Source organism: Lampris incognitus, chromosome 19 (assembly GCF_029633865.1).
Source record: "Lampris incognitus isolate fLamInc1 chromosome 19, fLamInc1.hap2, whole genome shotgun sequence".
Taxonomy (NCBI): Eukaryota; Metazoa; Chordata; class Actinopteri; order Lampriformes; family Lampridae; genus Lampris; species Lampris incognitus.
In genome coordinates, this window is record NC_079229.1 from 37,226,062 (window position 1) to 37,298,150 (window position 72,089).

The 72,089-nt window shown below is 46.4% G+C and overlaps 1 protein-coding gene across 1 annotated transcript; it reads right to left on the reverse strand.

Annotated features, from left to right (window-relative positions):
- Positions 1-32,723: 32,723 nt before the first annotated feature.
- LOC130129675 (coagulation factor XIII A chain-like) lies at positions 32,724-56,156 on the reverse strand. The gene is made up of 16 exons (XM_056299262.1): positions 55,862-56,156; positions 55,202-55,429; positions 53,209-53,457; positions 52,288-52,406; positions 51,523-51,630; positions 50,727-50,901; positions 44,226-44,364; positions 43,382-43,485; positions 43,205-43,293; positions 40,062-40,215; positions 39,841-39,950; positions 39,494-39,659; positions 37,578-37,732; positions 37,035-37,171; positions 36,522-36,627; positions 32,724-32,840 (listed from the first exon to the last, which is right to left on the reverse strand). Exons 1-16 carry the CDS (start codon positions 56,154-56,156, stop codon positions 32,805-32,807), a joined length of 2,370 nt encoding a protein of 789 aa, XP_056155237.1. The 3' UTR covers positions 32,724-32,804.
- Positions 56,157-72,089: the final 15,933 nt, after the last annotated feature.

Consider the following 72,089-nt stretch of genomic DNA (forward strand, 5'->3'; position numbering starts at 1 on the left):
AGCTTTCCTGCCGTCATCAGAAACGGACGTGGCTTCCACGACGCTGCAGAGGAAAGGACGTCTCGTCTCTGTTAAAACCTCGTTTCTTCTCTGCATGCATCCTCGGTGGGAGGGGGTTGGATGCACGGGAAAGACGGAAGTGAGGGAAACGTGGATGCAGGTAAGAGACTTGAGATGTAGCTCGTGTTCTGCTCATTCTTCCCACAATGACTCTTCCACCGCCATGTTGACTGTTCATGGCTAACTGTGAACACCTAAGAGGAAAATCTCTGAGAGGTAGACTTCCTGTTTACCTTGCACTCCGGAAAGGGGCTAAATGATGATACTGTAGCGAATTCAGGGGGCAGCCAGCAACCGCCGCAGCCGGGACGCGAACCCGCGTCTCCCGCACCACGGGGGACTCCGTTAACCGGTTGACTGAAGAGCTAGCGCCGTTAGCCAAGGGCCAGCGAGTGTACTTATCCGTCATCGTTACACTACGCCCTCTTTCGAGAAGCATGCTTCCGATGGCCTCACGGTCTCGCCATCCCACTTCTGACACCAGTGTCGCGAATGTGGCGGGGGAGGGGGGGGCAGCCGGGGCGTGAACCCGTGTCCCGGGTGGATAAATGTCAGCGACATGCACAGGATTGTCCTCAAACTTTCCCCTGCACCCACCAGCAAACGAGGGGAAAGTTTCAAGCGTACACGTCAAGTTACGTCCACAATGACGCGGACGGACGGACGGACGGACGGACGGAATAGGTGCGGGTGAACGTGTGTGGACAGTTGTGTGCATGTGGGGGACATTTATCCATGCTAAATCTGGCAGGCATCGCGAAAAATATACCACTGTCAACAACACACGCCAACAAACAGGAAACTGGTGTGACCGCTGCAGCAGAAACCGGAAGTTGTGGACTACAGTTATGTACACAGCCGATTAGATGTCATGGAGAAGCTCCTGATGAACATAACACATTCACCAGGAATCAAAATGTGATTTATTTGCCAGATTAACTGCTTATGTTGGCGCTTTATAACCGTGGGCTCCAGATGGATAATTACATTTTCATCTCATCTGATTCGTATTCTACTGTTGCATTCACGGTAGGTCAGTCTTGTTACCCTGGAGTGTAAATTAAACAGCACCTCTCCTGGTCAGTGTTACAGGGAGGCCGGTCCTGTCCCAGACCTCCTGACATGATGCAGTCAACGTGATAAAAGACACTGAGGAGAAACAGATTAAAGTGTTTTTGTTGACAGATGAAACCAAAGGCGGTCCTGAGGTTACCATGGGAGACGGTGCCTCCGCCAAAGCCATCCCGTCTATACAGGCCACAGGACGGCTGTGTACAGTCGCCCAGAGAGGACGCACAACTCCTCATACATCGCTGCTCACCTCCTGGTCTCTATGTAGAGACCAGCCCATAGATATCAATGTAGTCCATAGATACCTCCTGGTATGGACTACATTTACACACACACACACACACACACACACACTTTAATAGTTGTGCTCGCACAGTCTAAGAGAGGCAAGGAGAATGATGGGTAATGATATTGGTCCTATGACACTAATCCAATCACACCTTTTACCTCAACAAGGCTACTTTTCAATTTAAATCATCTAATTACCCACAATCACCCCCTGCTGTGAGACTAAGAAGTGTGTGTGTGTGTGTGTGTGTGTTTATCTATTCAACAACCAGTAACTCTACATTTTCCTTGTCAATGCAGTCTGTGTTGAGAACAAGCAGAAGTTAGAAATGAACGTCAGCTACGCAAAACAAGTGTGAAATAAAACCTGCCGTGCGCACACTGCTGAGCCAAAACATTATGACCACCTCCCTAATATGCTCTTGGGATATGCATGCCACCAAAACAGTGCCGAGCTGCCCAGACATGGACTCTACCAGACCCCTGAAGGTGTCCGGTGGTATCTGGCACCAACACATGAGCAGCAGATTCTTCAAGTCCTGTAAGTTATAAGATGGGGTTTCCATGGATCAGACTTGTCAGTCCAGCACATCCCACAGATGATCAATCGGATTGAGATCTGGAGAATTTGGAGGCCAAGGCAACACCTTGAACACTTCATAATGTTCCTCAAACCTCTCCTGAACAATGTGTGCAGTGTGGCAGGGCGCATTGTCCTGCTGAAAGAGGCTGCTGCCATCAGGGAGCACCATTACCATGAAGGGGTGTACCCGGTCTGCAACGACGTTTAGGTAGGTGGCACGTGTCACATTGACGTCCACATGAATGGCCGGACCTGACCCAGGTTTTCTCAGCAGAACATTGTCCAGAGCATCACACTGCCTCCAGTGGCTTGTCGTCGTCCCGCAGTGCATCCTGGTGCCATCACTTCCCCAGTTAAACGGCACACGTACACGGCCATCCATGTGATCCAAAAGAAAACGGGACCCATCGGACCACTGCTCCAAGGTCCAGTTCTGACACTCGTGTGCCCATTGTAGGTGCTTTCCACGGTGGACAGGGGTCATCATGGGCACTCAGACCGGTCTGCAGCTATGCAGCCCCATATGCAGCAGGGTGTGATGCACTGCGTGGTGTGACACATTCCTCGGTAACCATCATTAACTCTTCTGTGACTTGTGCCGCAGTAGACCTTCTGTCAGTTCGGACCAGACGGGATCGCCTTCGTTGCCTTCGCACATCAATGAGCCTTGGGCGCCCAACACCCTGTCGCCGGTTTGTGGTTTGTGGTTCCTCAGACCACTGTCAGTAGGTACTCAGCACTGCTGAGCAGGAGCAGCCCACAAGCCTTGTTGTTTCAGAGATGCTGTGAGCCAGTCGTCTGGCCATAACCACTCGGCCCTTGTCAGAGTCGCTCAGGGCTTTACGCTCAGGTCTTCACTCCTGCCCGTCTCTCCTGCATCCAACACGGTGACTAGGAGAACTGATTGTTCTCTTACCATCTACTCTAGCCAGACCCGGACATGTGCCCTAGTTTGGAGATGATCAATGTTATTCGGTTCACCTGTGAGTGGTCATAATGTTTTGGCTCATCAGTGTACGTCCTCTTTTTTTACTTCTCAGCCATTTCACCCAACTCAAATAAAGTGATAATAGAGTGAAATGAATAAAGTGAATAATAAAATATTTCTCGTGAATGAAAGAAGGCCTCCGTGGTGGAAAATGGGGGGAAGCATTGTGTTTTGTGATGTTGACGTTACTGATGTGATGTTGTTTATCGGCTGATCCGTTCAGCAAAGCATCCTTACCCCACATCCAGCACCAGTGTAAAGAAACGTGTACAACACGCAGGCTGGCTGTTGGGCAAAAGTTGTCTCAGTTGTTGTTGATGGAACTTTACGCACTCCCTCCTCCTCCTCCTCCTCCTCCTCCTCCTCCACCGGAGCGTCTGTCCGGGCAGGCGGGCAGTCACATGAACCAGCACCTGTCGGTGGTGTGGGGGATGACAAGCACATGGCGCTACCTCCTTTCTCCACAGAGGACATGGGGGGAGAGAGAGAGAGAGAGAGAGAGAGAGAGAGAGAGAGAGAGAGAGAGAGAGAGAGAGAGAGAGAGAGAGAGAGAGGGAGAGAGAGAGAGACAGAGAGAGAGAGAGAGAGAGAGATTGTCTTTTCGTCTCATCCCTGTTTTATTCACATCACAGGACACGACTCAACTTGTCCGGCACAAGACAACCGAGTTCTGAAGTCTCGCATGAAATGACTGCGAGAGTTCCGCCGTTTGCGGGATGTTGGAGAGCTGACAACATGTGCTTAAAGTCAGCTCCGAAAGATAAGGGGCGGGGGGAGAAAACCGGTTCCCCATGGTGACGGATGATTTGTAGGTAACAGTTGTTTGCCTTGCAGCCTGCCCTGCTCTGTTGGAAGACAGGCAGGCAGGCAGGCAGACAGACAGAAAAGCAGACAGGCAGACAGACAGGCAGGCAGACAGACAGACAGACAGACAGGCAGGCAGGCAGGCAGGCATACAGACAGGCAGACAGGCAGGCAGACAGGCAGACAGGCAGGCAGGCAGACAGAAAAGCAGACAGGCAGGCAGACAAACAGGCAGACAGACAGACAGACAGACAGACAGACAGACAGACAGACAGGCAGGCAGGCAGGCAGGCAGGCAGGCAGAAAAGCAGACAGGCAGGCAGGCAGGCAGACAGGCAAACTGGCAGACAGACAGGCAGGCAGACAGGCAGGCAGACAGACAGACAGACAGACAGACAGACAGACAGACAGACAGGCAGACAGACAGACAGACAGGCAGACAGAAAAGCAGACAGGCAGGCAGGCAGGCAGACAGACAAACAGGCAGACAGACAGACAGACAGACAGACAGACAGACAGAAAAGCAGACAGGCAGGCAGACAGACAGACAGACAGGCAAACAGGCAGACAGACAGGCAGGCAGACAGACAGACAGACAGGCAGGCAGACAGACAGGCAGGCAGGCAGACAGAAAAGCAGACAGGCAGGCAGACAGGCAGACAGACAGGCAGACAGACAGGCAAACAGGCAGACAGACAGGCAGGCAGACAGACAGGCAGGCAGGCAGGCAGGCAGACAGACAGACAAGAGAGAGAGAGGTGGTGTAAATGTGTAGTTTGCATGGAGTCAGCAGTGATCCAGGCAGGTGGAGGCACAGTAAAACAGAATGTGATGCTCATATCCTCCATGTTTCAGTCATGAGCTTAACTAAAGAACATCTCGCTTGGCTTTCATAATTTCACATTATAGATCAAATTGTTCCTTTACGATGCTTATGGTGTTGGCCTGAATGTAATAACCGCTAAAGCAGGCGGCCTTTGGTTTGGTCTGTGGCCCAACTTGAAGATAAAGGTTAATAATTACAGCGATGGCTTGCATAACCTCCATATTTTGTATAGGTAAGACACGATAAAGTTAGCCGGTCTTATAGGTTTGGGTCACAGCCTGTCCGGATTGGTAAATCCTGCAGAGTTAGAGTCCCATCTGCTGACTGACTTGTGAGAAGTGGTGTGGGGTGTTGGGGGTAAAAGGTGGAGGATGCTGCGTAGCTCCAGTCGGTCTGTCCCTGGTGGAGGTGGAGCAAACGGAGGAGAGCAGTGAACAATGCGCCTGTATAGATTAGTCATACATACTGGAATGTCCACCAGTCGACTCCCAGACAAACGGCTGCTTGGGCTGCGTCCCAATACTGCAACCAACTCCACTCCCCTGCATGGCTGCGTGCTGAAACTGTACGAGGGCTGGCTACACTACTGTTCATATGAACTCTGATATTTTACTTTCCTTTTAACGTTTTACTTGATTGCGCTGTTATAGCTGCTTTACTCTATCAAGTTTATTCACTTGTTCATTTCTTTTATGATTGATATTGGTTTTTCTACGATCTATTCACTCGTTTGTTCTTATGTCAGTGCCCTTTGCATTGCATTGCATGTACAACATGTTCTTTACTGATAGAGTTCGATTGATTGATTGATTTAATGAAGTATATAATGAAGTATATTACATATGTATTCTAATAAATATGTATTATATAATTACATGATAATATATACATTATATTATACAAAATATACATTGTTTTATATATGTATATGTATATATATGTATATACACTACCGTTCAAAAGTTTGGGATCACCCAAACAATTTCGTGTTTTCCATGAAAAGTCACACTTATTCACCACCATATGTTGTGAAATGAATAGAAAATAGAGTCAAGACATTGACAAGGTTAGAAATAATGATTTTTATTTGAAATAAGATTTTTTTTTACATCAAACTTTGCTTTCGTTAAAGAATCCTCCATTTGCAGCAATTACAGCATTGCAGACCTTTGGCATTCTAGCTGTTAATTTGTTGAGGTAATCTGGAGAAATTGCACCCCACGCTTCCAGAAGCAGCTCCCACAATTTGGATTGGTTGGATGGGCACTTCTTTGAGCAGATTGAGTTTCTGGAGCATCACATTTGTGGGGTCAATTAAACGCTCAAAATGGCCAGAAAAAGAGAACTTTCATCTGAAACTCGACAGTCTATTCTTGTTCTTAGAAATGAAGGCTATTCCATGCGAGAAATTGCTAAGAAATTGAAGATTTCCTACACCGGTGTGTACTACTCCCTTCAGAGGACAGCACAAACAGGCTCTAACAGGTACTATTTAATGAAGATGCCAGTTGGGGACCTGTGAGGCGTCTGTTTCTCAAACTAGAGACTCTAATGTACTTATCTTCTTGCTCAGTTGTGCAACGCGGCCTCCCACTTCTTTTTCTACTCTGGTTAGAGCCTGTTTGTGCTGTCCTCTGAAGGGAGTAGTACACACCGGTGTAGGAAATCTTCAATTTCTTAGCAATTTCTCGCATGGAATAGCCTTCATTTCTAAGAACAAGAATAGACTGTCGAGTTTCAGATGAAAGTTCTCTTTTTCTGGCCATTTTGAGCGTTTAATTGACCCCACAAATGTGATGCTCCAGAAACTCAATCTGCTCAAAGAAGTGCCCATCCAACCAATCCAACTTGTGGGAGCTGCTTCTGGAAGCGTGGGGTGCAATTTCTCCAGATTACCTCAACAAATTAACAGCTAGAATGCCAAAGGTCTGCAATGCTGTAATTGCTGCAAATGGAGGATTCTTTGACGAAAGCAAAGTTTGATGTAAAAAAAATCTTATTTCAAATACAAATCATTATTTCTAACCTTGTCAATGTCTTGACTCTATTTTCTATTCATTTCACAACATATGGTGGTGAATAAGTGTGACTTTTCATGGAAAACACAAAATTGTTTGGGTGATCCCAAACTTTTGAACGGTAGTGTATATGTATATGTATGATATACACATATATTATTACATTATATTTATTATAATAATATTTATTTATTTGAAGTATAAAATGAAACACATAATATACACTATAATAAATATATATTCTATACATTATAGTACATATACATATATGTGTATAATATATGTGCACTATATTATACAATATATACATTATATTACATTGTAACATATTTATTATATTAATATATCTTTATTTGAAGTACAGAATGAAGTATATAATATATATTTATTGTATTAATATGTATTTATTTGAAGTATATAATGAAGTATATAATACACATTTGATGAAGTAATGAGTTCATTTAAAGCCACGTGATTAATGTCTCAGTAATGTCAAGCCTTTGTAACGGCCAGGGAAATCACTTACCGTACTGTCAAGTGACGAGAGAAGCAGACATGTTCTTGAACAAAGTGACTTTGAGTGTTAATACTGTATGTATGCTTACGTCTAACCGCTTCGAACCTGATTCTGGTGTGTGTGTGTGTGTGTGTGTGTGTGTGTGTGTGTGTGTGTGTGTGTGTGCACTAATGCTGTCAGAGCATTTGTTCCAAACGCATCCAGTTTTAATCCAGGTGGATGTTCACGCCACATCCACTACGCTCTTCATTAGACAGAAAGGTGTGTCCTGCTGTGAGGGGTGAGTCTTAATACTGTTAAAATACCTTCCCCCTCTCCCAGCAACACTGATCCTGGGGCTGTGTTAAGATACTGTACAATGTCCCACTTAACCATTATAATGTGCTTTACAGGGATTGTTATTTTACATGTATTTTTGTTGCTGGTCCGCCTCCTCTGTGCAGTACTGACACATCTGATGTGTCAGTACTGCCATCTGATATTAAGCTGAATAAATTGAGTTTCAGTGAACATTTGAACAATAATCTGATTAAAGTCCTTGTTCCAGATAACGCTGGCGTCTGATTAAACCGTTTTCACGAGCTGTGTAAAAACATTCTGCGATGGCAGTTTTGCCAAATATTCAATTTAAGTGTTTACATGATGAATATTATCAAAAGGGTCACTCCAACTCTTTCAAACAGAACAACATTCTGATCACACCAGTAAAATCTGCTCCATGTGGGATTTGAATTGTGATCAGGCAGTTACTCCATCATCCATCATCCAAACCGCTTATCCTGCTCTCAGGGTCACGGGGATGCCGGAGCCTATCCCAGCAGTCACTGGGTGACAGGCGGGGAGACACCCTGGACAGGCCGCCAGGCCATCACACCCACACACACACACATTCACACCTAGGGACAATTTAGTAGGGCCGAGTCACCTGACCTACAGGTCTTTGGACTGTGGGAGGAAACCGGAGCCCCCGGAGGAAACCCACGCAGACACGGGGAGAACATGCAAACTCCACACAGAGGAAGACCCGGGACGACCCCCACGGTTGGACTACCCCGAGGCTCGAACCCAGGACCTCCTTGCTGTGAGGTGACCACGCTAACCACTGCACCACTGTGCCTCACACCAATAACAATCCAATATTATTCAGTACTACATCGGCACTGCTCAAGTATCACTCCAATACTGAACCAGTACCAAGTACTGAGTACAGGACAACAGTGCAGATTTGGACCATTAGTTTGGAGTCAATGGGCAAAATAACTGATATAGAATGAATTTTCCCCCATTAAAGACATTAGTCATGAAATATTTTTCATATAAATGCATCTTTTGCACCAATGACCTGATCAAACCAGACTGAATAATATGCGACCAGATTAAACCACAACAGAGAAGACCAGATCAGACCAGACCAGACCAGATGGACTTGACACAGAAATGTTGATGTACCAAGAAAGAAAGAAGAGCTATTTTGTGACTGTGAGTTGTAGCCTACTGGTCAGCTCCCAGTAACCAACAGTCATAGGCTGTGGTTGTACTGGTCAGGTGTAGGACACATTAGTCTTGTTCAGCATAAATAGGACTGCTGCTTCTCTGAGTGATGAAGAAAACATTGGGATGAGGATCGGAGCTGTTTTGCTTGAAAAATCAAAAAAGAATTCTCAAATGATTTCTCTCGGGGCCTGAACGTCATGTTTGGTGCAGAAGACAAGGTTCAGACTGGGATTTGTAATATGAGCATGTGTCACCTGTTCACACAACTACACCACAGAGAAACACAGCTAACGGCTAAAAGGAAAAAACACAGCGAGAGAGAGAGAGAGATTAAAGAGATATGTGTACACAGATATAGATAGACAGACAGACAGACAGACAGACAGACAGACAGACAGACAGACAGACAGACAGACAGACAGACAGACACAGCACAGGTCCGGACCGGAAGATCTTCTCACTGACTGCATTTACATGCACAGTTAAGTGGAGCTACAGTTACAGCTCGATCAGGCCATGTAATTGGACTACTGTCGTTGTCCCAGTATACAAGAACCGGGAGAGAATCGATTTACTGACGATAGTATGTCCGATGCCGGTACGGTAGGTGGCGATATGCCCTCTTTCAGCTGGTTGGCATTGGACCTTCTTGCGGTTGACCTATTGCGTCACATACGAAACAAGCGACAAACAAGTTAGCAGGCCTGTAGGGGTGCCCGGGTAGCATAGCGGTCTATTCCGTTGCCTACCAACACGGGGGTCGGCGGTGGCGGTTCAAATCCCCGTGTTACCTCCGGCTTGGTCGGGCGTCTCTACAGGCACCATTGGCCGTGTCTGCAGGTGGGAAGTTGGATGTGGGTATATGTCGTGGTCACTGAACTAGCGCCTCATCTGTTCGGTCGGGGCGCCCACCGGATCAACAGAGAGGGGGTGGAGCAGCGACCGGGCCGGCTCAAAAAGAATGGGGTAATTGGCCAGACACAATTGGGGAAAATTGGAAAAAAAAGTTAGCAGGCCTATAGTAGTAGGCCTGTTTGAGGCACTTCCATGGAACACAAGTTTGCTCGGGACTTCTTTTAAATCCCGCTTCGTCCAACTTTTCCGCCACTCTCTTAAATAGTTCACCATTCCGTGTTCTCCTTCCATGTACTTGTATCCATGTACTTTAGGATATTCCACCCCTTCAGCGGACACAACATAAGGTTTGTCTCCTCGTCTGTCCAGTTCTCGCTCTAGCACTCTAGCCATGTTGATACTGTTGATACCGCACTGTTCAAGACCGCTGCAGGAACTATGGATCATGCGCAGAACGCCTAGGCCAGATCGGGCCGATTGAAGCGTATGTAACAGTCATTCATTTTTAGGTATCATAATTACACAAAATCTGCGCTGGGATAGGCTCCAGCATCCCCGCGACCCTGAGAGCAGGATAAGCGGTTTGGATAATGGATGGATGTGTTGCTGAGCTGTTGTCAACCTGACATGCTATGCCTCCAGAGACAATGGCGGAATGTTTGTTCAGTTCCTGTTCCCCCACGGTCACTTCCGTGGGCCCCCTTCTTTAAATTACGCCACCCGCCTTAATCGTGGGTTTTTTGTGTTATACATGCGAGAGGTGAGCGGCACTGTTTTTTTTCCCTGTAAATTCTTTGTAGCTTAAACTTACTGTGTAGCATGCTAACATATTCCTATGTCATTTGATTTGTGTAGAGGCTGAAGAGCACATGTTACTATTGACCGGAGGATTTGGATTCTTGTTAATTAACTTTGTCAGAATAAATGGAGATTGCCTCCAAAACTATCCTGGTCTGGGCCAATTATTCAAACACAACACACATCAGACACCACCGGTAACACGTGTACATGCCAGAGTAAATCGATCCCCAACCGCATCACCTAGGTGTGTTAGTCCGCCTGCGAGAAATTCCATTTAGTATGATTTCAGTCAGACTAACACATTTACATGTATTTTACAATTCCAGTTTTAGTCAGACATACACAATAAATCGACTTTTTCTAACACCACGTAAACGTACTGATTGACTTCGTGAGATTGATTACTGTTGTTCATTCTATATTATATATTCTCTTCTATATTCCGCACTAACCTCTACATTCGTCCCAGTGCTTACGTTGTTTTCTCTTATCGCTAGATTTCTTCCTCAAATGACTGTTGTGTTAGTGGGTAGCCATTCGTTCCTAGTCTGTTTACTAGCTCCGAGCTTAGCCTAACTTAGCAGCTAGCTTTATTTTAGGGTTCCATTTCGGATCTGCTGAGTGTGCTGTTACAAGCCCTCAGCCATTAGCCTCCTACAGTGTTTGTTCTTTGGACTTCTGGCTTGGTGAGACCCGCCTTCACGAGATCGATAACTGCTGCTTATTCTGTTACTATCTCTTCTCTGTAATCTGCTCTGACCTCTTAATTTGGTACTGATTTCACTATTTTCTGTGCTTAGTTCACTTATTACTAGATTCGCTAGTTTTCTTTCTCAAACGACTGGTGGGTAGCCTTGCATTCTTACTCTGTTTACTAGTTTCGAGCTTAGCCTAACTTAGCAGTTAGCTTTATTATATTTGCCGGCAAAGCAGCTTCGTTAAAACGATGGTGTGCGATGACTGTTCTGCAGTTACATATAGGTTGTCTCTACTAGAGAGACGTGTCCGTGAGTGAGAGCAGCTTCTTTCAGCTAGGATTACGTTAGACATGACGGGCACTCCAGATAGCCTTAGCCCCGGGCCTGACAGCAGACCTGCTATTGTTAGCACTAGCTCAGCCTCGTCGGCAGATGCGGCAGAGTTTGCCCTGCAACCCCTGCCAGCCGCTGTCCTTACCGACCCTCCACCTGCACTCAGGATCTGTGTTGAGGACGTGGACCAACTCTTCCAGAGACAGAAGACCAGGGAGGCGCCGGACCCAGATGGCGTGTCACCCTACTGTCTGAAAGTCTGTGCTGACCAGCTGGCCCCCATTTTCACACTGATCCTAAACAGATCACTGGAGCTGTGTGAAGTCCCCTCCTGCTTCAAGACCTCCACTGTCATTCCAGTCCCCAAGAAACCCTGTATCACAGGACTAAATGACTACAGGCCCATTAGCCTACTGTCTGGGGTCATGAAATCATTCAAGAGGCTGGTGTTGGTTCACCTGAAGGAAATCACAAGCCACTTGCTCGACCCCCCGCAGGTTGCCTTCCGAGCTAACAGGTCAGTGGAGGATGCAGTCAACATGGGATTGCCCTTCATCTTCCAACACCTCAACTCTCACCTCTCCCGTTTGTGGACTTCAGCTCAGTGTTCAACACCATCATCCCAGATATCCTCCACTCCAAACTCACCTAGCTCACTGTACCAGCCCCCATCTACCAGTGGATTAAAAACATCCTGACAAGACAGGAAGCAGCAGGTGAGGCTGGGGAAAATCACATCCAGTAACTGGACAATCAGCACCAGCGTGCCCCCTCCCCCCCAGGGATGTGTGCTCTCCCCTCTACTCTTCTCCCTCTGCACAAATTACTGCACCTCAGGAGACCTGTCTGTTAAACTCCTGAAGTTTGCGGACGACACAAGTATCATTGGTCTTATCCAGGATGGTGATGAGTCTGCTTATAGACAGGAGGTTGATCAGCTGGCCCTCTGGTGCGGTCATAACCTGGAGCTGAACACGCTCAAAACTGTGGAGATGACAGTGGACTCAGGAGGAGCCCCCTAATGCTGACCCCGCCCCCCCACCATACTCAACAGCACGGTGTCTGTGGTGAAAACCTACAGATTTCTGGGTTCCACAACCTCCCAGGACCTACAGTGGGCACCCTATATAGACACAATCATCAAAAAGGCTCAGCAGAGTATGTACCTTCTCCACCAGCTCAGGAAGTTCAACCTGCTTCAGGAACTGCTGATTCAGCTCTACACTGCAGTAACCCAGTCTGTCCTCTGCACATCCATCACTGTCTGGTTTGGATCGGCCACCAAACAGGACAGGGACAGACTACAATGGACAGTTGGGTCTGCAGAGAAAATCATTGGTGCCAACCTGCCCTCCGTTCAGGACTTATACACCTCCAGACTCAGGAAAGGGACAGGCAACATCATTGCAAACCCATCCTGTTCCAACTCCTCCCCTATGGTAGGCACTACAGAGCATTGTACACTAAAACAACCAGATATAAACAGTTTCTTTCCACGGGCTGTCATTCAAATGAACGCTTAACACTGTTAAATAAATCCAACCATGTTGTATATACTGCACTGTACATGTTGTATATACTGTACTGTACATTGTACATATACTGGTACACTCTGTCATGTCCATCTACCTCATGTAAGTAACCTGCTTACATCTATTTCAGCTTCTCTGTGTTATCTTCTCTGCACCATTGCACTTTGTCGCCTCTTATTTCACCTGTGTATAGTCAGTCTTTGTGTATATATCTGAAGATTGTTGTGTTGCTGGTCTGTGTTAAATACACCGTGGAAGCCACGAAACCGCAGTCAAGTTCCATGTATGTGCAAACCTACATGGCCAATAAACATGATTCTGATATCTCTAGCTTCTCAAGCTCTTTCTTCCTGATGTTGCCGTCTCTCGGGATTGCTACATGGATCACTACTGCTGTCTTCTGTTCCTCGTCGACCGCCACTATGTCTGGTTGGTTAGCCAGCCCTTGCTTGTCAGTCTTGAACTTGAAGTCCCACAGGATCTTAGCTCTGCCATTCTTAACCACCTTTGGCGGTATCTCCCATTTGAACTTCCAGTCTGTATTCAGTACAGATGTTCCTGTACACTATCCCAGCCACTTGGTTATGCCTTTCAGTGTACGCTTTCCCAGCTAGCATTTTACACCCTGCTACTAAGTGCTGGACTGTCTCAGGGGGCATCTTTGCACAGCCTGCATCTTGGGTCTTGTCTGGTGTGGTAGATCCTTGCCTCAACCGATCTGATCCTGAGTGCCTGTTCTTGTGCTGCTGTGATCAGAGCCTCTGTGCTGTCCTTCAGTCCAGCCTTTTCTAGCCACTGGTAGGATTTCTCGATATCAGCCACGTTTTCTATCTGTCGATAGTACATCTCATGGAGAGGCTTGATCTTCCATGATACCGCATCTTCTTCTTCTCTCCCACTCTGTCTTCTGCTGCCTGAAGTACCTCTCAGCAGTTTATCATGGGGGGGGGGGGGCTCTTTCTGATGTACTCATGGATGTTCCTTGTTTCATCCCTGACAGTGGCCCTGACACTCACTACCCACTCACTGCCTTCTGTACCTCTTATGTATATATGATGAGATCTACACACACACACACACACACACACACATATATATATATATATATATATATATATATATATATATATATATATATATAAAATCACAATTCTGTTTGTATTTTGTAATAGTAAATTTTTTGTTTTAGTTCACATCTTCTTTGACAATGTATACATATGTTTCCCATGCTAATATAGCACTCCCCCCCTTATGACCCCCCCCTTTTCATCCCAATTGTATCCAGTCAATTACCCCACTCTTCCCGAGCTGTCCTGGTCTCTGCTCCACCCCCTCTGCTGATCCGGGGGAGGGCTGCAGACTACCATATGCCTCCTCCCATACATGTGGAGTCACCAGCCGCTTCTTTTCACCTGACAGTGAGGAGTTTCACCAGGGGGACGTAGCCCATGGGAGGATCACGCTATTCCCCCCAGTCCCCCTCCCCCTGAACAGGCGCCCCGACCAACCAGAGGAGGCGCTAGTGCGGTGAACAGGACACATACCCACATCCGGCTTCCCACCCACAGACACGGCCGATCGTGTCTGTAGGGACGCCCGACCAAGCCGGAGGTAACACGGGGATTTGAACCAGTGATCCCCGTGTTGGAATAGACCGCTACAATACCTGGGCGCCCCTACTAAAGCACAAGTTGAATTTAGATGGATAGATAGATATAGAGTTGGTAACATGACTCCCCTTCATCAGATGTCAAGATGGCCTCCATTTTCTCTGTCTCTAACTACAGTGTGGGTGTGTGGGTGTGTGTGTGTGTGGGTGTGTGTGGGTGGGTGGGTGCTATACCACATCAGTGACGCAGTTTTTACATATTTGCAGATTTTTTTCCTTCCTGTTGTGGAACTTGTTCTGTTGTGGCGAGCCGGCGTGGGGGAATGGAGGGTGGAGGTGTCTTGTTCTCAACTGCCGCGTCCCGCACCGTACCGCACGACCCCCGGAGTGCTGCTGAACTTCAACATCCAGCCAAAACCCAACCTCCTGACGGGAAAGGAGAGGCAAGGGGCAGGGACAGCTCCTGTGTCCCATGCACTGCCCGACCCCAGGGGGGCGCCTTTATTCTGCCCTCGGTCGTTACTCACAACCCCAGTCTCCGTCACGGTCCTACCGACAGTCTACCCAGTCTGCCTGGAACCCCCAAACAACAACAATCTCAACATGAACAACATTTAAACACAAAAATCATCACAATTTCAACAACACAAAAAGTCCCGTGAGTCCTTGCGAGAGCCGCTGCCAGTCGGAGCCCTGAGTAGCTACAATATTTTGGTTTTGAACGGAAGACACCTTCAACTCCCTAAATTCATTCTCCTTCCATCCAATTTGTCCCAACTTTAAAGGTTAGTGTAGTTTTAGCTAAATGCCGCCCTCTAGTGTGCAGAAATGCCAACAACGTCCAATGACTGCTGGGATAGGCTCCAGCATCACGCGACCGTAATTAGGATATTATGTTATTAATATAATCATATTGATATAAGCAAAATAGTATATTTGCTACTATAGCCATCCATCATTTAGCTGAACCGCTTCTGCTGCTCTCAGGGTCGCTGGAGCCTATCCCAGCAGTCATTGGACGGCAGGCAGGGAGACACCCTGGACAGGCCGCCAGGGCATCACAGGGTGTCTCCCCACACACACACACACACATAGGGACAAGTTAGTACGGGTGAGTCACCTGACCTACATGTCTTTGGACTGCGGGAGGAAACCCACAAAGACACGGGGAGAACATGCAAACTCCACACAGAGGACGACCCGGGACGACCCTCAAGGTTGGACTACCCCGGGGTTCGAACCCAGGACCTTCTTTGCCGTGAGGCGACCGCGCTAACCACTGGGCCACCGTGCCGCCCAAATAAAAAATGAATAATTTCAAACTTGCCAGACTCTGTTTCCTTCTCACAGAAACCAGGAAGGTCAGCTTTATAAAGTATTCCACAGACTTCAGCATTTTGAATCAAAATGAGGTAGGGTCAGAATACCCTTTGGATAAAATTCTGGCACCACGAGCTTATTAGTGGTTGACTCTAATGGCATGACCTAGGTCTGCAAAACAAGAAGATGGGCAACTACAACATGCATATTAAGGACACCATCAAAGTATGGTCAGGCCCTGGTCAGACTGCGTGGCTGATCAGAGCAGGAACATGAGAGCAGAACGTCAGCACTAATCGTGACTTGAAGCCACGGCCTTCGTGTCCACAGGCAAGGTGACAGAGGCTGCTGGGCACCGAGGACAGGGGTGGTCACACGCCTGCTCCCATTCTGTGGGGAGGAAGTGGTGCGGGCCCTTCTTCCTGTTCACACAGGATCTTACAATCACAGCACTGGAAGGTGGTAACACATGTACTCTTAGCTTATAGTACTGCCCCCTGTATGTGGAGTACTGCCTACTATAGTACTGCCCCCTGTATGTGGAGTACTGCCTACTATAGTACTGCCCCCTGTATGTGGAGTACTGCCTACTATAGTACTGCCCCCTGTATGTGGAGTACTGCCTACTATAGTACTGCCCCCTGTATGTGGAGTACTGCCTACTATAGTACTGCCCCCTGTATGTGGAGTACTGCCTACTATAGTACTGCCCCCTGTATGTGAAGTACTGCCTACTATAGTACTGCCCCCTGTATGTGAAGTACTGCCTACTATAGTACTGCCCCCTGTATGTGGAGTACTGCCTATAGTACTGCCCCCTGTATGTGAAGTACTGCCTACTATAGTACTGCCCCCTGTATGTGAAGTACTGCCTACTATAGTACTGCCCCCTGTATGTGGAGTACTGCCTATAGTACTGCCCCCTGTATGTGGAGTACTGCCTACTATAGTACTGCCCCCTGTATGTGAAGTACTGCCTACTATAGTACTGCCCCCTGTATGTGGAGTACTGCCTACTATAGTACTGCCCCCTGTATGTGAAGTACTGCCTACTATAGTACTGCCCCCTGTATGTGAAGTACCGCCTATAGTGCTGCCCCCTGTATGTGAAGTACCGCCTATAGTGCTGCCCCCTGTATGTGAAGTACCGCCTATAGTGCTGTCCCCTGTCACCATCTTACAATGCTGTGAACTGCAAACAGCCCCCAGATCCTCCCTGAACACTACACATGACCACTGTAACTCCAGTTAACGGCCACACCCGGATCTGCATATGAAACTGGTCGTTGGTTTCAGTCGTTATGCCACTGTATTGTTTATAAGGGTGGAGGTACCTGCAGTCACTGTATTGTTTATAAGGGTGGAGACACCTGCAGCCACTGTATTGTTTATAAGGGTGGGGGTACCTGCAGCCACTGTATTGTTTATAAGGGTGGAGGTACCTGCAGTCACTGTATTGTTTATAAGGGTGGAGATACCTGCAGCCACTGCATTGTTTATAAGGGTGGGGGTACCTGCAGCCACTGTATTGTGTATAAGGGTGGAGACACCTGCAGCCACTGTATTGTTTATAAGGGTGGGGACACCTGCAGTCACTGTATTGTTTATAAGGGTGGGGTACCTGCAGCCACTGTATTGTTTATAATGGTGGGGACACCTGCAGTCACTGTATTGTGTCTAAGGGTGGGGGTACCTGCAGCCACTGTATTGTTTATAAGGGTGGAGATACCTGCAGCCACTGTATTGTTTATAAGGGTGGGGGTACCTGCAGCCACTGTATTGTTTATAAGGGTGGGGGTACCTGCAGCCACTGTATTGTTTATAAGGGTGGGGGTACCTGCAGCCACAGTGTAGTAGGAATGTGCTAAGCAGGACTCTAACAAAGATGACATCTTCTTTCCTTCCAATCTGAGAGTTGAATCATGGACAACAACACACATGAGGGCGGAGTTATAGACAACAACACCTGCTGCACACACACACACACACACACACACACAGGAACCACGTACAGCGATATCGCTCCCTCGCAGTGATTAGTTTCAGGGTGCCGTGCTTCCGACCTTTGACCTCCTCGCTGTTGCCTGCTGAAGGGGGTTTTGGTCGTGAAGCTCTGTCACCACTGCTCTGTGATGGAGCTCCTCCTGACATCAGAAGACTAAAGGCCGACTTACCAGACACATCCTGGAGCGGCAGGAGGTCCTGTGGACTGAAGGCTGCAGTAATCCTGTTCCATGGGAGGAACGCCACGCGGGCCGACACCAGCATGGAGCAGCACGCTCACCTGAACCCGCGCTCACACCGCCTCATTACAGCGCCACATGCTGCTGGCGGCACAGGGGCGCAGTGGTCGGCACGGTCGCCCCACAGCAAGAAGGTCCTGGGTTCGAGCCCCGGGGTAGTCCAACCTTGGGGGTCGTCCTCTGTGTGGAGTCTAGATGTTCTCCCCGTGTCTGTGTGGGTTTCCTCCAGGGGTCCGGTTTCCTCCCACAGTCCAAAGACATGTAGGTCAGGTGACTCACCATACTAAACTGTCCCTAGCTGTGAGTGTGTGTGTGTGTGTGTGTGTGTGTGGGCCCTGTGATGGCCTGGCAGCCTGTCCAGAGTGTCGCCCCGCCTGCGGCCCAGTGACTGCTGGGATAGGCTGCAGCATCCCTGCGGGAGGCCCTGAGAGCAGGATAAGCGGTTGGGATGATGGATGGAGGGATGATGGATGGAGGGATGATGGATGCTGTTGTCCCGGCGACGTCTCATGTGCAAGGACACCAAGCTGACAGAAGTACATGAGCAAATCCAGGATTTTAGACTTTCCCAAAAAACCACCAGAAAATAAATGAAAATCTCAAAAATAGGCTCATTTTACACTCAGCTAAAACTCCATTCAGAGACTTCCCCCCAACTGAAAGCTACCCAGTATACCCAGTACAGCCAGTATACCCAGTACAGCCAGTATAGCCAGTATAGCCAGTACAGCCAGTATAGCCAGTATAGCCAGTACAGCCAGTATACCCAGTACAGTCAGTACACCCAGTACAGCCAGTATAGCCAGTATAGCCCGTACAGCCAGTATAACCAGTACAGCCAGTATAACCAGTATAGCCAGTACAGCCAGTACAGCCAGTACAGCCAGTATACCCAGTACAGCCAGTATAGCCAGTATAGCCAGTACAGCCAGTATAGCCAGTATACCCAGTACAGCCAGTATACCCAGTACAGTCAGTACACCCAGTACAGCCAGTATAGCCAGTATAGCCCGTACAGCCAGTATAACCAGTACAGCCAGTATAACCAGTATAGCCAGTACAGCCAGTATAGCCAGTATAGCCAGTATAACCAGTATAGCCAGTACAGCCAGTATAGCCAGTACAGCCAGTACAGCCAGTATAACCAGTATAACCAGTATACCCAGTACAGCCAGTATACCCAGTACAGTCAGTACACCCAGTATACCCAGTACAGCCAGTATAGCCAGTATAGCCCGTACAGCCAGTATAACCAGTACAGCCAGTACAGCCAGTACAGCCAGTATAGCCAGTATAGCCAGTACAGCCAGTACAGCCAGTATAGCCAGTACAGCCAGTACAGCCAGTACAGCCAGTCTTCTACTTGTTGACTGTTGTATGGTGACACCACACATCTGTTCTGAGAATGTTAAGTAAAGGGGAAGTTACACTCGGCAGGCTCACCAAATAAAAGGTGATCTTTGTATTTGACATTAACCGCCATTAACAGCGGCCACCGTCTCCGAACCCGGAGCCGCGGCCCAAGCTCTCTCGTTCACGCAGCCGCGCCACCAGTCACCACCCGCGCCACCAGTCACCACCCGCGCCACGACCAGGTCACCAATCACCAGCAGCCGGGACATGAACCAGTCCAGACTGTCAACCCCTCCTGTGCTGAGACACCGCGATAGCAGCGAGTGGCGTGGGGTGAAGTGCCCGAACACAAGGCAGCAGTCTTTACTAAAGAAGAAGAAGAAGAAGAGGGTTTGTCATTTACTTTGTCCAGCTGGTTTGGATTTTATCTTTCTGTTCAGTCTTTAATTTTACTTTAAGCAAATCAGCAAACATGAGCCTCTACCAGAAACGAAGCAGGGATGGAGAGGTAAAGGGTCCAATGTGAAAATCGGCGCTGTAGCGCCCTCTGTTGGAATAGCGTCATAACTTGGTTGGTGTTTGAAGAAATGGTAGTTACCCAGGATGTAACTCCAGTTCTGTGAGCACATACGTAGCCCTCTGATGGGCTACGCTACTGGTTTACCGTTGAGGCTCCGCCTCGGCACCCGCGACAGATCTTTTCCCTCACCATCTAACCGAGCGGTAGAGGCCACACAGTACAAGTACAAACCAAGTCTCTGCAGCTTGTCTCACAACAAAGCCTGGGGCCAGCTGGGCTAGAGGTCTATGCACGTAGTCATAGACCTGGAGTTCCACCCAGGGCATCTGCTATTCCATGTCGTAGTGCTCTGTACTCTAACGGGCTTCGCTATTGGTTCACACCGAAGGCGAAGGACGTTAGGGATGAATGTACTCCCAGCTGGGCCCGACTTAGTCAGACACCAGCCAACACAACACCCCACATAGCAGCAGTCCAACGGTCGAGCACCGCCCCCTCTGAGGGTCTCGTACCTTACTGCACTACAGCAGCAGTCCAACGGTCGAGCACCGCCCCCTCTGAGGGTCTCAAGTTGTACTGTAACAACCTGCAGCGTGAGGAGGAGGAAGGAATGTTCTCGGATGGAGGACCCTCAGCCTGAACGAGGAGGTCATGATCTCCAGCTAGAAGGTCACATTGGGGCGTAGTTCCACCGACCCCTTGTCAGCACTAACAGACATGCAGGAGGGATATACCGACAAGGCACAAAGATCCCCCGCCCTCCTGGCCTAAGTAAGAGCCAAGAGAATAGCCATCTTGATAGATAACAACTCCCAAGTTGTGACTTGTGCCACAGTAGGCCTTCTGTTGGTTCAGACCAGAAGGGATCGACTTCATTGCCCTTGCTCATGGATGAGCCTTGGGCGCCCAACACCCTGTTGCCGGCTTGTGGTTTGTCCCTCCTCGGACCAGTCAGTAGGTACTCACCACTGCTGAGCAGGAGCAGCCCACAAGCCTTGTTGTTTCAGACTTGCTCTGACCCAGTCGTCTGGCCATAACCATTCAGCCCTTGTCAAAGTCGCTCAGGTCTTCACTCCTGCCCATTTCTCCTGCATCCAACACGGTGTCTAGGAGAACTGATTGTTCTCTTACCATCTAATCTACCCAGACCCGGACATGTGCCCTAGTTTGGAGATGCTCAACTTTATTTGGTTTACATGTGAGTGGTCATAATGTTTTGGCTCCTCAGTCTATCTATGCACGTTTATATATATATATATATATATGTGTGTGTGTGTGTGTGTGTGTGTGTGTGCGTGCATATTTGTGTGACTTTGGCGCTCCCAGGTAATCTGCTCTTCCTCTTCTGTCATGACCTTTGAGGTCAGTGCTTATTGATAGACGACTAATGTGTCGGTATGTGAGGAGCATTGGTTTGTCTCTACACCACTGACAAATTCACAACGAAGCTTTTATTTATCCCACAAGCCAGACTTGTCCAGACCACAAGCCAGAGTTGTCACAGTACTTAATAAATGGTTGTAATTGTTGAACTCAAGTGTCTTCATTTATAATAAGAAACATCACATGGTAATGTAATGTTTCTTATTATAAATGCACCGCTGACAGTTGACCTAATCCTCCTACAGCTACTGTCATTTACTCTACAAAGTGCACAGCATGAACCAAATCCAACCAATAGTACCTCAAAAAAACAAAAACAAAACAAAAACCAAAAAAAAATACTGAATATAGTTTTAAACGACCTTAAACAGCATGTACTGAGAAAGAAAGGCGCGGGTGCCCTCTGGTGGCCAGATAAAGAACCGCATGTGGTAACATGGAAAATCTGTCGAGGAGGACTTTAACGTACACAAACGTTGCCATTTAGTAGAGGTGGTAATGGTGGTTGCAGGTTGCAGGTGGCTGGTGTGACAGAGGAAGATGCAGAGGGCAGGAAGAGATGGAAACACATGATCCGCTGTGGTGACCCCTGACAGGAGCAGCCACAAGTAGTAGAAGTAGTAGTGGTTGCAGTAGTAGTAGCAGTAGTAGTAATAATAATAGCACTACTAGCAGTAATAATACTAGTGGTGATAGTACTAGTGGCAGTAGCAAGCGTCGGTAGTAGTAGTAATAGTAATAATTCAATAGCAGTAATAGTACAATAGTAGTAGTAACAGTGGTTACAATTGTAAATGGAGCCATTTGACAAACCAGGTGTGTTCACAGCATTGTATCAGTAAAACGAGCAGGTCCTCTGGCCAGCAGCTAACCGACACACTTCCCTCCATCCATTATCTGAACCGCGTATCCTGCTCTCAGGGTGGCGGGGATGCTGAGCCTAGACCAGCAGTCACTGGGCGGCAGGCAGGGAGACATCCTGGACAGGCTACCAGGTCATCACACAGAGCAGAAATACACACAGACACACACAGACACACACAGACACACACAGACACACATTCACACCTACGGACAATTTAGTACAGGTGAGTCACCTGACCTACATGTCTTTGGACTGTGGGAGGAAACCAGAGCCCCCGGAGGAAACCCACACAGACACGGGGAGAACATGCAAACTCCCCACAGAGGACGACCCGGGACGACCCCCTAGGTTGGACTACCCCGGGGCTCGAACCCAGGACCTTCTTGTTGTGAGGCGACCATGCTAACCACTGTACCACCATGCCGCCTGACACACTTCATGCTAATGAAATACTACTGAGGTACTTTCAGGGTGAAGTATTCAGTCATCGACATGTGAACAGTAAAGAAATGAAGCAGCTCGGATGGTTTATAACTTTCACCTGACCGCCTCCACCGGCAAACCTGCTGTGTGCACATCAGTTCTTTATTATTTTTTTGTTTTAATTGAATGATGAAACATATGATACAGAACCGGCAGGACAGCTGAGAGACATACATTTCCTCAAAATAAGAATAAAATAAAGATATGGCAGATTCACCCACCAAAACATTAGCACCTTATACACCAGGATTCATCTGTATAAAACTCTCAGGGTGGTTTTACTCACCTTGTACTTGTGAATGTAATCAAGGATCGGCTCTGAGCCCTTTCTTGTTTGCAATGGTGATGGACAGGTTGATGGAGGAGATCAGGCAGGAGTCTCCGTGGATGATGATGTTTGCAGATGACATTGTGATCCGTAGCGAGAGTAGGGTGCAGGTGGAGGAGAGCCTGGAGGGGTGGAGGTATGCACTGGAGAGAAGAGGAATGAAAGTCAGTAGGAGCAAGATGGATTACCTATGCTATGCTATGCATGAATGAGAGGGAGGACAGTGGAATGGTGAGGATGCAAGGAGTGGAGGTGATGAAGGTGGATGAGTTTAAATACTTGGGGTCAACTGTGTTGACAGGCAGGGTGGAGTGGGTGGAGAAGAGTGTCAGGAGTGATGTGTGACAGAAGGGTACCAGCAAGAGTTAAAGGGAAGGTTTACAAGATGGTAGTGAGACCAGCTATGTTATATGGTTTGGAGACAGTGGTACTGATGAAAAGACAGGAGGTGGAGCTGGAGGTGGCAGAGTTGAAGATGATAAGATTTTCACCGGGAGTGATGAAGAAGGACAGGATTAGGAACGATTATATTAGAGGGACAGCTCAGGTTGGACGGTTTGGAGACAAAGCAAGAGAGACAAGATGGAGATGGTTTGGACATGTGTGGAGGAGAGATGCTGGGTATATTGGGAGAAGGATGCTGAATATGGAGCTGCCAGGGAAGAGGAGAAGAGGAAGGCCAAAGAGGAGGTTCATGGATGTGGTGAGGGAGGACATGCAGGTGGCTGGTGTGACAGAGGAAGAGATAGAAACGGATGACCTGCTGTGGCGCCCCCTAACGGGAGCAGCCGAAAGTAGTAGTAGTAGCAGTAGTACTTTTGAATGTAAACTCAAAACCCAGCAAATAAACCAGGCCAGTCAATAAGATGTGGATTGGGTCCACGGTGGCGTAGCGGTCTAAGCATCGGCTTGGTGTCGATGCAGTTGCCCACTGGGGACCGGGGTTCGCGCCCCGGTCTCGTCAGATCCGACTATGGCCGGACTCGACGAAGCAGCGATCATTGGCAACGCTGTCTTCGGGAGGGGGGCGGAGTCGGCTTGTGTTCGTCACGTGAATGCGTCTCTGTGTGTGTCGGAAAAACAGTGGTTCGGCTTGGAGTCGCCTTGTCACGAAAGTGGCGAGGCGGTCTCCTTCGAGACTGCCGGCCGGAGAGATGCAGTTGGCGAACGCATACAGTGCGAGGGTGGGTGTTTGAATTAAAATAGGGATCGATTGGCCACTAAATTGGGAGAAAGAAGGGAAAAATCAGAAATAAATTTATTTAAAAAAAAAAAAGATGTGGATTGGTCAAAGTCAATACCAAACAAAATGTATTTCTCTAAGCGTGTGGTAACAGGAAAAATACATTTTAAAGAAATGAAATAACATTATGAAACACGAGTCTGTCCTAAGAACAGTTTATTACTAAACCTGATCACAGAAAGGGAAAATATAGCAACGTGCGTGCACCGCGTGTATGTGTGTCACTTATCACTTTTAGTCTTGAACTTTGAGGTGAGTCTCCAGAATCAGTCAGGATCCATTCGGGTTGGTCTGAGACTCAGGACTCTTTTGGATCAAACTTTTCTGGAAAGTCTGAAAGTCCGGACTAAACAACATAAGTGTGAAAGGGCCCTAAGAGGTCCAGAACACCTGACCTCTTAGTTATCTCCTTATCAGAAATACATCCTGTGTATAGATTACTTACCAGGCTAACTGGCCCTGAGGGATTGATCCCAATTAGGGATTTCAGTGTAGTGGTACTTTTATAATGGGAGTATGTCATGGTGTTCAAAACCTTCGAACTAGCTGTCTCGATGCGGATCTCTGTGCAGTCTAGTATCACTCGTGTTTGGGTAGAATTCCCCGAATACTGGTGGCATTAGCTCGTCTACTGCTGCTCTACTAGGCCATATTGGGAGGGTCCCTCACATAAAGAGCAAATAGTTGGCCCACGTCGTACAGTTCCTGCTGACTGTGGCCGGCGACACATTGAATCGTACAGATAAATCCAGAGCAAAACAGCCCTGCCTCACACGGCACAAGAACAGGAAAAACTGATCAATCAGCGATAAATGCTCTGCATGGAAGCCAGACACAGAAATGTGTTCTAGGTTATGGCTGTTCCTTTGCATTTGAGTCCATCGCACCATGGACTCTGCAGTAGGCTGTAAAGCTAGGAAGAGTGCTTTGAGGGTGTGGTAATCCTTAAAACCAGTGTAAAACCTGATCAGATTGGGCCCACACTGGAAGCGTTCTAGACCAAAACGCTCACTTTTCAGCTTTTTAGTTTCGTCCTCCAGGAAGGCGATGCGTTTCTTTACTGCGTCAAGCTGGTCTTCCACAGAAAGGGGCTTCACGTCGTAGTCATGATCAGGTAGAGTCGCCCAAACCTCACTGGACACATGAGGCTATGTCATACATGTGGGAAGCAATATAAATCCACACATTTTCCTGTTATCAAGATGATGTGTCAGAACAGAGCTATCCACTATTGAAAGATTAGTAAATATATATATATATATATATATATATATATATACACTACCGTTCAAAAGTTTGGGATCACCCAAACAATTTCGTGTTTTCCATGAAAAGTCACACTTATTCACCACCATATGTTGTGAAATGAATAGAAAATAGAGTCAAGACATTGACAAGGTTAGAAATAATGATTTGTATTTGAAATAAGATTTTTTTTACATCAAACTTTGCTTTCGTCAAAGAATCCTCCATTTGCAGCAATTACAGCATTGCAGACCTTTGGCATTCTAGCTGTTAATTTGTTGAGGTAATCTGGAGAAATTGCACCCCACGCTTCCAGAAGCAGCTCCCACAAGTTGGATTGGTTGGATGGGCACTTCTTTGAGCAGATTGAGTTTCTGGAGCATCACATTTGTGGGGTCAATTAAACGCTCAAAATGGCCAGAAAAAGAGAACTTTCATCTGAAACTCGACAGTCTATTCTTGTTCTTAGAAATGAAGGCTATTCCATGCGAGAAATTGCTAAGAAATTGAAGATTTCCTACACCGGTGTGTACTACTCCCTTCAGAGGACAGCACAAACAGGCTCTAACAGGTACTATTTAATGAAGATGCCAGTTGGGGACCTGTGAGGCGTCTGTTTCTCAAACTAGAGACTCTAATGTACTTATCTTCTTGCTCAGTTGTGCAACGCGGCCTCCCACTTCTTTTTCTACTCTGGTTAGAGCCTGTTTGTGCTGTCCTCTGAAGGGAGTAGTACACACCGGTGTAGGAAATCTTCAATTTCTTAGCAATTTCTCGCATGGAATAGCCTTCATTTCTAAGAACAAGAATAGACTGTCGAGTTTCAGATGAAAGTTCTCTTTTTCTGGCCATTTTGAGCGTTTAATTGACCCCACAAATGTGATGCTCCAGAAACTCAATCTGCTCAAAGAAGTGCCCATCCAACCAATCCAACTTGTGGGAGCTGCTTCTGGAAGCGTGGGGTGCAATTTCTCCAGATTACCTCAACAAATTAACAGCTAGAATGCCAAAGGTCTGCAATGCTGTAATTGCTGCAAATGGAGGATTCTTTGACGAAAGCAAAGTTTGATGTAAAAAAAATCTTATTTCAAATACAAATCATTATTTCTAACCTTGTCAATGTCTTGACTCTATTTTCTATTCATTTCACAACATATGGTGGTGAATAAGTGTGACTTTTCATGGAAAACACAAAATTGTTTGGGTGATCCCAAACTTTTGAACGGTAGTGTATATATTATACAATGCAGTAATCTACATGTTTGAAAAATTGTATTGTACTGACAGTAACAACTCACCTATCTCCCTCATGCTCCTCGTCATGTTCCTCTTCATCTTCTTCCACTATTAAGTCACCAATGCGACTACAAACAGGAGCAAACATTTTTCAACGTCAAACTTCTGTCCCCCTTCTAATGTTTTAGTCACAGTGAAACTGGTCACCCCAATATTATTTAACTGGCTGTACATGGTGCAACCTCTGCAGCTCAGTGCATACAGTAGGCCTACATGTACATGATGTCTGTTGCAATACTAGCAGGAGGAGTAAACATTTAGCCATACGGCATCTTAATGTGGAATTTGGTTGTAAACATGAGTGCACAACTGTAAACGTTACTCACTCATCTGCTGACTCGGGTGTCACCTCCCCAGCAGGTTGACCACCACGAACAGGAACCCTAAAAATACAAGCTATTAATGGCAGGTATTATGGTTCATTTCATCAACATCCTGAAATCATTTTCATGACAACATCCAGCTAACGTTACTATAGCTCTGCATGACCTACCGTGATGTCTGTCTGTAAAGTTAGTAAACTTAGCTTCCTCCTCGGCGTAGGCTGATTTGGCCATGGGAAAATGGTCGGTAGAGTTCCGGGTTTCAGTTTTGTGAAGTGCTGTGAGCACACCCTGGTGTTGTCTGTGATCTATAATGACAAATGATACCTGACGTTACTGTCAGCAACATGTTAACTGTCATGGTTGTAGTTAGACCAGAAAGCTAGCTAACAACGTTGCTAGGGAGCTAGCTAGCTCCCTAGCAACGTTGCTAGGGAGCTAGGTAAAGGTGACGGTATTGGTAGTTGCCTGAAAATGCGGCCCTGTATCCCTCTTAATTTGCCCCACCCATGCCTCACGGGTGTGCGGGCGTGTGGGGAAGCGGTGAAACGTCGAGGATTGATCTCTTTGCCTTCTTTGAGAGGAGCTGCAGGACGGTACACAGCAGTCCGACATGTTGCTCCCAGCGGCGTTCTCGACGAAGTAAGAAGGGGGCGTGGCTAAGCTCCCACCGCCTGGTTTCTTTAAATCTAAGATGGCCGCGGCGTGAAACGGGCATATTGTTCATGGCTATACAAGACATAACAATTACAATCATGTACACACATGGAGCATATAAATTGGAATAAATTAAATCATTTTCATGCTGGCGGCTCACCATTTTCTATCAACAGGCACAGCTTTGTCAGTGGTCTTTCAATATTTGGCCTTGTTTGGGTTTGAACAGTGTACCTCGGCGCAGCCCACCTGACTGCTGCTTTAATGTCCACACAGTCACAGAGTTATTCAGAAGGACCATGTGGCCTATATATATTATCAGGGTTGGCAGACGGTGGATGATTGACAGTCGAGACGAGGCGTCGTGGTGGGCGTGAACATGATTGACACCCACGAGAATTGTCCAATCACATTAGATCAAAAAACATTAAAACAATACCAATTCACTGCCAATAAGAGTGGGAGTGTCTGGGGCAGCACAGAACAGCGCCCCCTGGAAAATCTGCAGAAACCAATCAGACAGCAGCCTCAGGTCACCTGCTGGCCACAAGTTTGAGGGCTTACATAAGGTATGGTTTGGCCAGCGCCCCTCACCCAGGAAGTATATGTATTCAGACAGGAAGTATATGTATTCAGACAGGAAGTATATATATTCAGACAGGAACTATATGTATTCAGACAGGAAGTATACATATTCAGACAGGAAGTATAAATATTCAGACAGGAAGTATATATATTCAGACAGGAACTATATATATTCAGACAGGAACTATATGTATTCAGACAGGAAGTATATATATTCAGACAGGAAGTATATATATTCAGACAGGAACTATATGTATTCAGACAGGAAGTATATGTATTCAGACAGGAAGTATATATATTCAGACAGGAAGTATATGTATTCAGACAGGAAGTATATATATATATTCAGACAGGAAGTATATGTATTCAGACAGGAAGTATATGTATTCAGACAGGAACTATATATATTCAGACAGGAACTATATGTATTCAGACAGGAAGTATATATATATATTCAGACAGACTGACAACACTTTTATTTCAGCATTATATGCATTATACAACTTCATTATATTTAACACGTTTAAGTAGAATTTCATCTCATGATGTTTGAAGGAGACGGCGCCCCAGCGCCCCCTACTGGCCAGTCGCCACTGTCAGCACGTGCAGTCGTGTGCAGTGGAACGAACGAGAGAGAGAGAGAGAGAGAGAGAGAGAGAGAGAGAGAGAGAGAGAGAGAGAGAGAGGGAGAGAATGTGGTTCCATGTCTTAAATTTTAACTTTAACCACCCCTTAAAGGGTTCCGACCTCTTTTGTGGCCAGATGTGAAAAAAGAGGTGTTTCATATTATTTCATATTGTATGTGTTGGACAGAATGATGTCATGTGATGGACAGGATGTTGTCATGTGACGGACAGGATGATGTCGTGTGTTGGACAGGAAGATGTCATGTGATGGACAGGAAGATGTCATGTGATGGACAGGATGTTGTCATGTGATGGACAGGATGATGTATGTTGGACAGGATGATGTCATGTGATGGACAGGATGTTGTCATGTGATGGACAGGAAGATGTCGTTTGTTGGACAGGAAGATGTCATGTGATGGACAGGATGTTGTCATGTGTTGGACAGGATGATGTCATGTGATGGACAGGATGACGTCATGGATGAAGGTTCCAAAGCAGACTCAAACAGGATTCGTTCTGTTGGGTTCGGTTTTCAGGAGGTCTCTAATGACTCCTGTTAAATAGTGACTGTTTTTTAGTTCGGGGTGTCTCTGACCCGCGTCACGCCTACTGATGACGTCATGTTATTAATCACGTCTTTCTCTGCCAGCGGTCACACCGGGGAGTTAAAGCTGCTTTCAAAGCTTCAGCGACTGCAGATGTGTGCATGGAGTCCGCCTCCCTTCTGGAAATACTCCACTTTCTGACAAACAATGCCCCCCAAAGAAACTGAAAAGGGAAAAGGACACACATTTCCTTCTTTATCCGATCTGATCTTATTTGATCCCTTCTTTCTTGTCATCTTTAGAAAAATTGATAGTTTTTCTCTATTGACAATCCTACAGTTCCTCCCTCGCCTCAGGTTAAGAGCCTGGGTGTCATCCTGGACAGCACATTATCTTTTGAAGCCCACATCAACAATGTTACTCGGTCTCCATACTTCCACCTACACAATATTAATCATCTTCACCCGTCACCTACACCTAACAGCACCGCCATACTCACTCACACCCTGGTTACATCCCGTACTGACTACTGCAATTCTGTCCTCTTTGGTCTTCCCCTCAAGTGTCTTCATAAACTTCATCTGGTCCAGAATTCAGCTGCCCGTATCAGTACCAGAACTCCTTCCATAGATCACATCTCTCCTGTTCTTCAGCAACTCCACTGGCTCCCTGTTAAATACCGTACTGACTTCAAGATCCTGCTCCTCACCCATAAGGCCTTAATAACCTAGCTCCTTCATATCTTTCTGAACTCCTTCCACACACCCTCCCACACTCTCACATCCTCTTCTGCTCTCCAACTCACTACACCATCGGCCCGCTGGACTACCACGGGGTCTAGAGCCTTCAGTCATTCTGCCCCCCACCTTGACTACCACGGGGTCTAGAGCCTTCACTCATTCTGCCCCCCACCTTGACTACCACGGGGTCTAGAGCCTTCAGTCATTCTGCCCCCCACCTTGACTACCATGGGGTCTAGAGCCTTCAGTCATTCTGCCCCCCACCTTGACTACCATGGGGTCTAGAGCCTTCAGTCATTCTGCCCCCCACCTTGACTACCACGGGGTCTAGAGCCTTCAGTCATTCTGCCCCCCACCTTGACTACCACGGGGTCTAGAGCCTTCAGTCATTCTGCCCCCCACCTTGACTACCATGGGGTCTAGAGCCTTCAGTCATTCTGCCCCCCACCTTGACTACCATGGGGTCTAGAGCCTTCAGTCATTCTGCCCCCTGCCTTGACTATTGTGGGGTCTAGAGCCTTCAGTCATTCTGCCCCCCACCTTGACTACCATGGGGTCTAGAGCCTTCAGTCATTCTGCCCCCCACCTTGACTACCATGGGGTCTAGAGCCTTCAGTCATTCTGCCCCCCACCTTGACTACCATGGGGTCTAGAGCCTTCAGTCATTCTGCCCCCCACCTTGACTACCACGGGGTCTAGAGCCTTCAGTCATTCTGCCCCCTGCCTTGACTACTGTGGGGTCTAGAGCCTTCAGTCATTCTGCCCCCCACCTTGACTACCACGGGGTCTAGAGCCTTCAGTCATTCTGCCCCCCGCCTATGGAGCTCTCTCCCACAAGACATTCACAACACCGACTCTCTTTCAACCTTCACATCCCATCTCAAAACGCAGCTTTTCAGACTGGCATATTCAGTCTGATCCACGCTGCACTGAGTTGTGTGCAGAAGATGATTTTATACTCATCTGTTGTGTTAACTTTTTATAGTCTACCTGCTGTGTTTTGACTTTATGCTGTCTGATACAGGGCTGCTGGTTTTTACTGTCTTCTGTAAGGTGTCTTGAGTGCTCTGAGAGGCGCCCACAAATAAAATGTATTATTATTATGATTATTATATTTCATCCCTCCTGGTGGGAAGGTGTGAACTCTCCACTTTCTAACATGAACAATAAAGACGAGCCTGAAAACCAACAGTGTTTTTGAAATGCTTTTATTGTTAAGTCATTATTGAATGCTTTTATTGTTAGTCATTGTCGCTTGTGTTCATGAAAAGATTCGTGTTAGTAAAAGCCCCCGGCAGCACAGCACGACAGTCAGAGGACATGAAACAGCCACGAAACTCTTGCCGACTGAAGACGCATCAGATTTATTCCAGCCAGTCTCACGTTTTAAGAAATCAAACCGTTGATGTTTGGTTTGGTCTGACGCTGTGGCGCTTTTACTGGCGCACAAAATGTAAACGCTCACAACAGTTGTGTTGATCTGGTGTTGTGTATCAGCAGCAAGATATTCCCCGTGCGAACGTCAGCGTAGGAAGACCAGCACCCACACTGAGCGGACGAGCCACATGTCACCGTGGCTGCAGCTTAAGGATGGTGGCGATGTCATCCAGTGTTTTAGCAAAACCACCCAACAACCTGACCGTCAAAAATGTGTGTGTGTGTGTTGACCTTTGACCTCCTAATTATTTCTCATTACAAATGTTGGCAATTCAGAACTGAGATTTATGTTTCTGTCAGGTTAATCTTGTTCATATTTAAAGTTAAAAATATGAAATGCTGAACAGAAACACTAAAAACCATGAAAAACAAAATTCATTCATTCATTCATCTTCAGCCACTTCTCCGGGGTCGGGCCGGGGTGGCATCAAGCTAAGTAGGGCACTCCAGACGTCCCTCTCCCCAGCAACGCCCTCCAGCTCCTCCTGGGGGATCCCAAGGCGTTCCCAGGCCAGATTGGACATGTACTCCCCCCAGCGAGTTCTGGGTCTACCCCGGGGTCTCCTCCCAGTTGGACGTGCCAGGTAAACCTCCAAAGGAAGGCGCCCAGGAGGCATCCTGATCAGATGCCCCAACCACCTCAACTGGCGACGTGAAGGAGCAGCGGCTCTACTCCGAGCTCCCTCCGGATGTCCGAGCTCCTCACCCTATCTCTAAGGCTGAGCCCAGACACCCTACGGAGGAAACCCATTTCAGCCGCTTGTATCCACCATCTCACCCTTTCGGTCACTACCCAAAGTCATGGTCATGTTCACGGTTAAAATCCATGATCTCAGATGAAATGGTTTTGGTTTGAGGGGAAGTTGGTGCATGGGGCTTTCAAAGGTTTGCTGAAATTTGTTTGGCATTTGAATGGAAACATGGACTTGTTTCTATAAAGCTGTGGCAGAAAACACTAAGAAATGGTTTTCTGTGTAAAAGCAGAATGAAAACGTCAGCAAAAAAAATAAAAGGAAAAAAAGCGAATCACGTGCAGTTTAACTTCTGGCCCCGCCCACTGTCAGAGGCGCTGTTTGTGATTGGTGAAAGCAGTGTGGGACGGTGTGGCCTATGACTACGTCAGCCAATCAGCTCAGGGCTGGATTTTCAGTTCAACCAAACCTTGCACCTGTAAAGGGAAAGCGAAAAGAAATTCAAAGTGAAAACAAATCTCTTGGAAAAGATTCAGTTTGGAGAGTTTTTAAAACTTCACTGCTTCTGAAGGTTTTTAATGAGACATGATTTACCGTGTGAACAGTAGAAATCTCGTGAAACAGTCTCGACGTCATTAAACCTTCTCCCAAACACCCGTTATATTTGAAATAAATCTCAAACTAAATACTAATTTAAGATAAACTTTTTTTTATTATTTTGATAAAATGAACTAATGTGATTATTATATTTGAATTCAATATTAATAATGTTATCTGTTATTACTACAACGATCAACCCAGCCGCTGAGGATGCACAAGCCAGTGTATTCTGAGGGCTGGTCCCAAGCCCAGATGAATGGGGAGGGTCGCATCAGGAACGTTCATTACTGCTGCTGTTACTGGCACTTTCATAACTGCAAATGCTGCTAATGATATAACTATTACTGCTACTACTGCTACTATGAAACCCTTTACTCTCCTTTACTCTGCATCTTGACTTATAGGCCCCCTAATTCAGTTAGTTTTATTTCTGAGTTTTCTGACCTATCTATTGTCATGCCAAAATATGACAGGGTGCTTATTCTTGATGATTTTGGTGTTCGTGTGTGTTGTCTTTCCCATTCCAACTTCACAATTTTTGGATCTTATAGATTCTTTTAACCTCATTCAAGCTGTTAAAGGGGCCACACATTACAAATGTCACATCTTGGACCTTGTACTCTCATCTGGTTTCTGTCTCGAGTGTCTTATCTGGTAGATATGCCTATATCTGACCATAAAGCTGTGATTTTCAAAGTTCACTACAGCTCGCTGTTCAAAGTCACTATCCTAAAACATGCTCTCGCATTCTCAACGCTGGCTCTGTAGTAATCCATCTTTATCCCCCCTCAATACACACACACTGTTAAATTCATTCAATGATCAGTGCCTATCCATCCTCGACCAAACTGCACCGTTTAAAACTAGGAAACAAAAATCATATAACCTCCTCTGGGTGAATGATCACACTCGTGCCCTGAGAAGACTCCGTAGAAAACCAGAATGACAATGGAAGGTAGACAAGTCCGAAATAGCACATAACACCCTTAAAAACCACATGTTAATTTACCAGAAGGCAGTTAAGGATGCAAGATCAGAATACTTCCCTGAACTAATATCAAGAAATAACCACAATCCTAAAGTTCTGTTTAGGGTAACTGATTCCACTTCCTTTTTGAACCTGATGTTGATCTGCCTGAAGAATTTCTCCCTCATTTTATAAATAAGATGGAGAATATCAGGTCCCAAATCCGGCCAGGCCCTTGCATTATTTCCATTCCCCATGTTAATTCTGCCTCTTTTACCCAGTTTCAACCAATTACAATTTCAGTGTTAAGAGTACAGTCGCCAGTATGAACTCCTCCTCCTGCATCTTAGACATCATTCCCACTATGCTGCTCAAGGAGGTATTTTAAACTGTTAGCCTTGTTATTCTCCAAATGTCAATTTTCTGGCCTCTGGTTCTTTTACAGACAGTTTTAAACATGCCATTGTTCACCCATTGCTGAAGAAACCTAACTTAGATCCCCTGTCCTTAAGTACTACAGACCAATCTCCAAACTGTCTTTATTATCTAAGGTTCTGGAGAGAGTAATTTCATCTGAATTGAGTTCTTTTATGGACACTAATAGTGGTTTTAACAGTTTCCAGTCTGGTTTTAGAGCACTTCATAGTACAGAGACAGTTCTAGTTAAGGTCACTAATGACCTACTGCTGACTGCAGACAGAGGGGATGGCTCAATTTTAGTTCTTTTAGACTTAAGTCTGCCTTTGATACAGTCAATCACAGTATCCTCTTACATTGCTTAGAGACTTGGGTTGGCATCAAAGGCTTGGCTCTTAGTTTATTATGCTCTTACCTCTTCAAAAAGAACTTTTTCTGTTGTTCTGGGTAACTCTTACTTCCTCGATGGCTCAGCTGAGTTGTGGTGTCCCTCAAGGCTCAGTTCTTGGCCCCCTTCTGTTTTCTATATATATGCTGCCCCTTGGCAAGGTCATTCAAAATCATGATGTGTTTAACAATTATTATGCTGACTACACTCCGTTATACATGCCACTAAAACCCACAGATCCTAGCACCCTTGCAAATCTCACAACTTGCCTCTTTGAAATTAAATCCTGGCTGTTCGAAAACTTCTTAAATTTAATGATGGTAAGTCTGAGGTCATTCTGCTCGGTCCCCCCAAATCCCATCAGCCCTTTTCGTTCTAATCTTGGTGGTCTGTCAGGTAGTCTTAAGCAGGCTGCTAGGAATCTCGGGGTAATACTCCATGCTAACCTCAGTTTTGATTTACAAATCAAACATGTTTAGTCATGCTTCCTCCAGCTCAAGGTAATCTCCAAAATTAGGTCATTTTTATCAATTGCCAAGCTGCAAAAAGTTGTACATGCTGGGCGCCCAGGTGGCGTGGCAGCCTATTCTGTTGCCTACCAACACAGGGATCGGAGGTTCAAATCTCTGTGTTACCTCCAGCTTGGTCGGGTGTCCCTTCAGACACAATTGCCCATGTCTGCGGGTGGGAAGGCGGATGTGGGCATGTTTCCTGGTCGCTGCACTAGCGCCTCCTGTGGTCGGTCGGGGTGCCTGTTCAGGGGGAAGGGGCAACTGGGGGGAATAGCGTGATCCTCCCATGCACTATCTCCCCCTGGCAAAACTCCTCCCTGTCAGGTGAAAATAAGTGGCTGTCGACTCCACATGTATCAGAGGAGGCATGTGGTAGACTGCAGCCCTCCCCAGATTGGCAGAGGGGGTGGAGCAGGTATCGGGATGGCTCGGAAGAGTGGAGTAATTGGCCGGATACAATTGGGGAGAAAAAGAGAGGGGGGGGGGGTTGTTCATGCTTTTCTCCTTTCTCAGCTTGACTATTGCAATGCACTTTACTCGGGTATTAGCAAGTGCTCCCTCCAACATCTGCAGTTGGTACAAAACGCCGCTGCTCGGCTCATTACCGGGACTAAGAGGCATGATCATATCACTCCCGTGCTTGCCTCCCTACACTGACTGAGCCAGTGTAGGGAGGCAAGCTCAGGAATATAACAGGGAGCCAGTCCGGCTCTGAGTCTGATTTTATTGCTCACTTTTAAGGCTTTAAATGGTCTTGCCCCTACATATATCTCTGATTTATTCACCTGGTATATGCCCCCTTGACCATGAAGGTCTGCAGATGGAGCCCTGCTGGTTATTCCAGGTCTGGGTTTGTTACAAAGGGTGATCGGGCTTTTGCTGTTAGAGCCCCCACACTATGGACCTCCCTTCCTGTTGAGCTAAAACAAACCGAGTCTCTAGCTTCTTTTACATCTCATCTTGAAACTTTTCTTTTTACAAAAGCTTTAACAAATGTTTGATATTTTTATTTATTTACAGTTTTTATTTTTACTTTTACTCATTTGGTCTTACCCTTATTTTTGCCTTGTCTGGTTGTATTTCTTTGTAAAGCACTTTGTAACATTGTTTTAGAAAAGTGCTATATGAATAAAGTTATTACTGTTTCTATCTTACTACATACTGCTGACCACGGTGGAACGTTCTCCTGAAGTTTAAACGTGTCCTTTTGTCAGTGTGTTTGGGTGTATTATGCCAACTGTTCTCCCGGTTCTCTCAGTTAGCCTCTGATTACCTGAGTGAGGTTCTTAGCATTCAGGATGGCGATGAGAGTCCTGGTGCCGCTGAGCCTTGGGACAAAGGGCTCCTTCACAGTGATGGTAGCCATGGGGGCGAGCACACTGGAACACACACACACACACACACACACGCAGCATTCAAGACTTTTTCTAGACCTTGTGTGTTTGTGCGCAAGTGTTTGTGTGTGTACATGCACCTGCGTGTGCTTGCATGTGTGCATTTGTGTTAGACAGAGAGAGAGAGTGAGAGCAAGAGAGAGAGAGAGAGAGAGAGAGAGAGAGAGAGAGAGAGAGAGAGAGAGAGAGAGAGAGAGAGAGAGAGAGAGAGAGAGAGAGAGAGAGAGAGAGAGAGAGAGAGAGAGAGAGAGAGTGTGTGTGTTAAGTCTGGTCAGATAGTGCATGAGTTTTGTCACCGCCATGCCTAGTTAGATAGTTTGATAGTTTGAAGAGGTGTGTGCTTATATGCATATGTGGGGTGTGTGTGTGTGAGTGTGTTCTCTGGTGTGTACTTGTAATAGCGAGTCTTTTGGTTCATCAGTCCAGCTCCCTCTATGGACAGGGAAACCTCCTCAAGGTAGAAGCTGAAGGGGTTTGTGAAGGTCACCATCAAAAACATCTCCTGTTGTACTTGAGGTATCCCGCTCACCTGGACATATACCGCTCATATCATATCACATATATCATATCATATAATATCATATCATATCATATATATCATATATCATATCATATCACATATATCATATCATATATATATCAACCATATATCATATAATATATATATCATGTCATATCATATATCATAGATCATATATATGATATATATCATGTCATATGATATATATCATATCAATCATATATAATCATCATATCATATATAATATCATATATCAATCATATGTATCATATATATCATATTATATGTATCATATCATATCAGACCACATCAAACCACATCTAAACAGGCCCAACATCAATCCTGATCAAATGGAATCAATTCAGCTCACACTCAAACCAGTGTGTGTGTGTGTGTGTGTGTGTGTGGTTTTTACCATGAGATTGAGAGGTGGGGGTTGCAGGTTTACGACCCTCATGGCAGTCACTGATTGGTCGTCTGCCTGACCAGTCAATATAAAATGAAGGCTGAGCTGAGAGCCAAGATGAGGACCATACTCCTCAGCAGAGATCGGGATCACTACCTTCTCATCTGGAAGACAGACAGACAGACATAGATAGATAGACAGATAGACGACAGACAGACAGACAAATGATAGATAGATAGATAGATAGATAGATAGATAGATAGATAGATAGATAGATAGATAGATAGATAGATAGATAGATAGATAGATAGATAGATAGATAGATAGATAGATGGATGGACAGATTGACAGACAGACAGATGGAAGGACAGAAAGATAGATAGATAGATAGATAGATAGATAGATAGATAGATAGATAGATAGATAGATAGATAGATAGATAGATAGATAGATAGATAGATAGACAGACAGACAGACAGACAGACAGACAGACAGACAGACAGACACAGGCAGACAGACAGATAGATAGATAGATAGATAGATAGATAGATAGATAGATAGATAGATAGATAGATAGATAGATAGATAGATAGATAGATAGATAGATAGATAGATAGATAGATAGATAGATAGATAGATAGATAGATAGATAGATAGATAGATAGATAGATAGATGGATGGATGGACAGATTGACAGACAGATTGACAGACAGACAGATGGAAGGACAGAAAGATAGATAGATAGATAGATAGATAGATAGATAGATAGATAGATAGATAGATAGATAGATAGATAGATAGATAGATAGATAGATAGATAGATAGATAGATATAGATAGATAGATAGATAGACAGACAGACAGACAGACAGACAGACAGACAGATAGATAGATAGATAGATAGATAGATAGATAGATAGATAGATAGATAGATAGATAGACAGACAGACAGACAGACAGACAGACAGACAGACAGATAGAAAGACAGATAGATAGATAGACAGACAGACAGACAGACAGACAGACAGACAGACAGACAGACAGACAGACAGACAGACAGACAGACAGATAGATAGATAGATAGATAGATAGATAGATAGATAGATAGATAGATAGATAGATAGATAGATAGATAGATAGATAGATAGATAGATAGATAGATAGATAGATAGATAGATAGATAGATGGACAGATTGACAGACAGACAGATGGAAGGACAGAAAGATAGATAGACAGACAGACAGACAGACAGACAGACAGACAGACAGACAGATAGATAGATAGATAGATAGATAGATAGATAGATAGATAGATAGATAGATAGATAGATAGATAGATAGATAGATAGATAGATAGATAGAAAGCTAGATGGAGAGATAGATAGATAGATAGATAGATAGATAGATAGATAGATAGATAGATAGATAGATAGATAGATAGATAGATAGATAGATAGATAGATAGATAGATAGATAGATAGATAGATAGATAGATAGATAGATAGATAGATAGATAGATAGATAGATAGATAGATAGATAGATAGATGGACAGATTGACAGACAGACAGATGGAAGGACAGAAAGATAGATAGACAGACAGACAGACAGACAGACAGACAGACAGACAGACAGATAGACAGATAGATAGATAGATAGATAGATAGATAGATAGATAGATAGATAGATAGATAGATAGATAGATAGATAGATAGATAGATAGATAGATAGATAGATAGAAAGCTAGATGGAGAGATAGATAGATAGATAGATAGATAGATAGATAGATAGACAGATAGACAGATAGATAGATAGATAGATAGATAGATAGATAGATAGATAGATAGATAGATAGATAGATAGATAGATAGACAGATAGATAGAAAGATAGATAGACAGACAGACAGACAGACATAGATAGATACTGACTGGTCTGGGGGGCCACAGACACAGAGAAGTTGTGGTCTTTGAAGGTCTTTTCCACCACTCCGGTGTAGAAGATCACCGAGCCGGAGAGGTTGGCCTGGATTGTCCTGGTCACACTGCCCTGGTTCAGAAAGACCACCACCAGACTGAAGTCCTCACCCAACAGGACCTGCAGAGATGGAGGACGGAGACGAGATGTGAAGGGAAAATGAATGACGTCAGAAGAGAGGTGCTTGTGCTGCTCCACTTGTGTGTGTGTCTTTGTGTGTGTGTGTTTCCGTTTCTGCTCTGCCTTTTGTGTATTTCTTACCAGGAATAACAGACCCTAAGACAGACAGATAGATACACACCTGGTCAGCCTGGATGACTGCAGAGATCTCCTCCACGTCCAGCTCAGAATGATCTCTTACACAGCCGTACTGCTCCGCCCGCTCCATCGTCTGAGCATCCTGAGGACTGCCTGGAGGGGGAGAGAGACAGAGAGAGGGAGGGTGGAGAAAAAAGGAGTTGGTGTGTAATATATTTGTGTGTGTGTGTGTGTGTGTGTGTGTGTGTTTTGTGTGTGCTGTACCCTCAGAGTACTTGTAGGTGCTGGTGATGTCATTTTGGGCGTTGGACCCCACAGCCTTGGTGAGGATGGCCAGGCCGATCATGGCCTTCTCCACCCGGTAGGGAGTCAGATTCCCATACTTATCACGCTTCTGGTAGACCACATCACTGTTCACCTGCAGACACACAGACAGACAGACAGACAGACAGACCGACAATATTATTATTTTTTTTTTTGAGTTTTCTCCTTTTTCTCCCCAATTGTACCCGGCCAATCACCCCACTCTTCTGAGCCGTCCCGGTCTCTGCTCCAACCCCTCTGCTGACCCGGGGAGGGCTGCAGACTACCACATGCCTCCTCCCATACATGTGGAGTCACCTGTCACGCGCTAGTACAGCAACCAGGACACATACCCACATCCGGCTTCCCACCCACAGACACGGCCAATTGTGTCTGTAGGGACGCCCGACCAAGCCGGAGGTAACAGGGGGATTTGAACCGCTGATCCCCATGTTGGTAGGCAACGGAATAGACCGCCACGCCACCCGGACGCCCCGACAATATTATTACCATCATGGCGCCGTGGAGGGCAGCCTCGACACAGCACTCTCTAGTACTTTCTTTGCCTTGTTTATCCCGTGTCAAGTTCTTCAGACCGGATTCCTCTCAGTCGAGCTGAACCGCCTGACATGAGGCGGTTCACTCCAGATGGGTTTCACCAGTTTTCACAAACCTGGAAAGCTTTTGGGGGTCTTGGTTGGAGGAACAGCCGCTCTCTGTGAGACATGGAGGCCATGCAGCCGGGGGAAGTGGGATGGTACACTGGGGAGACTCTGACAGCGGGAATTTCAATCTGCACTCCCAGCAACTCACCTGGCGGGTCTCCAGTCCACGCCAACAAACTCGCCGAGCTGCTTCTCCCCAACGGAGCGAACAAGGACTCTGACTGTTCTACTGCGCCTTGTCCCACTGAAACCCGGCTCAGTGACTCCACCCCCGACGGGACTACATCTGCTGGGCCTCCGCCTACACTGAGCGGATTGTGTCCCGGCGCCGTTGGGGAGCGGGAGGGGCGGAGCAGTTTGGTCTACATAAAGGAAGGTTGGTGCACAGATGTCACAGTGTTGAGTTCACACCGCAGCCCGGTCGTGGAGCTCTGCAAGCCGTTTTCTTCAGCGCAGCAGTTTTCCTCCTCCATCCTGGCCGGCGTTGACGTCCCACCCCAGGCCAGATGGATGGCGGGCTGTAAACCCCGGCCGGCCAGATTAACGGCATGGGACGGCATGCTTGGGGACTTTAACAGGTGAACTACCAGAATACAGACAGCAGATTAATTGTCCCACCAGGGAAAATAACACACTGGACCACTGCTACACAATTCTTAAAAGGTGCACTTCGCTGTGTCCACCGGGCAGCTCTGGGGCAGGCAGAAACTACCATCATACCAGCAACATGACACAACTGACACTGTTCACATTGCCTCCTCCTCTTCCTCCTCGCTCTCTATCTGACCCCTGATATGAATGAGTAGCCTACACATTTGACAAGGGTGAGAAGAAACATCAGTCTCGGCCATCTCCCATCAGGCTGCTATAGCCTACTCTCACTGGAGACATGCGTCATTCAACCAATCCCAAATGGCGCCCCTCCGTGGACAGACTGGTAAATAACACTTTATGGAAGAGGGGTACTGGCGGTGGGTACTGAGACTAGATGATATGAAACCAGAACCACGTCCGTTTATAAGCCCAATATGTAGGAGCAGAAGCAGCGACAACATATGTCCACATGCCATTCCTGTCTGCCAACCAGGCGAGACACATGAATGAACAGGCCACACCTTTCACATGCACGTTTACACAACCACCAGAAAAGACCAACATGCGCCCTCCCCCCTCCCTCACCTGGCTAATATGCTGCTAGTAGTCTACATATTTCCTCCATCATGTCCTAATCTAACCCAGAATATGGGAGGGAGCAAACACGTTGTCCATGTAGACTAGACTCACTGCTGTGCAAGTAAAGCACCTACACACACACACAAACACACACACACACACACACACACTGATGGAACCACCATTGTGTTATTTTGACGCAAATCAGTAAGTACTGTGTAAATAGCCATGCTGTAATAACATACTGAGGCCCCTCACTCTTTGACTTTTCCTAAAACAGTGTTGTTTTTCACCCCCTAATGTCAATCACGTCATGAATAAATCCATCTAAGAGTTTTGGACATTTATACCTATTTCCGCCATTAAGCGTCAAATTGATGCATTGCTTTTATTATTGGGCTTGCTTCGCGCTTGGCTTTGTGTGTGCACGAGAAGGCAATGGAGAAGAGGTGTGTCTTGAGACGGGATTGGAAGAGTGGGAGGGATTCTGAGTCTCTAATGATTTGGGGGAGTGAGTTCCAGAGCCTGGGAGCTGCCCTGGAGAAGGCTCGGTCACCAAAGCCGCGGAGGTTGGACCTGGGGGTGGAGAGAAGGGAGGCTGAGGTGGACCTGAGGAACCGAGAGGGTTGGTAGGGGGAGAGCAGGTCGGTGAGGTATGGGGGAGCCAGTTTGTGAAGGGCTTTATAAGTAAGAACCAGGATTTTGTAACTGATCCAGTGGGAGATGGATAGCCAGTGGAGGTCTTTTAGGACTGGGGTGATGTGGTGCCAGGATCTGGTGGAAGTTAAAAGTCGGGTGGATGTGTTCTGGACCAGTTGGAGTCTCTTGATAGAGCTAGCACTGATGCCACAGAGGAGTGAGCAGCAGTAACCAAGGCGGGAGGAGATGGAGGTATGGATCAGAGTCCCAGCAGCAGGCGTGAGAGAGGGTCTTCTTCTCAGTGTTGTGAAGGTGGCAGAAGGAGGACCTGACCATTTGGGGGGCATGTGGCTCAGGGGACAGGGTGGGGTCAAGTATGGAGAGACAGGGCTGCAGCAGCATGTGTCTGTGTGCACACCAGATGCATGCTGCTGCAGCCGGTCTGCAGCAGCCGGTCTGCAGCAAGCGGTCTGGTTGCCTGATCCTACGTTTAGCTGCACGGCCTATCCAGCCCTGGACTTGTAATGTGTGCCAGCTGTGACGTGTCCTCCGAGGTCCTCAGGGCGGGAGTGGGTATTAATTGGAGTGTGGTGTTTGGTGGAAAGACATTTAATTAATTACACTTACCTCAGCAAAGACAAAGGGTGAGTCAAACGGGTGACACAGCTGACCTTCTTTAATGGCAGCGACTGAAGCCGGACCACAGCGGAAATGACCTGAAGACAAGAGACAGAAAACAGTCTGTCTGTCTCTATATCTGTCTGTTGTTCCATGTCTCTCTCTGTCTCTGTCTGTCTGTCTCACCATCGCTGGTCTCCTGAGGCGTTGCATCTACCACCTGCCATCCTCCGAAACCCTGAGGGAGGTCAGGTCGGGTCATAAACACCTCATTCCAACAGTGGTAGTTCCTACACACACACACACACACACACACACACACACACACACACACACACACACACACACACACAGAAGAGAGAAAGAGAGAGAGAGAGACAGACAGAGACAGAGAGAGAGGGAGACCGCGAGAGAGACAGACAGAGACAGAGAGACAGAGAGAGAGAGGGAGACAGCGAGGGAGACAGACAGAGACAGAGACAGAGAGAGACAGAAAGAGAGACAGACAGAGACAGAGAGAGACAGAAAGAGAGACAGACAGAGACAGAGAGAAAGAAAGAGAGACAGAGAGACAGAGAGAAAGAAAGAGAGACAGAGAGACAGACAGAGAGAGAGACAGAGAGAGACAGAAAGAGAGACAGAAAGAGAGACAGAAAGAGAGACAGAAAGAGAGAGAGACAGAGACAGAAAGAGAGACAGAGAGACAGAGAGAGAGACAGAAAGAGAGACAGAGAGAGAGACAGAGAGAAAGAAAGAGAGACAGAGAGACAGACAGAGAGAGAGACAGAGAGAGACAGAAAGAGAGACAGAAAGAGAGACAGAAAGAGAGACAGAAAGAGAGAGAGACAGAGAGACAGAAAGAGAGACAGAGAGACAGAGAGAGAGACAGAAAGAGAGACAGACGGAGACAGAGAGAAAGAAAGAGAGACAGAGAGAGAGACAGATGAGGCAGAACTGTTTCAGCCGATCAGATGAATTCCCTGGACTTGTATGCCAGTAACAGAGATGACTGACAGGGCGGTGGACCAACCAGATGGAGTCGCGGGTGTTGCGTCTGTCCGGTGTGCCGTCTGGTCGGAAGATGAGGTCGGTCTTCAGGTTCCCCGTGTTGTCATGGGCGGAGCTGAAGTTGGTGACGACCCGGGAGGGGATGCCCAGGCATCGCAGGACTGTGTGCGGTGTGTGGTGTGTGGTGTGTGTGTGTGGTGTGTGTGGTGTGAGGTGTGAGGTGTGTGTGTGTGTGGTGTGTGTGTGTGTGTGAGGTGTGTGTGTGTGTGTGGTGTGAGGTGTGTGTGTGTGTGTGTGGTGTGTGTGAGGTGTGAGGTGTGTGAGGTGTGTGTGTGTGTGTGTGGTGTGTGTGTGAGGTGTGTGTGTGTGTGTGGTGTGTGTGTGTGTGTGTGGTGTGTGTGTGTGTGTGTGAGGTGTGTGTGTGTGTGTGGTGTGAGGTGTGTGTGTGTGTGGTGTGTGTGAGGTGTGTGGTGTGTGTGAGGTGTGTGTGTGTGTGTGTGGTGTGGTGTGTGTGTGTGTGTGGTGTGTGGTGTGTGTGTGTGTGTGTGGTGTGTGTGAGGTGTGTGTGTGTGTGTGGTGTGTGTGTGGTGTGTGTGTGTGTGTGTGTGGTGTGTGTGTGGTGTGAGGTGTGTGTGTGTGTGTGGTGTGAGGTGTGTGTGGTGTGTGTGTGTGTGTGTGTGTGGTGTGTGTGAGGTGTGTGTGTGTGTGTGTGTGGTGTGAGGTGTGTGTGGTGTGTGTGTGTGGTGTGTGTGGTGTGTGTGTGGTGTGTGTGTGTGTGGTGTGAGGTGTGTGTGGTGTGTGTGTGTGTGTGTGGTGTGGTGTGTGTGGTGTGTGTGAGGTGTGTGTGTGGTGTGAGGTGTGTGTGGTGTGTGTGTGTGGTGTGTGTGGTGTGTGTGGTGTGTGTGTGTGGTGTGTGTGGTGTGTGTGTGTGGTGTGTGTGGTGTGTGTGGTGTGTGTGTGTGGTGTGTGTGGTGTGTGTGTGGTGTGTGTGTGTGTGGTGTGAGGTGTGTGTGGTGTGTGTGTGTGGTGTGTGAGGTGTGTGTGGTGTGTGTGTGTGGTGTGTGTGGTGTGTGTGTGGTGTGTGTGTGTGTGGTGTGAGGTGTGTGTGGTGTGTGTGTGTGTGTGGTGTGAGGTGTGTGTGGTGTGTGTGAGGTGTGTGTGTGTGGTGTGTGTGTGTGTGGTGTGAGGTGTGTGTGGTGTGTGTGTGTGTGTGTGGTGTGTGTGTGTGTGTGTGAGGTGTGTGTGGTGTGTGTGGTGTGAGGTGTGTGTGGTGTGTGTGTGTGTGTGTGGTGTGGTGTGTGTGGTGTGTGTGAGGTGTGTGTGTGGTGTGAGGTGTGTGTGGTGTGTGTGTGAGGTGTGTGTGGTGTGTGTGTGTGGTGTGTGTGTGTGTGGTGTGAGGTGTGTGTGGTGTGTGTGTGTGTGTGTGGTGTGTGTGTGTGTGTGTGAGGTGTGTGTGGTGTGTGTGTGTGGTGTGAGGTGTGTGTGGTGTGTGTGTGTGTGAGGTGTGTGTGTGTGTGTGTGTGTGGTGTGAGGTGTGTGTGGTGTGTGTGTGTGTGTGTGGTGTGTGTGTGTGTGAGGTGTGTGTGTGTGTGTGGTGTGAGGTGTGTGAGGTGTGTGTGAGGTGTGTGTGTACAAGTGAAGGACAGCAGCAAGAGGGAAAGTTAATGAGTGGATCATTCTGCTTGGTTCTAGATTCACAAGGACAAATGAAAGGTGGGCGTGTTCCATAAGGAAGCTGGGAGACTCATATTAACCATACTGTGGGTCGTTCTTGTCTGGTTGCTCGTTCTGATTGGTCGAGTCTGGAGCAGACTCGACCAATCAGAACGACTTTTCATTCAATGTAATTAAATTAAATTTCAAAACATTGACTATTCATTATTTTTTGTTGTATTTTTTCTGCTCCAGGTTGCTTGGAAACATCACTTCTCAGCCAGCGACCCCCACTACAGACCCCCCCCCCCCGACGCTGACAGACCCCAGACCCACTGAGCTGAAGGACTTCTGCTGGGGATTTGACAGACAAAGGGACAGCTTGGACTGTATCTGCCAACCCCCCAGCCATTAGCCCCGGTACTCCAGCAGCTCCATCCACCGCCCCCCCACTCCAAGGGCCCCGTTGCCATGACCCAACTCCCAGCCTGCGCACCCCCTCCCCACTATCACACCTTCTGTCTTGATCCAGGAGAGGGATGTTAACAGGCTGTTCAGAAGAGGGAGCCCCCACAAGGCAGCTGGACCGGATGCCGTCTCCCCCGTAAGCCTTAGACACTGCAGACCAGCTGTCTCCACTGTTCACACCTCCCTGAATGACTGCAGGGGGTCAGCCTGCCTTAAAACCTCCACCAAGGGCGTGCGGGTAGCTTAGCGGTCTATTCTGTCGCCTACCAACACGGGGATCGCCAGTTTGAATCCCCAATGTACCTCTGGCTTGGTCGGGTGTCCCTACAGACACAACTGGCTACCCACATCTGCCGGATGTGGGTATGTGTCCTGGTCGCTGCTCTAGCGCCCTCTCTGGTCGGTCGGGGCACCTGTTCAGGGGGGAGGGGGAACCGGGGGGAATAGCGTGATCCTCCCACGTGCTACGTCCCCCTGGTGAAACTCCTCACTGTCAGGTGAAAAGAAGCGGCTGGTGACTCCACATGTATGGGAGGAGACATGTGGTAGTCTGCAGCCCTCCCCAGATCAGCAGAGGGGGTGGAGCAGAGACCGGGACGGCTCGGGAGAGTGGGGGAATTGGCCGGATAAAATTGGGGAGAAGAAGGGAAGGGGAAAAAAAACCCTCCACCATTACCCCGCTCCCCAAAAAGCCAGGGATAACAGGCCTAAATGACTGAAGACCCTCCGCTGTGACCTTTGAACGCCTTGTGCTGTCCCACCTCAAGTCCATCACCACCCCCTACTGCAGCCACTAAAGCTGGCATGCAGAGCCAACAGGTCGACACACGATGCAGTCAGTGTGGCTCTCCACTCCACCCTCCTTCACCTGGACTGTGGACTTCAGCTCCGCATTCAATAGTCAGCCCTGCTCTTCTCCAGGACAAACTCTCCCAGCTCCACGTGCCCCACTCCGCCTGCAGGTGGATCACTGACTTCCTGACCAACAGGAGTCAACACATGAAGATGAGGAAGCATGTCTAGGACCCTCATTTCATCAGTACCGGCGTCCCTCAAGGCTGCATCCTGTCCCCGCTGCTCTTCTCGCTTTACACCAATGGCGGCACCTCCAGACATCAGTCTCTCAAGCTGTCTGGAGTCATTCTGTTCCTGGGCACCACGCTGCTCAGGACCTCAGGTAGGAGCTAAACATCTGCTCCCTCATCAGTAAAGCACAGCAGAGGATGTACTTCCTGTTCCTGGGCACCACGCTGCTCAGGACCTCAGGTAGGAGCTAAACATCTGCTCCCTCATCAGTAAAGCACAGCAGAGGATGTACTTCCTGTTCCTGGGCACCACGCTGCTCAGGACCTCAGGTAGGAGCTAAACATCCGCTCCCTCATCAGTAAAGCACAGCAGAGGATGTACTTCCTGTTCCTGGGCACCACGCTGCTGAGGACCTCAGGTAGGAGCTAAACATCCGCTCCCTCATCAGTAAAGCACAGCAGAGGATGTACTTCCTGTTCCTGGGCACCACGCTGCTCGGGACCTCAGGTAGGAGCTAAACATCCGCTCCCTCATCAGTAAAGCACAGCAGAGGATGTACTTCCTGTTCCTGGGCACCACGCTGCTCAGGACCTCAGGTAGGAGCTAAACATCCGCTCCCTCATCAGTAAAGCACAGCAGAGGATGTACTTCCTGTTCCTGGGCACCACACTGCTGAGGACCTCAGGTAGGAGCTAAACATCTGCTCCCTCATCAGTAAAGCACAGCAGAGGATGTACTTCCTGTTCCTGGGCACCACACTGCTGAGGACCTCAGGTAGGAGCTAAACATCCGCTCCCTCATCAGTAAAGCACAGCAGAGGATGTACTTCCTGTAGCAGCTGAAGAATTCAACCTGCCACAGACGGTGATGCTGAATTTCTATACTTTCATCACTGAGTCCATCCTAACCTCTTCCAGTACCGTCTGGTCCGCTGCTGCCATCCCCAGGGACCAGGGCAGGCTGCAGCGCATCATTCACTGGGCGGAGAGGTGATCGGCTGCCACCTCCCATCTCTCCAGGACCTGCACTCCTCCAGCACCAATACTGCTATCGACCTCTCCCACCCTGGTCACCAACTTTTTGAGAATCTGTCCTCTGGCAAGAGGCCGAGGTCCACCAGGACCAAAACCTCATGTCACAAGAGCGGTTTCGTCCCTGTTGCAGTTGGACTAATCGAGAGGGCTCCCTGACGACTTTCCCCCACACACACATAAATATCATGATTCTGTATATAAAACTGTACTTTACTTACTTTTTGCTGTTTATATATATATATATATATATATATATATATATATGTAAATATATGTGTGTAAATATATGTGTGTGTATATTGTGTGTATTCATATATTTTTTCATTCTTTTTAAGACAGTATTTTCCTTGCACTCGCAACTGTACCAACAATGCCAAGCTGAATTCCCACTGCGTGCAATGCCAAGGCAATAAGGGAATTCCTGATCTCTGATTGTAATCTGATTGTTTCAAACATAAATATATAATATAAAGTATAAGTAAATACAAAATATAAAAATAAAATATAAATAACTATATAACAATGTATAAAAATACAAAATATAAAATATGACAAATATATTATATATCATATATCATATGATATGATATTATTTATAATATAAATATATAATATAAAGCACTCTGAGCTGCATTTCATGTATGAAAGAGACATCAGTTATTAAGGACTTTTCTGAACAACACTTTTTTAAGCTGTTGTGTCAAAGTGCAGCATAACAGTGCAGTATAACAGTGCAGTATAAAAGTGCAGTATAACATTGCAGTATTAAAGTGCAGTATAACAGCGCAGTATAAAAGTGTAGTATAACAGTGCAGTATAACACTGAAGTATGACAGTGCAGTATAAGAGTGCAGTATAAAAGTGCAGTATAACAGCGCAGTATAAAAGTGCAGTATAACAGTGCAGCATAAAAGTATAGTATAACAGCACAGTATAAAAGCGCAGTATAAAAGTGCAGCATGAAAGTGCAGTATAAAAGTGCAGTATAACAGCGCAGTATAAAAGTGCGGCATAAAAGTGCAGTATAACAGTGCAGTATAACAGTGCGGCATAAAAGTGCAGTATAACAGTGCAGTATAACAGTGCAGTATAAAAGTGCGGTATAACAGTGCGGTATAACAGTGCGGTATAAAAGTGCGGTATATCAGTGCGGTATAACAGTGTGGTATAAAAGTGCGGTATAACAGTGCAGTATAACAGCGTAGTATAAAAGTGCAGTATAACAGTGCAGTATAACAGTGCGGTATAAAACTGCAGTATAACAGTGCGGTATAAAAGTGTGGTATAAAAGTGCAGTATAAAAGTGCAGTATAACAGGGCAGTATAAAAGTGCGGCATAAAAGTGCAGTATAACAGTGCGGTATAACAGTGCGGTATAAAAGTGCGGTATATCAGTGCGGTATAACAGTGTGGTATAAAAGTGCGGTATAACAGTGCAGTATAACAGCGTAGTATAAAAGTGCAGTATAACAGTGCAGTATAACAGTGCGGTATAAAACTGCAGTATAACAGTGCGGTATAAAAGTGTGGTATAAAAGTGCAGTATAAAAGTGCAGTATAACAGGGCAGTATAAAAGTGCGGCATAAAAGTGCAGTATAACAGTGCAGTATAACAGCGCAGTATAAAAGTGCGGTATAAAAGTGCAGTATAACAGCGCAGTATAAAAGTGCGGCATAAAAGTGCAGTATAACAGTGCAGTATAACAGTGCGGTATAAAACTGCAGTATAACAGTGCGGTATAAAAGTGTGGTATAAAAGTGCAGTATAAAAGTGCAGTATAACAGGGCAGTATAACAGTGCGGTATAAAAGTGCAGTATAACAGTGCGGTATAAAAGTGCGGTATAAAAGTGCAGTATAACAGTGCAGTATAACAGCGCAGTATAAAAGTGCAGTATAAAGGTGCGGTATAAAGGTGCAGGATAAAGGTGCAGGATAACAGTGCGGTATAAAAGTGCAGTATAACAGTGCAGTATAACAGGGCAGTGTTACAGTGTGGTATAAAAGTGCAGTATAAAGGCGCGGTATAAAGGTGCAGTATAACAGTGCAGTATAACAGCACAGTATAAAAGTGCAGTATAAAGGTGCGGTATAAAGGTGCAGGATAACAGTGCGGTATAAAAGTGCAGTATAACAGTGCAGTATAACAGGGCAGTATAACAGTGTGGTATAAAAGTGCAGTATAAAGGTGCGGTATAAAGGTGCAGGATAACAGTGCGGTATAAAAGTGCAGTATAAAAGATAAAGCTGAAGAGGTTCAAACAGGCAGATAAACTGTAAAATGAGACGTGCTGAGCACGAGGTAACCCAGCAGGAGAGGTTTGGGTGGAGTTTGGTCCTCACAGGTGTTGAAGACTCCGGCGAACACCCAGCACTGAGCGAAGCACTGGGGCGTTCCACTGCTGGCATACTGCAGCAATATTTTAACACTTCCTGTCCAAGAGGTCGGCGGCGTTCCCATTGAGAAGTCATCACTCCAGTTCCCCACCAGAACGCCGTTATCATCCTGAGAGTTGATCTGGTGGACAGGAGACGTTTGGTTTGTGGATGTGGGTCACCTGACGCATCAGCTGGCGTTAACGTGACAGACGTTACTATGTAAAAGTCCTTAATTAAATAGAGTATCACCGCTCCCAATGAGCGACAGCTGCTGTGTGTTTTGTAAATGATTATGATCATGTGTTACATCTGTTTTCGACAAAGAGCCATCGTGGCTACATTTGTTACCATGTCTGAACACCGGCTGGTACCGCGCCCCCGTCCACACGACTGATCGAACACGCTTTTGATGACTGCAGTGTGGGCGACACATTTTTGATCAATAAAGGTTTGAAAAAAAAAGTTGCTAATGAACTTCAAAGCCCATGGCTGGTAACAGGCCACCTGCCCTCCTGGGCTCCGGCAGCACCGGCTCACTGACATACTAAATGGGTGCTCACAGTCTTAGTAGGGGTCTGCTAGCCCATCTATTAGGGACACATCTGTGATGATAACTCCTCTTCAATAGCCTGATAACAGTCAAGCCATGTACTCCGTCAATAGACAGACAGACAGATGAGACAGACAGACAGACAGATGAGACAAACAGACAGACAGATGAGACAAACAGACAGACAGACAGACAAGTGTTTCCTCTCACCATGGCAGAACCCTTCCTGACCAGTGCCATGGCATTTCCACGGTTATGAAGAGGCATCTGGGATGCATCCAGGATGTAAATACAGGCATCAAGAACCCCCTGCTCAAACTACAGACAGAAACAGACAGGCAGACCGAAAGGCAGACAGACAGACAAATACATAGACAGACACAGACAGACAGATACACAGATACACAGACAGACACACAGACAAGACAGACAGATACACAGATACACAGACAGACAGACAGACAGACAGACAGACAGATACACACACAGATACACACACAGACACACAGACAGACAGACACAGAAAGAGAGAGACAGAAAAACAGACAGACAGACAGACAGACAGACAGACAGACAGACAGACAGACAGACAGACAGACAGACAGAGAGAGACAGACAGACAGACAGACAGATACACAGACAGAGACAGAAAAACAGACAGACAGACAGAGAGAGAGACAGAAAAACAGACAGACAGACAGACAGACAGACAGACAGACAAACAGACAGACAGACACACAGAAACACACAGACAGCCAGAGACAGAGACACACAGACAGCCAGAGACAGAGACACACAGACAGACACACACACACAGACAGACAGACAGCGAGGTGTATGTCATATACATGTACACATATATCTGGAAATCCACCTACAACTTACAGAGGCACAGATATATTGTCACAAACAACTCAAACCGTGTGTGTGTGTGTGTGTGTGTGTGTGTGTGTGTGTGTGTGTGTGTGTGTGTACCTGTCCATACACCCAGTTCCTCTGACCAACAGCGTGGGCCTCACCCATGTAGATGATTCCAAAGTCATTTAGGACATATTCGCTCCTACCGGACTCATCAGGCAGAAAGAAGGCGTCATCTGCAGAATCAGAGAGACTTCAAAATCCTGAACAGTTTAACTGAGCTGTATTAGCTAAACTATGTTAACTGAACTGTGTTAATTGAACTGTTTAACTGAACTGTGTTAACTGAACTATGTTAGCTAAACTATGTTAACTGAACTGTGTTAACTGAACTGTGTTAGCTAAACTACGTTAACTGAACTGTGTTAACTGAATTGTGTTAGCTAAACTATGTTAACTGAACTGTGTTAACTGAACTGTTTAACTGAACTATGTTAACTGAACTGTTTAACTGAACTGTGTTAGCTAAACTACGTTAACTGAACTGTGTTAACTGAACTGTGTTAGCTAAACTTGTTAACTGAACTGTGTTAACTGAACTATGTTAGCTAATCTATGTTAACTGAACTGTTTAACTGAACTGTGTTAGCTAAACTATGTTAACTGAACTATGTTAGCTAAACTATGTTAACTGAACTGTGTTAGCTGAACTGTGTTAGAGCTAAACTGTGTTAACTGAACTGTTTAACTGAACTGTGTTCGCTGAACTGTGTTAACTGAACTGTGTTCGCTGAACTGTGTTAACTGAACTGTTTCAGCTGAACTGTTAACTGAACTGTGTTCGCTGAACTGTGTTAACTGAACTATGTTCGCTGAACTGTGTTAGCGGAACTGTTATCTCAACTGTGTTCGCTGAACTGTGTTAACTGAACTGTGTTCGCTGAACTTTGTTAGCTGAACTGTTATCTGAATTGTGTTAGCTGAACTGTGTTAACTGAACTGTGTTTGAAGCCGTGTGTGTGTGTGTCCAGTGCTGACCGGGGTTCCAGGCATTGAACAGCATGTAGAAGTCAGTGTTGGAGTCTCTCTTGGTGCGGTGCTTCCCGCTTTGCCCGAGGACCGCCACGTAAGTCCGGAACTTCCCAATGATGGCATCCGGAGTGGAGGTGATGCCAACCATCACCGATGCGCCGTTATCCTCCACTATACGACCACTCCACGCACCGCCGCCCTGACCACCAAACATCACTGACACCATAGTCCCCCTGCTGGCAGACGGGTCAGAGCCTCGGAGATAAAGAAAGAGAGAAGGAGGAGAGATACAGGATGAGAGAGAGGGAAGACAGAGAGGGAGAGCGAGAAGATAGAGGGAGGAGACAGAAGGATGGATGGTGGGAGAAAAGAGGATTATATATTAATCAATGATGGAGATGTCAAACTACTCCCTGATGAAGGCTGTCAAGCTCCTTAACGAGCTTCCAATTATCTCTGTTGAACTGCCTCTCTCTCTCTCTCTCTCTCTCTCGCTCTCTCACACTCACTCACACACACACACACACACACACACACACACACACACACACACTGCAGGGATTTTTGAAGGTTTATTGGAACATACCAGAAAATCTTTATACAAGATGGCACCAGAGTATTTAGTTATTCTTCATATTTCATAAACAAAAATGACTTGTTGTTCTGAAGTGTGAGATAAGACAGACAGAAAGACAGAAAGACAGATAGATAGATAGATAGATAGATAGATAGATAGATAGATAGATAGATAGATAGATAGATAGATAGATAGATAGATAGATAGATAGATAGATAGATAGATAGATAGATAGATAGATAGATAGATAGATAGATAGGTAGATGGATGGACGGACTGACAGACAGACAGATGGAAGGACAGAAAGATAGATAGGTAGATAGACAGATAGATGGATAGAAAGACAGACAGAGACAGATAGATAAATAAGATAAGAGATAGACAGATAGATAGATAGATAGATAGATAGATAGATAGATAGATAGATAGATAGATAGATAGATAGATAGATAGATAGATAGATAGATAAGATAAGATAAGATAAGATAGCTAGATGAGATAGATAGATAATGTATAATATAACCCATAATGTGAGAGTGTGGTCAGTCATTTTAGTGATATCAATTTATATTCACATTATGTCACATTGTGTGAAAGAAGATCACCTATCATATCATATATAATATATATAATATATATCATATCATACATTTCATAACATACACCATATATATCATATCATAAATATATCATACCGTATATATATCATACCATACATACCATACCATATCACATATATCATACCATACCATGTCATATATATATATCATACCATATCATATATATCATATCATACCATATCATATATCATATCATATATCATATCATAAATATATCATACCGTATATATATCATACCATACATACCATACCATATCACATATATATCATACCATACCATATCATATATATATCATACCATATCATATCATATATATCATATCATACCATATCATATATCATATCATACCATATCATATCACAGCTATTCTGTAGCAGTCTGAAGCCAAATTCAGTCATGTTTCATTTCATCTTGACTTTTTTTCTACTCAGTAGAGGCCAAAACAGTGAGTGAACATCTGTTCTGCTCTGTGTGTGTGTGTGTGTTAATTTACCTCAGACGACACAGCCATAGGGAGTGCATGTTAATTAGCACAGCTAACAAGCATGATGTGACTTAACGAGATGACAGTTGTCTAATTGTGTGGTGCCAACTCTTAATGAGCTGTGTCTCAACACTGATCTGGGAGCGCTTTGTTGTGTGACCCGTGGGGGGGGGGGGGGGGGGCGGAGCCACAGGCTGCGAGGGGTATCACATCTAATCAGTATAGTTCAGACCAGCCAATCACAGCTGAGATCTGATTCAGACAAACCAATAACAGACGAGCTGCGGTCAGAGTAATTAAGGCCTTGTTCAACTCACCAATCAGGAACTCCAGCTGGAAGGTGTCGTCAGGGGTCCGGGCACGCGTGAAGTCAATGCGGACAACAAACTCCTGACCGCGGCGTATGACCAGGTTTGGGTTCTGATAGGCGGAGGTGATGTGGTCACTGCGGTTTATGTCCAGACACATGTCAACAGCCACCACAGACAGAGAGCCTGCAGAGAGAGAGAGAGAGACGTGTGTTGTTTCCTGGCGGAAGTCGTCATCTCAGAGACGAGACCTCCGTCGTCTCATTACAACACGGACTTCACTTTGTTTTTTACACAACAACCTCATGTGAACAATCTGTTAATTCATCATACAGTGATTTGATTTCATCTGTACTACTGCTGTTTCCTTAACGGTCACGTGCCTTGACCTGACATGCTCCTGTGCATCATGTCAACATGCTCCTGTGCATCATGTCAACATGCTCCTGTGCATCATGTCAACATGCTCCTGTGCATCATGTCAACATGCTCCTGTGCATCATGCCGACATGAGTCCATGAGTCCAGGTGAAGGGAACAAAACAGAGGACACAACAGGAGTAGGCATACATACACACATACACACACACACACACACATACAAACACACACACAAACAACACATATACAAACACACACAAACACACAAACACACACACGCAGGTCTCACCCCCATCCATGGCAGGGGCTCTGGGCGTGGCCATTGGCCCGGTGATGTCATCAAAAGGTTCAAACTCCGGCAGGTCACTGTCGTCATCCTGCAGGTTGTTGGAGGAGATCTGGAGGCAGAAAGACGGAAACAGTCTAATGAACCAACAGACATGAGCTCTCATCCTGCCATCTGTCCTCATCCTGCCGTCGGTCCTCATCCTGCCGTCGTCTGTTGTCTTCCTGTCGTCTGACCTCATCCTGCCGTCTGTCCTCATCCTGCTGTCGTCTGTTGTCTTCCTGTCGTCTGACCTCATCCTGCCGTCTGTCCTCTTACTCAGCGCCAACGTCCTACCTCCCACTACCTGCCCACCTGCCTATCTGTCTGTCTGTCTGTCTGAGATGAATAAAAAAATTATTTCCTTATTTTTAATGAAAATAGAAGTTTTGTAGGTACCGGCATGTTGTAACGGCCTCGATAATTATTCAGGCGAGACATGGTGAAGGTCAAAGGTCGCCAAAGTTCTGGGGGAAGAGAGAGATAGTTAAATATTATCAAGATGTTTTGGTGACATTGTTAACAATTATTGAAAAAAATGAATCAAATAGAGCAAAAGAAATAGTGAGAGAAAGAGAAACAGAGAGACACACACACAGCGAGAGAGAGAGAGAGAGAGATGGAGACAGGTGGAGACAGAGGGGCACTTCCTCCTTAAATGTGGCAAATTTGAACAACAGCGCCGGGCTTTTGTCCAGGAGCTGGAACATGTGACTCCAGAGTACCAGGACATGGAGGACGCAGGTAAGCTGCGGGGGGTCCTGGGAGGAGGGCAGCGGCGAGCATTGCAGCAAGATCTATATTATCCTGCCACAACCTGAGAGACAGTGGGGGACGGCACCTATTGTACTGTTGTTGTTTAATATCATAATCATTGTTGTTGTTGCTGTTATTTTTATAATCGTTGTTGTATTGTGTTGTTGTTGTTTTACATGCTTTGGCAACATGTACACAAATGTATGTCATGCCAATAAAGCACATATTGAATTGAATTGAATTGAATTGAGAGAGAGAGACACACACACACAGCGAGAGAGAGAGAGCGGCAAGTCAGTTTGAAAGAAGGAAGAAAAGGATGAGGTGGGGAGGAGGGAGGGTGAAGGAGGAGACGCTCAGTCACACAGACGGTACACAGACAGACAGTCAGTCACACAGTAAGACAGACTGACAGAAAGACAGACAGACAGTACACAGACAGACACTCAATCAGACAGACAGTCAGTCACACAGTAAGACGACTGACAGACAGATATTAAATACAACACACATGATGTATTAAATATCAAGAGACATGTGAAGACTGTAGTTGTAAATGTCCTTTTAAAATAAAAACCTGTAGAAACAGTCGACATCCATTCAACCTTTTGTTTTAAGTCATGTGGTGAAAATGTTTCCGGCACAGGACACAAATCCTCCACACCACACTCCACAAATCACAACCAACAACCACACCAACAAGAACCACGACGTAGTTACCACAATCACAATAGTCTCACAAATAATCACCCAATAATCACAACTCAGCTTTATAATTGCACGAAAAGTCCTTTGTTGGCCAAACAAAGTGTGTCTGCTGTGTTTTAAAGCATTAAGTGGTGGAGCTGCACCACCTCCTCCGCCAGTTCCTTCCCTGCTCTTACAGCACCAACCGTGAAGAAGTTTTTTCTCCTTTCAGAGCCACACTTTGAGGAGTTCCCTCTTAACTCCTACCTGTCATTCCAGAAGTGCACGCCAGGCTCAGCAGTGAACCCCTATATCTGATTGTTTCATGCACTTCATGTCTCCTGTATACTAGACTTGGTAGTTCTGCTTGTGTGCGACCGTTTTACTGGTAAATTCAGGTCGTAGTTGAATACCTCTGAACTGTCCGTATGAGTCTGGTCACATCATCTGTTGTGTGAGTTTGTGTTCAAACAGCAGATCATTTGAGACTTTTTCAGAACAACTTCAGAAGATCCGATTCCTGGTGGAACGAGTCGCTCGTGGTGAAGGCAGGCGGGCGGGCGGGCGTCAACACATACACGTTTGTTATTACACCAAACCATCTGAGAGGAACAGCTTTGTAAAAGATCAAGCTGGCAGATAAAACCGTTGATGCATTACTGCATCAGTCCCTCTGGATGGGAAAGTAAAACATACTTCAGCTGCAGGAGATGTGACTCACCTGGAGGAGAAGAAGATGTGACTCACCTGGAGGAGAAGGATGGAGGACTGACAGAGTCGCAGGATGAATCAAACGACGGTGCTTCAATGGTCCTCGGTACCAGTTTATATAGAACTGTTCAGTTCCCTTTTTACAACACACACAGACACACACACAGACACACACACACGGGATGGGGAAGTGTGTGTTGATGTGCTGACTGGATGCTGGCAGGCGGAGGACATCTTGACCTGAACAAATTCAAAGTCAAGCTGGCTTGATGATGGCAGACAGGAAGTAATGGTCAGCTCTGATGACACAATTACTTTCAACCTGATTTGTCATATAAGAAAATCAAGTTCACACTTACTGTCAGAGTGAAATGCTTGTTCTGCTGTCCCGACACTAGTGGGGAATAAAAGTACTTATAAAAGTGCTCAGAGAAGTCCAAGTGCAGGAGCAGCATGGGTGTACATGTGTAGAACAGTGCAGACTTTGGGGGCTCTTTGCTGGAGGACAGTGTGCTACAGTAGAGAATGCCTCCCCCCTCCCTTTTTTCTCCCCAATTATACCTGGCCAATTACCCCACCCTTCCGACCCATCCCGGTTGCTGCTCCACCCCCTCTACTGATCCGGGGAGGGCTGCAGACTACCACATGCCTTCTGCGACACATGTGGAGTCACCAGCCGCTTCTTTTCACCTGACAGTGAGGAGTTTCACCAGGGGGATGTAGCACGTGGGAGGATCACGCTATTCCCCCCAGTTCCCCCTCCCCCCTGAACAGGCGTCCCAACCGACCAGAGGAGGCGCTAGTGCAGTGACCAGGACACATACCCACATCTGGCTTCCCACCGACAGACACGGCCAATTGTGTCTGTAGGGACGCCCGACCAAGCCGGAGGTAACACGGGGATTCGAACTGCCGATCACCGTGTTGGTAGGCAACGGAATAGACCACCACACTACCCGGGCACCCCCGGTCAGAAGGATCTACTGAAGAGAAAGAAAGTGAATCCAGGATGAAGAGGAGGAAGGTTAGGTTGGATGACTACTTCTCGTCTACATTATGAACACAGAACAAATGCCAACCTGTCTCTCGGCATGCTGAAGCTGTAAAATAAGGAGAGATAAAGTTGTAAAACAAGGAGAGATAAAGCTGTAAAACAAGGAGAGATAAAGCTGTAAAACAAGGAGAGATAAAGTTGTAAAACAAGGAGAGATAAAGTTGTAAAACAAGGAGAGATACAGCGTGTGAAAGGTGAATATGCCGGATAGAAGAATTCGAAACAGAATGAAGACATAATCTGTCCTCCTGTGTTGAAACAGAATCAAAAACAAAAAGATTATTAAAATGAATTCACAACAGCTTGTGTAAGTGATGAATATAAAATAATGCACATCTACTAAACAGAACCGAACCGAACCGAAAAGAACTGAACACAACAGGGCAGAACTGAACAGAACAGAACCGAAAATAACAGAACTGAGCCAAACAAACAGTTCTGAATAGGACAACAGGACAAAATCAAGCTGAAACAAACCGAAAAGGTTGAGTCAAGTCAGTTACATTTGTGTAGCCCAGTATCACACATTACACACGTGTCTCAGGGGGCTTTACAGCAACACAACATCCTGCCCTTAGACCCTCCCATCGGATAAGGAACAGCTCCCTAACAGAGAAAAAACAGCAAGAAAGCTCAGGGAGAGCAACAGAGGAGGATCGATGTTGTATTGTGTATACAACACTGAAAGAGAATAACACAATTATTATAAAATATATGAGGAATATGATGAGGAGGATGCCAAGCAGTGTCCAGACGCCACCAGAACAGCACAGGACCTGAGCCACGAGACCGCCATCGCCATGTAGACAACAAAACAAAACACATTAGTCACACGTCTGAGTGAGAGAAGGATACAACATTGAAACTGGATAACAAAATTACATGGATTCATAAGATATATAAAAAGAAAATGTGATGAGGGGGATGCCAAGCAGTGTCCAGGTGGCGACCACCATCACCATGGAGACCTGGGAGGACGACAGACTGCACGTGCACACAAGGGAGGCTCACATGACACCATTCACACACAAGAGAAAGGAGAAGACATCATTCAGAGACAAAAAGACATGTGAGAGAACAGTTTGCAAAAGTCAATACTCTATATGCTATAATCTATACTCTGTAATCTACACTCTATGATCCCGTCTGCTGAACAGTACTTGGTAAATTCACTGAGACAGAAAACCACCCACCATGTAAATTGTAAATTTTTTTGCCAGCATGGTGGCACAGTGGTTAGCACTGTCGCCTCACAGCAAGAAGGTCCTGGGTTCAAACCTCGGGGTTGTCCCAACCTTGGGGGTCATCCCAGGTCATCCTCTGTGTGGAGTTTGCATGTTCCCCCCATGTCTGTGGTGGGTTTGCCCCGGTTTCCCCCACCATCAGAAAGACATGCATGTTAGGGTTAAAACTCCTGTCTGTGCCCCTGACCGAGGCACGGCAAGACCAACTGGAGTTGGTCCCGGGTGCTGCACGGCGGCTGCCCACTGTTAAATGCAGAGAACGAATTTGCCCACGGGGATCACTAAAGTATCTCAAAAAAAAAAAAATGCAGTACAGGTTGTGAAGCACTCGACTAAAAGGCAACTAATTGTAAGCTAAGGCAAAAAAGATGAGTTTTAAATTTGGATTTAAAGACTCAACAGACTCTGGTTGTCTGATGGCAGCAGGCAGGTTATTCCACAAGATCGGGGCCCGATAGGAAAAGGCCCTGCTGCCACCAGCTGACTTCTTTTTAACTTTGGGTACACACAGGAGCCCTGTATTTTGAGAGCGAAGAGCTCGAGATGGCATGTAAGGTTTAAGGAGATCAGACAGGTAGGATGGAGCAAGCCCATTTAGGATTTTAAAAGTCAGCAGAAGCACCTTGTATTCTGATCTAACATGGATAGGAAGCCAATGAAGGGAGGCAAGAATTGGTGTAATATGGTAAAATTTCCTAGTTTTAGTTAGGATTCTAGCAGCAGCATTCTGAACCATCTGAAGACTTTTAGTACTAGCACGAGACCCTGGATTGAGATACAGTTTTTTAAGTAGCGGTCTGACCACATCTGTCTTAAAACTGCTGGGAAAAGTGCCAGTAGTAAGTGATGAATTAACAATGACTAGCATTGTAGGTCCCAGGAAAGGCCAGAGGTCTTTAAAAAGTTTTGCTGGTAATGGTCAAGTACGCAAGTAGTTGGTTTAGACCAGTGGCCACCAACCTTTTCAAGCCTAACATCACATCCCAAGTCCTAATGTAAACCAAGATCTACCACTTGCAAAAAATGACGAAAAAAGAAAAGCAAGCCCACAACGTAGTTCCACTTTGACACTTCATTTTGTTATCTGTCAGTCATAAGCCAATTATTTTTGTTTCAAAGCCCCTATCAAATATTTGTCTCCCACCTGGATCACAAGCCAATTATAATTTAATTATAATTGGCTTGTAATTACAATTGTAATTATAAATTATATAATTGTATAATTCAATGGACATGTTGAAGAAAACTGAGGTGATGAGGAGGTGATGGGCAGGTATGGTGTTAAGAAGAGGAATGTGGAAGGACAGATGGTGGTGGATTTTGTGAACAGGATGGAAATGGCTGTGGTGAATACATATTTCAAGAAGAGGGAGGAACACAGGGTGACGTATAAGAGTGGAGGAAAGCGAACACAGGTGGACTATATTTTATGCAGGAGGCGCGATCTGAAAGGGATTGGAGACTGCAAGGTGGTGACAGGGGAGAACGTAGCTAGGCAGCATTGGTAGGTGGTCTGTAGGATGACTTTGGAGACCAAGAAGAGGAAGAGAGTGAAGCTAGAGCCAAGGATCAAATGGTGGAAGTTGAAGAAGGAAGACTGTTGTGTGGAGTTCTGGTAGGTGGTAAGACAGGCACTGGGTGTTAGTGAAGAGTTGCTGGATGGCTGGGCAACCACTGCAGAAATAGTGAGGGAGACAGCTAGGAAGGTACTTGGTGTGTCATCAGGACAGAGGAAGGAAGACAAGGAGACTTGGTGGTGGAATGAGGAAGTACAGTAAAGTATACAGAGGAAGAGGTTGGCAAAGAAGAAGTGGGATAGTCAGAGAGATGAAGAAAGTAGACAGGAGTACAAGGAGATGCAGCGAAAAGCGAAGAGAGAGGTGGCAAAGGCAAAGGCATATGGTGAGTTATATCAGAGGTTAGACACTAAGGGGAAAAGGACTTGTACCGATTGGCTAGACAGAGGGACCGAGCTGGAAAGGATATGCGGCAGGTAAAGGCGATCAAGGATAGAGATGGAAATGTGTTGACAAGTGAGGAGAGTGTGCTGAGAAGGTGGAAGGAATACTTTGAAGGGCTGATGAATGAAGAAAATGAGAGAGAGAGAAGGTTGGATGATGTGGGGATAGTGAATCAGGAAGTGCAGTGGATTAGCAAGGAGGAAGTGAGGGCAGCTATGAAGAGGATGAAGAGTGGAAAGGCAGTTGGTCCAGATGACATACCTGTGGAGGTATGGAGGTGTTTAGGAGAGATGGCAGTGGGGTTTTTAACTAGATTGTTTAACACAGTGTTGGAAAATGAGAGGATGCCTGAGGAGTGGAGAAGAAGCATACTGGTACCGATTTTCAAGAACAAGGGTGATGTGCAGAACTGTAACAACTACAGAGGTATAAAGTTGATCAGCCACAGCATGAAGATATGGGAAAGAGTAATAGAAGCTAGCTTAAGAGGAGGACAGGTGATGATTAGAGAGCAGCAGTATGGCTTCCTGCCATGAAAGAGCACCACAGATGTGATGTTTGCTTTGAGAATGTTGATGGAGAAGTATAGAGAAGGCCAGAAGGAGTTGCATTGTGTCTTTGTAGGTTTAGAGAAAGCATATGACAGGGTGCCGAGAGAGGAGGTGTGGTATTGTATGAGGAAGTCGGGAGTAGCAGAGAAGTATGTAAGAGTGGTGCAGGATATGTATGAGGGAAGTGTGACAGTGGTGAGGTGTGTGGTTGGAATGACAGATGGGTTCAAGGTGGAGGTGGGATTACATCAAGGATCGGCTCTGAGCCCTTTCTTGTTTGCAATGGTGATGGACAGGTTGATGGAGGAGACCAGGCAGGAGTCTCCATGGACGATGATGTTTGCAGATGACATTGTGATCTGTAGTGAGAGTAGGGTGCAGGTTGAGGAGAGCCTGGAGAGGTGGAGGTATGCACTGGAGAGAAGAGGAATGAAATTCAGTAGCAGCAAGATGGAATACATATGCAAGAATGAGAGGGAGGACAGATGAATGGTCAGGATACAAGGAGTAGAGCTGTACAAAGCTACGGGGAGTGCAGCAGAAAGGTGAAGAAGAGAGTGCAGGCAGGGTGGAGTAGGTGCGGAAGAGTGTCAGGAGTGATTTAAAGCAAGAGTTAAAGGGAAGGTTTACGAGATGGTAGTGAGACCAGCTATGTTGTATGGTTTGGAGACAGTGGTACTGATGAAAAGACAGGAGGAGGACCTGGAGGTGGCAGACTTGAAGATGATAAGATTTTCATTGGGAGTGATGAAGAAGGACAGGATTAGGAAGGAGTATATTAGAGGGACAGCTCAGGTTGGACGGTTTGGAGACAAAGCAAGAGAGACAAGATTGAGATGGTTTGGACATGTGTGGAGGAGAGATGCTGGGTATACTGGGAGAAGGATGCTGAATATGGAGCTGCCAGGGAAGAGGAGAAGAGGAAGGCCAAAGAGGAGGTTTATGGATGTGGTGAGGGAGGACATGGAGGTGGCTGGTGTGACAGAGGAAGATGCAGAGGACAGGAAGAGATGGAAATGGATGATCCGCTGTGGAGACCCCTAACGGGAGCAGCTGAAAGTAGTAGTAGTAGTAGCTACAGTGTCAAAGAGGAATCTGGGATTATGTTTATGGCTAACTAAGGGAATAATAAACGCATGCGAGACAAAAAAAATCTATTATATAAAGAATTCTTAAAGGAAAGAACAGCAGAAGCCGAACACATGCAAGATATATAAAAACAAACTAACACGAATTATGAGAAGCTGAAAAAAGGAATACTACAGTAAATTACTAGAGGAAAACAAAAACAACATTAAAAATACATGGAAAATATGGAATGGCATCATTAAAAATGGAACTGGGAAGGTAGGATACCCCAACAATGTCCTGACAAAAAAAAAAAAAAGTCAAAACAAAACAAGACAACCACTACTGATATGGCTTCACTTGCGGATGAGTTCAATAAATATTTTACCAGTGTTGGTCCTAGTTTGGCCAGGGATCATACCAACTCAAGCATTCTGACAAGGCTGGCTTTTGTGATCTCTGATTGCGTCACCCTAGCATTATTGGTGCCAACACGAATAACAATGTTGATCAAAGTAGTGGTGCTGTGTGCCTGGGTTCCCCGTTTCTCCCTCCATGATGCCAGCACCCTAAGATTATCCTCTAGGTCTTGAACCAAGGGGGGCGGCATGGTGGCCCAGCGGTTAGCGCTGTCACCTCACAGCAAGAAGTTCCTGGGTTTGAACTACGGGGTTGTCCAACCTCAGGGGACATCCCAGGTCGTCCTGTGTGTGGAGTCTGCATGTTCCCCCCGTCTCTGCGGTGGGTTTTCTCCGGGTGCTCCGGTTTCCCCCACCATCCAAAAGACTCGTATGTGAGGGTTAATACCCCTGTCTGTGCCCCTGACCGAGGCATGGCAAGACGAACTGGAGTTGGTCCCCGGGTGCTGCACAGCGGCTGCCCACTGCTCCTAGCTACACAGTTAGGATGGGTTAAATGCAGATGAAGAATTTCCCCATGGGGGATTAATAAAGTAGTAAAAAAGAAAAGGCTGGTGAAGCTAATCTGATATTGTGGGTAATAGAGTCTCCTATCAAAAGCGTTCGTTGCTTTACTCTGTCGACAGGAGCGGGAGAGGCATGCTGGCTGGTAGGACTAGCAACAGGGCTGGTGAGTGGCGAAAACCGGTTTGCAGTCGGGAGAGGTGACTGCAGACCGGGCCACACGACCGGTGGCTTGCTCTTGCGAGCCTTCCCACGCCAGTAACCAGAGACAAATTCTACCGCATCTGCCGACGAGGCTGAGCTAGTGCTAACAATAGCAGGTCTGCTGGCAGGCCCGGGGCTACGGCTATCTGGAGGGCCCGTCACATCTAACGTAATCCTAGCCGAAAGCAGCTGCTCTAACTCACAGACACGTCTCTCTAGCAGAGACAACCTGTCTGTAACTACGGAGCAGTCAACACAAACCATCGTTTTAACGATGCTGCTTTGACTGTGAATGCAATAAAGCTAACTGCTAAGCTAGGCTAAGCTTGAAGCTAGTAACAAAATAGGAATGAAAGGCTGCCTACTATACACGAGTCGTTTGAGAAAGAAAACTAGAGAATCTTGATTAAAACAAAACAGAATCGAACAAAACATAACTGGAAGACCTGAACCGAACTGAACCAACCAACCAAAGAAACAGATTTGAACAGAAATGAACTGAACTGCACAGAGACAAAGACCAGTCTGTAGAACAGAGCAGAGGTTTCAACGAACTCATCAGTACGTGAATCACAACCAGACTTGTCCAAAGTCTTCGTTTCGTCCGATTAACCTTTCTTTAGTTCTGCCTCGAGAAGATGAACAAACCAGCATCAAACTGTGATCAAAGACAAACGTTCATGTAGTCCACAAACTACATTTTTGGAGCCTGTCAGTGATAACAGGAAAAAACCTGGCTCACATCTAAAAAACACAAATCAACTTTAATTTGGTTCAGACCGTTTGCTCAGAGGAAGTGGCCTACATCACAAGGAAACCGGTTGCTCTTTCAGAGACAGGTTTACGTTTTTTTCGTTTCCTTTTTTCATGTTGTGTTTCTGCTCCCATCATGCACCAGCGGTTCTGGCAGTTTGTTTTCTGGTGGGCCGACATGGTTTCTGGGTTTTGCCCGGTCTGCCTTCAGAAACTCTTGCTATAGGGAGGAAGAGGATGTGAGCTTTCATTACCAACAGTCAGTGGCTGTGGCTTGTTCTGTCTTTTGTCAAACAGTTTGTATCAGTGACAAGAGAATTTAAAGCTTCAGTCCTGAATGTGCTGGTTTGACTGGACCAGTGTGTCTCCTATGTAGGTGGTGGTGAGGTGAGTATTGTCTGAGCTCCATTCAGAGTGAATGAGAGTCAGTAGGGCTGTTGTGTCAGAAACACACAATAAAACCTGGTGGAACTTCAGTTTTACTTATTGATGTAGGACTATCTGTTGGTAAAGGTCCGGTGTGGGAAGATCGCTGCGCGAATTCGCATTTGCACCGGACTCACACAGTGCCGGTGTCAGAAGATGGTGGAGCGAATTCACATTTCTGGCGGCCTCACCCAGTACCATCCATGCAGTGACTTTATCCGCATCTACGTCTAAGTTTTGTCTTCGTTTGATGGCTGGGAGAGCTGGCGTTGGATTGGCTGGGAGAGCGGGACAGGCTAAGCTAACTGCTAGCCCATGCAGACCGAGACCAGCAGTTCTGGTAACACCGAGGGCAGCCTGGTGGCGGCCTCACCTGGCGTTGACTGTGGTTTTTTTGATGTTCTCGTGAGGAGTGCGGGGAGGTGTGTCGAGGATGTCTGGCTGGGGGAGCTGGTGCTGGATCAGCTGGGAGAGCTTGGTCTGCTTCGTCTGGTGGGCCCGGGGACCACGGCCCCTGCCTGGAGCTGCGCCCAAGGAGGAAACGCCGAGGGTGGTCTGACAGGATGTGGAAGCGGGGCAGGCTAAGCTAACTGCTAGCCCATGCAGACCGGTGGTTCCGACAGTCATCCTAGCTGGTGTTCATTCGCCTGGACAGTGATTTTTTTGTTTAGTTTGGGTATTCGTGTTAGTTTGGATATTCGTGTTAGTTTGGATATATGTATTAGTTTGGATATATGTGTTAGTTTGGATATATGTGTTAGTTTGGATATATGTATTAGTTTGGGTATTCGTGTTAGTTTGGGTATGTGTATTAGTTTGGATACATGTATTAGTTTGGATACATGTGTTAGTTTGGGTATTCGTGTTAGTTTGGATATTCGTGTTAGTTTGGATATATGTGTTAGTTTGGATATATGTGTTAGTTTGGATACATGTGTTAGTTTGGATATATGTGTTAGTTTGGGTATTCGTGTTAGTTTGGGTATGTGTGTTAGTTTGGATACATGTGTTAGTTTGGATATATGTGTTAGTTTGGGTATTTGTGTTAGTTTGGATACATGTGTTAGTTTGGGTATTTGTGTTAGTTTGGATACATGTGTTAGTTTGGATATGTGTGTTCTTGTAGTTTTTGGATGTGTTTTTGTCTTTGTGTTGTACTTTTGTGGGCTGGGGGAAACGGCATTTCGTTTCATTTCATGTACGCAAGTGCATGAAGTGAAATGACGAAGTGTTCCTGATTCCTGATTCTACCAGCTTGTTCTGTCATATGTGCTTGTTAGACACAACAACTTCACTTCTTCTTCTAACTCAACACTACCTGCCTTCCTCTACCTCATTTGGCTGCTTTAATGAAGATGAAAACACTATGCACCCTGTCCTGTTTCCTGGCAAAGTCCTACCAGACACCAACCATCCACATCACACACCGCTACAGTCTTAGGGGTTCAGATTAGTTATTGTCTAAAATACACCACAGATAGAAGATATCATAAAGGACATTTTGTTTATTGTAAATGTAGGAAAAGCTTCAATCAAACACAAAGGATGGCCAAATTAATTGGAAATCAGTTTGTGTTTTGACTCAAACAAATGGAATCAGGAATTCATGCAAATTTGGGCTCAATGTGAAATGGCCTCCTGCTGTCATTCACTTTAATGAAAGGCCCAGTCTGTGATTTAGGTGACCATATCAAATGGAGGCATGTTTACAGACATAACTGAAGTGTTTGAGTTGTAGATGTAAAATAACATTGGCCCAGTGGTTAGCACTGTTGCCTCACAGCAAGAAGCTCCTGGGTTCGAACCCCAGGCTGTCCCAGGTCCTTTCTGTGTGGAGTTTGCATGTTCTCCCCGTGTCTGGGTGGGTTTCTTCCCACCATCAGAAAGATATGCTTATTAGGGTTAATACTCCTGTCTGTGCCCCTGAGCAAGACAAACTGGAGTTGGTCCCCGAGGGCTGCAGCTGCCCCCTGCTCCTAGCTACACAGCTAGGATGGGTTTCATGCAGAGAGTAAAATTCAATTCAGTTCAATCCAGTCCAATCCAATTCAATTCACTTCACTTCGATTCAATGTATTGTCATTAACACAATGTGCAGCCACATGTTAAAAATAAAATAAGGGCTGTGGCTTCACCAAACAGTGCAAGACAGACACAGCAAACACAGTATAAGATATACACACATTGAAGACCAAAAGCTAACATAAGTTAAAAAAGAGCAAGAGTACAAAATATTTAAAACTATCTACAGACATTCAGTGGGTGGCCAGGTTCAGGTGGGCAACAGCTTGTGGAAAGAAGCTGTTTCTGAGCCTGGTAGTGCGGGCTCTGAGGCTCCTGTAGCGCCTCCCAGAGCGCAGGGGGAGAACAGTCCATGGTTGGGGTGGGTGGGCTCTCTGCTGATGCTCAGACCCCTTCGAAGGCAGCGTTTGTGATAAATGTCTTTTATGGCTGGGAGCTGGGTACCGGTGATATGCTGGGTCGCCATGACGACCCGCTGCAGAGCTTTCTGGTCTGCGGAGGTGCAGCTGGTCAGGATGCTCTCTATGCTGCAGTGGCAGTGGTAGTTTGTCTTCTTTTTTCTTCGGCAGTCCACTGAACAATGACGAGTGTGATGCAGTTTAAGCTCGGCAAGCACGCCTGTGGGCCATCAGGCCGCATTAGAGCGACATTATCATCCACATTTGTCACAGACGAATGTTGGGTTGGACCGTTATGTCTTGCATGGTGGGCCGTATCATAGGCTTCTTGTCTCTTTTGTTCAACAGCTGTTCTTGACTGCCTTACTGTGGAGTGCCATGAAGTGTATTCTGTCATCATCTTGTATCTTTCTCATCAGATGGTAATAGAAAATATGGGTGTGTTTTACTTCAATTTTTACAACCACTAGAGATGTCAACAAACCTTTTCAAGCAAGGCCTCTGGGTGGCGCGGCGGTCTATTCCGCTGCCTACCAACACGGGGAGCGCTGGTTCGAATCCCCGTGTTACCTCCACCTTGGTCGGGCGTCCCTACAGACACAATTGGCCGTGTCTGCAGGTGAGAAGCCGGATGTGGGTATGTGTCCTGGTCGCTGCACTAGCACCTCCTCTGGTCAGTAAGGGCACCTGTTTGGGGGGGAGGGGGAACTAGGGGAAATAGCGTGATCCTCCCACGTGCTACATCCCTCTGGTGAAACTCCTCACTGTCAGGTTAAAAGAAGCTGCTGGTGACTCCACATGTATGGGAGGAGACATGTGGTAGTCTGCAGCCCTCCCCGGATCAGCAGAGGGGGTGGAGCAGAAACCAGGACAGCTCAGAAGAGTGGAGTAATTGGTTAAGTAAAAATTGGGGAGAAAAAGAGGGGGAAAAACATCCCAAAAAAAGAAAGAAAAAAAAAAAAGAAAAAAGATTCATGGCTCTTATGATATGATATACATGATATAAATATGATATACATATGATATATAATATACATGTGATATACATGATATACATGATATACATATAATATAAATATGATATAAACAAATATGATCCTCTGATCAATCTACTGAAGACACAAACACCAACGGTGTTGGCGGTTTTATTTCACGTGTTAACCCCCACACACACAAATAATGTCTTATTTACAGCGTTGATATTTTGATATCTGCACCGTCTCCTAATGTGGCATCTTCTGGAAAAACCCTCGGCAACCTCGACCCCGTACATCCTGCATGAGGTCACATGACCTCCCCCCTCACTTCCCGATTTCATGACCTGTCAGCTTGTTCCTGATTCTGCTCGACGTGACAAAACTCTAATGGAGGTCAAAGAGATGCAAACTGAAGAGAGACAAACTGTGTGTGTGTGTGTGTGTGTGGGGGGTTACGTGATGTGGGAGAAAAGAGGAGATTTCTTTTTGGTTTGATTACAGCAACATCCTGAGAGGAGGAAGCAGAGGAGGAGGAAGAGGAGGTCAGCTTGGTGCTCTTCCTCTTGTCCCTCACCCCTGATGAGGTTTTAACTGTGGATTAGGACAAGCTGTCAGCATTTCTGCTGCCGACGGGATTCTGCTGATATCAGACAACAGAGCAGAACAGAACCGTACAGAATAGAAGTAACTTTTACTTAATATTTCCTATCATGGCTCTCTAGTAGGGGACAGAGTAAAAGATGGGGTCTGCAAGAGGACCCCAAGAGGAAAGGTCACACAGGAAGATGTGACGGTGATGCTGCAACAGCTGCTCTTGTGCACAGTGTTGTGGTTGTTGAAGATCAGGTGTGTTGTTGGTGTTGATCCGGTAGTGCATATGGTGCGTGACAGTATTTTCTATGTGGCTGTGTTGACTGTATCGGCAGCCATATGAGAAATGTAGACTTAGACTGCTTTTATTTGTCACTGCCTCATATGCATGTCTCATACATACAAGGTAACAAAATTAAAGGACCACAGTGCCACATAAAAACAAATAACAGGCAATAAACATTAACAACAAAAAGTGCATTAAAAACAAGAATGACTTCACAGACCTAAACATCACAAGCACACCTGACACGGGCAGTGAGTAAGACGGTCAGAAAGTCATTGTGTAGAAGGTTTAAGTGTTCAAGCTGCTGAGGAACCTCACAGCCTGAGGAATGAAACTGTTGCATAGTCTGGTGGAGGCAGCACGGATGCTGCGGTACCTCCTGCCAGAGGGTAGGAGGGGGAAGTGGATGTGGGAAGGGTGGATGGGGTCCTTCACGATGCTGAGAGCCTTCCGGGTGCACCGTGCGTCATAGATGGCCTGGATGGATGGACGAGCAGTTCCTAAGATCTGTCCAGCTGTCTTCACTATCCACCCATTATCCAAGCCACTTATCCCAATCGGGGCCGTGGGATGCTGGAGCCGATCCCAGCAGTCACTGGGCGGCAGGGGGGAGACACCCTCCTAAATGGGGCGCCAGGCCATCACAGGGCCGACCATTCACACCTAGGGACAATTTAGTAGGGCCGGTTCACCTGACCTACATGTCTTTGGACTGTGGGAGGAAACCGGAGCCCCCGGAGGAAACCCACACAGACACGGGGAGAACATGCAAACTCCACACAGAGGACGACCCGGGACGACCCCCAAGGAGGGACAACCCCGGGGCTCGAATCCTTGCTGTGTGGCGACCGCGCTAACCACTGTGGCGCCCTTTAACAAAAATAACTATGTGATTGATAATGATAAAAAGACTCAAGTTCAGTTTAACACATCTGTAAGAACCCACAACTTGAGAACAAATATGATAAGAGACGTATCATTCACCGAATAGGTTACTAAAAAAAAAGAACTGACAGCAGGCGGGATTTGCAGTCGGAGGCCTTGCAGGTCCCATGCCAGACAGAGAGACAGCTGGTCAGGATGCTCTCTAGGGTGCCTCTGTAGAATGTGATGAGGATGGGTGGGGGGAGACTCGCCTTCTTCACACGCCACAGGAAGTGAGGACGCTGCTGAGTCTTCTTAGAGAGTGCAGTGACATGTGAGGACCAGGAGAGGTCCTCTGTGATGTGAACTCCCAGGAACTCAGCACTGCTGACTCTCTCCACGTCCATACCACTGATAGTCAGAGGGGTATGGTGGGCGCTGGTCTTTCTAAAGTCAATAATGACCGCCTCAGCTTTTCCTATGTTTAGGGAGAGGTTGTTGTTTTTGCACCACGCCGCCAGTTGATCAGTTGTGTGTGTGTGTGTGTGTGGGGGGGGGGGGGGGTGCAGTTTGTTACTGAAGGCCCTGACTGAAAACCCACGGTACGCCATGTCCATCTCACACTTCACACAATGGTGCACAAACATTTATCTGCAGCTGAAAGCAATAAAAACAAAGGAAGTGTTGATTAACACTTCCAGCACACACAGTACAGA

What these genes read in the sequence shown, in the direction of transcription:
- LOC130129675 (XM_056299262.1), bottom strand. Translation starts at nt 56,156, where the DNA reads ATGAGGTCAGACGACAGGAAGACAACAGACGACAGCAGGATGAGGACA. An exon ending in CACCCTTTGTCTTTGCTGAG is followed by an intron (nt 40,216 to 43,204) that starts GTAAGTGTAATT and finishes GTGTGTCTGCAG; the next exon opens with GTGAACAGTGATGTGGTCTA. An exon ending in GTCTGTGGCCCCCCAGACCA is followed by an intron (nt 37,733 to 39,493) that starts GTCAGTATCTAT and finishes TCTGTCTTCCAG; the next exon opens with ATGAGAAGGTAGTGATCCCG.